The 72,089-nt window shown below is 38.7% G+C and overlaps 1 protein-coding gene across 1 annotated transcript; it reads left to right on the top strand.

Annotated features, from left to right (window-relative positions):
• Nucleotides 1-38,193: 38,193 nt before the first annotated feature.
• LOC107759750 (transcription factor MYB77-like) lies at nt 38,194-39,339 on the top strand. Its single transcript, XM_016577749.2, has one exon. It carries the CDS (start codon nt 38,395-38,397, stop codon nt 39,169-39,171), a length of 777 nt encoding a protein of 258 aa, XP_016433235.1. The 5' UTR covers nt 38,194-38,394; the 3' UTR covers nt 39,172-39,339.
• Nucleotides 39,340-72,089: the final 32,750 nt, after the last annotated feature.

The raw sequence follows: 72,089 nt of genomic DNA, 5'->3' as shown, positions 1-72,089 counted from the left end.
TCCAAGGACTGTTACTCCCCACAAGTTTCTGGACTTACTAAAGATAAGAAGACAAATCAAGACTGGAAGTCTAGCAGGGGGAACTTTTACTTTTCATTTTCTATATCAGCGATACGGGCATTTAAGGGGATTCGAAGACCCGGAAAATGGACTTTACAGTAAAGAAAACCGATCAAAATGGGAGACCCATAAATGTTTTGCCTTCATGGTGGCATTTTTAGGCCTTTTGGTGTTTCCAAGGGAAGATGGGCATATTGATTTATGGGTAGCCGGGGTTGTCCACGTTCTGACTACTCAGGCCAAGAGTACCCTCGCACCCATGATCGTATCAGATATATTCCGAGCCCTCACATTCTGTAAGGCCGGAGTCAGGTTTTTCGAGGGATGTAACCTGTTGTTGCAAATGTGGATGATCGAGCACCTTTGTCATCGTCCTCGATACATGAACTATGGGTCTACGGGGAAAAACTGCATTGAAGAGTTTGGTACATGAATAACAGGATTCGAAATGCGGAAAGGGGTCAAAGATTAGATTACCCTCCTTCGATCTACAACCGCAGATCAGATAGAGTGGATATTGGGTTGGCTTCCCGTTGATGAGATTGTTTATATGCCCGCCACTGGTCCCTACTTCTTGCTAATGGGTCTCTGAAGCATCCAACCCTATGCTCCGTACTGGGTTTTGAGACAACTTGGAAGATGCCAGACAGTTCCTAGAGATGAAGATCTTAGCACTTATGTGGTCGAAATCCGCTCTGATGCCCAATTTCCCGAAGAAGCGGTTCGCCAAATTTGGAGCGAATGCCAGTATTTGGGGAAAACCCCCCGAGTATGTGATTTGTCTAGTGGTGAGGTTTTACCTAGTTATGTTGCCTGGTATGGAATGAGAGTCACGACGAATGGTGAATCTGAACGGCACTAAAAGACCTCATATCCAAGAATTTGTTGACGTATCGCAGGAGCAGTGGGCTTGGTTAGCCAAAAAAAAGTAATACTGGGCCACCATAAGCAAATTAGAACAACAAATCGGAAAAATCAAATTTGATAGTAGTTTGCAGGCTGCCGAGGAAAAATCAAATGAGGCGCTCCGAGCTCAACTCCGGGACATGAGGATGGCCGCTGAAATGCCTGTGAGGAGCGAGAGAGATGAAAAACTCATCGACAACCTAAGGATGAAGGTGCATGACTATGCGGCTGACTTGACAAAGGCCGAAAGAGACTTATTAAATGCTCAAGCAAAGTTGGCCAAAGGTGCGGAAGAACAAGCTAGATTAGTCCACCAGTTGAAGCAGAAATATGATAAAGAAGTAGCAATTTTACAGAAAAGGATGGTTGCCCTTGAGAATGAAATGGTCAAGCAAACAAAGGATTTCAAGGCAGAAAGAGAGCATTACTATGCATTGATTTATCAATTACAAGAAAGCATGCAGCAGTTACAAGACCAAAACAACACAGATGCACAAATGTTGGAGGCTCGGGCCCAGCAGATTGGGCATTTACTTCAAGAAAAGGGTGTCATCAGAATGAGGATTAAAGAGATAGCTGATTATGTTGTAATGAAATGCCATGAATGTGAAGACATGACCAGGTCTATGTTTTTTGCTTTTGTGATAACATTTGTTCGCCAGGTGATGGTTGACCTAGACCACCTTCAAGAAGATATTGCCCATAGGTCCGTGCGGAGACCGACCGATGTCCCGCAGGCCCCCGGAGTACCAGTGGAGGCTCTTATGTATTTTTGATTGTTCAGTTTTTGAGTCTGTATTTTACTTTTTATCGAGTTTTATTCGTCTTTGTCAAGGTTGTGTATTGCTTTATTTCGAGTCTGTAGATTTTCTTTTGTAGTTATCACTACTTTTAAGTTCTTGTTATAGAAAATCAGAAAAGATGTCTTTTATTAATGAAATAGTAAAAAACCCAACAAAAAAAAACTTCTTTTCTTTCCTTTTGCATTTATATCCCTGAACTACGTAATGCTCTGATTTATGCGGCGTCATGATACGTAGGTAATCCCCATAAGATTCGATCATAGTCTTAAAAGAGAAAAGAAAACAAGGAAAAACAATAAAGAGAAAAAGAGAGAGGAAAAGAAAAAGGGAGGGAAGAAAGAAAAGAGGGGCCAAACAAAAGGAAGAAAAGAGAATGAGAATTAAAAGAGCGAAACACACCAAAAGGAGAGGAAAAAATCAGGATTTGAAATTTGGGAAAAGAGCTGGGATGAAATACATAAGCCGTCGCAAAGCATTTAGAAACGTTTAATTGCTCAGGTGCATTGCATCCCCAATATGTGATTCCCTATCTGTTAAATGCTTCAAAACTGACCAAGTTATTGTGTGTGCATAAACAAACAGGTTATGTTTAGGTGGTTAGTTTGTTGGCATCCTGGCAAGTCACCCTTATAACACCAGATCAAAGCGCAAAACAGTCATGACTAGCAAAGAGTCGGACACTGGTGTTGTTGACCCGCCGAGGGAGATTGTAGAATCGAAGTCTGAATTGAAAGAGGAGGTCCACAGGTTGAAGCATCAAATGGCTGAAATGTATCAAGCCTGGATCAGGGGGCATCCTCCACCTTCATTTCCCGCTAACTACACAGAAAATCCCACTTTCATCCCACCACTGGCACAAGCCCAAAATCCCACTACCGTTGATCTTTCCCCTCAGCATGCACCGGGTTTTACCCCTTTCCACCACTACCCCGGCACCTCGTTCCAAACTTTCCGTGCTCCACCAACCAAAACAACCGCATACCGGGCTCCGACATCTGCTCCTATTTTCGTAGCCCTTCCGCGAGCTACCCTCCACCGATCTTCTAGTGAACCCGCATTCCAAGCTCCAGATACCCAATATTATGCTCCAAAACTAACTTTCAAAGTCACAGATCCTTATTCCTACACCGCTCACTTTGAACCTCCTGTTGAAATTGAGAAACCATCCCGGAACGTGGAGCAGGATGAGATATTCAGGAAAGTGAAGAGTCTAGAGCAATCTTTGAAGAACATGCAAGGGATATGAATCTAAGTAAGTGTGACTTACAAGGATTTATGCTTATTCCCTGATGTCCAATTGCCCGCTGGGTTCAAGATACCCAACTTTGAGAGTCTTTTGCAGCAAGATGAGAGGCGCCGGTGGGAAATACAAATTATTAATGGCGTATTTCAGTCAGAGTTTGAGTGGGGCGGCTTTGGAATGGTACACCCACCAAGACGCTAGCAGGTGGTACACATGGGATGACTTGGCTTAGGCCTTTGCTCGGCACTTTCAGTACAATATAGACATTGTCCCAGATCGCCTATCTTTGACCAAGGTAGAGAAGAAGCCCAATGAGAGCTTTAGGGAATATGGTTTCAGATGGAGAGAACAAGCTGCACGGGTCAATCCTCCAATGGAAGAAGATGAGATAGTCGAGTACTTTCTTCAAGCCTTAGAACCTACTTACTTTGGCCATTTGATCTCAGCCATAGGTAAGTCCTTCAACGATGTGGTAAAGATGGGAGGAATGGTGGAAGAGGGACTCAAGTCAAGAAATATCATGAGCTACTCCGCCATAAAACAACCACACAGGCAATTCAAAGTGGCACCGGAAGCCTGTTAGGCAAAAAGAAGAAAGATGATGTCTCTATGTTTGTCTCTAGATCATGGCATGGCCCAAGCGGTTCGCCTCACCAGTACACCCAACCTCGACCCCAACCTCAAACCTACACCCAAGCTCCATATAATCCATCACAACATTATTTCCCACCACAAGACCCTCAATATTCAGTCAGACCACCCCAATACCATGTTCACCATGCACATTCATATGCGCAACCCCCTCCTTACCCGCAATGGCATGCTCCAACTATACAAAATCCTTATCCACCCCCAAAACCATACCGAAACCCTACTGGTCCAAGCTTTCGATCAAGGCCAAATTATAAAAAAGAGAGGCAGCAGCGGAAAGAAACCTTCACCCCTCTTGGAGAGTCGTATACCAGTTTGTTTCAAAGGTTGAGGCAGTTGGACGCTTTGAGGCCAATCGAGCCAAAGGTACTAAATCCACCTCCAAGGAACCTTGACTATTCCCTCAGATACGCATATTGTTCTGATGCCCCAAGGCACGACACAGAGAAGTGTTGGCATTTAAAGAGGGCAATCCAAGAGCTTATTGATACAAATCAAATTGTGGTTCAGAACCCGGAGGCACCAAACATCAACCAAAATCCTTTGCCGGCCCATGCAGAGACACATATGATTGAGATATTTCATAAGGATGGGGAGCCCAAGAATTCTTCCAAGTCTGTCATGATGATCCGGGCCAGCGAAAGTAATCCAGTTAAATCTCCAGATTCTACAAAAGCAATGCCCTTGACAGTTGAAGGGGTATCGGAGAAGCTAAGCACGCTCAACGTGAAGCCATATGTATTGGTTGTGAAAGGGCCTCCGATTGATGTTGAAGCGAACCAGGAAAAGCAAAAAGTGATCGTACCAGGGGTCTCGGGCAAGCCTGTCATAATCGTGGAAGGGGCTCGTATTACCTCCGTTATTATTAAGCCAGTGACCTAATTACCAATGGTTGACACAAAAGCCGTCCCGTGGAATTACAAACATGTGATAGTAACATATAAAGGGAAAGAAGTAGAGGAAGAAGTCAATGAAACCAGAGGACTAACTCGTTCTGGGAGATGTTTTACCCCAGAAGAACTGAGGAAAGCCAAGCCATTCAAGGATGTCCACATCCCAGTAAAGAAGCCAGTCAGCGAAGAAGAGGCTAAAGAGTTCCTGAAAAAGATGAAAATGCAAGACTATTCCATTGTAGAGCAGTTAAGGAAAATACCATCTCAGATCTCTCTTTTGTTTTTGCTGATACATTCAGATGAACACCGCAAACCTCTGATGAAGATTTTGAATGAGGCCCATGTTCCTGATAAGATCACGGTGAACCACTTGGAAAAGATTGCTAACAAGATTTTCGAAGCAAACAAGATCACTTTCTCAGATGATGAACTTCCTATGGAGGGTACAGAGCACAACCGAGCTCTTTATCTCACAGTGAAGTGCGAGGATTCTGTTGTCTCAAGGGTACTGGTTGATAACGGTTCTAGTGCAAATATTTTCCCTCTGTCCACTTTACAAAAGTTGAAGATCGGCACTGAAAGGATCCACATAAACAATGTATGTGTTCGAGGCTTTGATGGAGGAGGGAAAGATTCTGTCAGTGATATAATGCTCGAATTGTCAATAGGGCTAGTTGAGTTCACTATGGAGTTCCAAGTGCTAGATGTGGCTGTCTCCTACAACTTGTTGTTGGGCAAGCCCTGGATACATGCTGCCAAGGCAATCCCGTCTTCTCTGCATCAAATGGTAAACTTCGAATGGGACAGGCAGGAAATAGTTGTGCACGATGATGAGATCTTATCTGCTTACAATGACACAATTGTTCCATTTATTAAAGTTGAAGATGATAAAGGGCCTTGGGTGTACCAAACGTTCGAAACAGTGTCTGTCGAGAAGATTCCTGAAGGAGAATGCATTTCAGGTCCTAAGCTACCCCCCGCGTCCGTCATGGTAGCAAATGAAATATTGAAGAATGGTTTTGTGCCTGGCAAAGGCCTGGGTTCGTCTCTTTAGGGTATTGCACATCCGGTGTGTCCACGTGAAAGTTTCAGTACATTTGGTTTAGGATTCCCACTCACAGGGAAGGACATGAAAAAGGCTAAAAAATTGAAAAGAAAGGCATGGTCACTTCCTAAGCCTGTTCCACATATCTCCAAGTCTTTTGTCAAGCCAGGGGTCATAAAACGCCCAATATCAGCGGTCCCAAAACCTTTGGTCGACTTTGATTGAAGAGCTGATCAAGAGGTTCCAGAGTCTGTTTGATGAGGTTAATATGGTAGAAATCGGGGAAGGTTCCAGTAATGCCGATGTGCAACTCGTTGGTCCAAATGTGAAGCTTAGCAATTGGAAAGCTACTCCTCTCCCCACCCGGAAGGAGTTTTGGTAGTTTGCTTTATTTTCCTTTCTGTTATCTGGGTTATTCTAGGGTTGTAATCCAGATTTTTTATTTTTTTCTTGTTTCGATGTACAAACCCTTCTATCTTTTCCTTTTCAATGAAATACTATTTCGTGTTTTCCATTATTCCTGATAGCATTTTATTTTTTATTTTTATTTGTTTTCTCTGTACAGTTCTTTTTATGCTGGTTTCAATGACATGACATTCATGAGGAATTTTCAGCCTAATCTTAAAAGCCAATCTAATTCTGAAATAATAATCCAAGAAGTAGAGTGTGATGATGAAACAGAATATGATGAAGAAGCAGCATCTGAGGAAATCAGTAGAGAACTAAAACACTTTGAAGGAAAACCCAAGCCTAATTTGAATGAAACTGAAGCAATCAATTTAGGAGATCAAGGTAATGTCAGGGAAACCAAGATAAGTGTGCATCTGGAACCGCAAATCAAGGAAGAAATAATCAAAGCACTGTTTGAATACAAAGATATCTTTGCATAGTCGTATGCCGATATGCCGGGTTTGAGCACTGATTTGGTAGTTCATAAATTTCCAATTGATCCTGCATTCCGTCCTGTCAAGCAAAAGTTAAGAAAGTTCAAGACTAATATGAGTGTGAAGATTAAAGAAGAAATCACAAAGCAACTTGGGGCAAAAGACATTCGGGTCACTCAATATCCTATATGGTTAGCTAATGTGGTGCCAGTACCAAAGAAGGATGGTAAGACCAGGGTGTGTGTTGATTATCGTGATCTCAACAAGGCAAGTCCAAAGGATAACTTTCCGTTGCCTAACATCCACATTCTGATTGACAATTGTGCCAAGCACGAGATCGGGTCTTTTGTGGATTGTTATGCGGGATATCACCAAATCCTGAGGGATGAGGAAGACGCAGAAAAGACAGCATTCATCATGCCATGGGGGACATATTGCTACCGGGTAATGCCATTCGGTTTAAAGAATGCTGGGGCAACTTACATGAGGGCAATGACTACCATATTTCATGACATGATACACAAGGAAATTGAGGTTTATGTAGATGATGTGATCATAAAGTCAAAGAAGCAGTCCGACCATGTTGGAGACTTGAGAAAGTTTTTCCAAAGGCTCCGCAGGTACAACCTCAAGCTCAATCCGGCAAAATGTGCATTTGGTGTCCCGTCCGGGAAACTATTGGGATTCATAGTCAGTCGACGCGGTATTGAGTTGGACCTATTAAAGATAAAATCCATCCAAGAATTACCACCACCAAAGAACAAAACCGAGGTGATGAGCCTTCTCGGAAGGTTAAACTACATCAGCAGGTTTATTTCTCAACTCACGACAACTCGTGAGCCCATCTTTAAGTTGCTGAAGAAGAATGTTGTGGTTAAGTGGACTGATGAGTGTCAGGAAGCATTTGATAAGATCAAGAGTTACCTATCAAACCCACATGTGTTGGTCCCACCAGAACCTGGGAGACCTTTAATTCTCTATTTGACTGTCGTGGATAATTCTTTTGGTTGTTTGTTGGGTCAACATGACATCACGGGCAAGAAAGAGCAAGCCATTTATTATCTCAGCAAGAAGTTCACTCCTTATGAGGTTAAGTATACTCTTCTTGAAAGGACATGTTGCGCCCTGACTTGGGTAGCACAAAAGTTGAAGCATTATCTGTCATCCTACACTACTTACCTCATTTCTCGCATGGATCCTCTAAAGTATATCTTTCAGAAGCCTATGCCCACAGGAAGATTGGCAAAGTGGCAGATTTTACTCACAGAGTTTGACATGATCTATGTGACTCATACCGCGATGAAAGCCCAAGCCTTGGCCGATCACTTGGCCAAGAATCCGGTGGATGAAGAATATGAGCCACTGAAGACTTATTTTCCTGATGAAGAAGTGATGTATGTTGACGAGGCTGATCATGATGAAAAGCCAGGATGGAAACTCTTCTTTGATGGAGCTGCTAACATGAAAGGTGTCGGAATAGGGGCTGTACTCATTTCTGAAACAAGGCATCACTACCCCGTAATAGCTCAGCTTCGATTTTATTGCACTAACAACATGGCTGAATACAAGGCATGCATTCTGGGTTTGAGGCTAGCTATAAATATGGGAGTTCAAGAAATATTGGTTTTGGGAGATTCAGATTTGTTGGTTCACCAGATTCAGGGAGAATGGGAGACTCGGGATTTGAATCTCATACCGTATCGACAATGTCTGCATGATCTTTGTCAACGATTCAGGTCGGTAGAATTCAGGCATATTCCCAGGATTCATAATGAGATTGCCGACGCCTTGGCTACTCTGGCGTCAATGTTACACCATCCGGATAAGACTTATGTCGACCCTCTGCATATCCAAATCCGTGATCAGCATGCCTATTGCAATGTGGTTGAGGAGGAACCTGATGGTGAGCCTTAGTTCCATGATGTCAAGGAATACATCAAATCGAGGGTATATCCGGTACATGCCACAGGCGATCAAAAGAGAACCATTCGACGTCTGGCTAGTGGATTTTTCTTAAGTGGGGGGAATATTGTACAAGAGAACTCCAGATCTAGGATTACTAAGGTGTATAGATGCTAAACAAGCCTCGACTATCATGGCCGAAATGCATTCCGGGGTTTGCGGGCCACATATGAGTGGGTATGTCTTGGCGAAGAAGATTCTTCGAGTAGGTTATTATTGGCTCACCATGGAACGAGATTGCATCAGCTTCGTTCGCAAATGTCATCAATGCCAGGTGCACGATGATTTGATTCATTCCCCGCCATCTGAGTTGCATACAATGTCTTCACCTTGGCCCTTCGTTGTTTGGGGCATAGATGTCATTGGACCAATTGAGCCGGCAGCGTCAAACGGGCATAGGTTTATTCTGGTGGCTATTGATTACTTCACCAAGTGGGTCGAAGCTGTAACTTTCAAGTCCATGACCAAGAAGGTGGTGGTAGATTTTGTTCATTCAAACATCATTTGCCGGTTCGGAATTCCCACGGTAATCATCACAGATAATGCTGCTAACCTCAACAGTCATTTGATGAAAGAGGTATGCCAACAGTTTAAGATTATGCATCAAAACTCCACTCCGTATCGTCCTAAGGAAAACGGAGTTGTTAAGGCTGCTAACAAGAACATAAAGAAGATACTTCGTAAGATGGTGCAAGGTTCCAGGCAATGGCATGAAAAGTTACCTTTTGCTTTGCTGGGTTATCGCACTACTGTTCGCACTTCAATAGGTGCAACTCCCTATTTGCTGGTATATGGAATCGAGGCAGTTATACCTGCGGAAGTTGAGATTCCATCCCTGCGGATCGTTGTTGAAGCTGAAATTGATGATGATGAGTGGGTCAAGACCCGGCTAGAGCAATTGAGTTTGATTGATGAAAAATGATTGGCAGCAGTATGTCACAGTCAATTGTATCAGAAAAGAATGGCAAGAGCATACAACAAGAAGGTGCGTCCTCGGAAATTTGAGGTGGGTCAGCTGGTGTTGAAACGCATCCTTCCACATCAGGCTGAAGCTAAAGGCAAGTTCGCCCCAAACTGGCAGGGGCCGTTCATTGTGGCAAAGGTGTTGCCCAATGGTACTTTGTATTTAATAGACATAGAAGGTAAATGTGTGGATATGGCCATCAATTCTGATGCAGTCAAGAGATATTAGCGCATTTTGTACTAGGCATGTTCAAAGTTGGAATGACGAAGGCATTTTATTCTGCTATCCCAAACACTTTTATCATTTGTTACCCCTTCTGAGCCTTATTTATGTTCTTTCATACCCCTCTTTTGGAATAAGAAGTAGAGCTGAAAATAGAAAAAGAAAAAAAAAAGAGAAAAGCAAAAGAAAGAAAAGAGAAAAAGAAAGGAGAAAAAGAAAAGCAAAGTAACAAAAACAAAACAACTTTTACTAGTTTGAACTACGTTCGACCTGATTTCTTTTAAGGATACGTAGGCAGCCTTACACGGTTCGGTCCCATCAAAATAAAAATCCAAAATTCCCCAGATTCGAAGAAACTGGGGCAGAAGTTTTAGTTTTGTAAAAAGATCTGATTCCAAAAGTTGTAATTTTGAACCCCTTCATCTTAAATTATTTTGAGCCTGTATGCCACCCTTTCTTTCTAACCCTGTCTAAAACCTACACTACAGTCCAAAGAAAGACCTTCTGATCAACTTTGAGGATGCCAAGTCAAGTGAGATGGAGGTATTATTTACATCATGGGTAGCACCTTTGTTTACGGGCACAAGGAAAAGTGAATAAATAAGAGAGTCTTATTGGTGAAAACCCTTACGGGCACTATAAGGCGACAGTGAGTTGAGAGAGGAGAAAATGAGAGAGGCTTGCTGGTGAAAACCCTTTGGGGAACTACAAGCCGATTGAGGTTCATGACTTTACAGAGATATTGAATTATGAAAACCCGGTATGAAGTATGAAGACATAGAATGAACTGAAATGTGATTAGTTGGATGGATTTGGCTGATCAATCCGAAATGCATGTCATGATCATTGGAGCCAGTTGCTTCATTCAGATAAGCCTCTTTTCCATTTTTTTCAAATAGTCATCTTTTTTTTCCCTTTCCCCCCCCTAATTTTCGAAGTCACTTCGCTTCATTTCTTTTGGGTCTATTTTTCTAAGTCTCTGTCAAATTAGTCTTTGTTAAGCAAGCAAGAAAGTACTTCAAAGCTCATTACCAGCTTTTTATTTGCACCAAGTGAAATTCGGCCAGGCACATCACAAGTGACATGATTTAGAATGAGCAATGCGGTGGTAACTGAAGTTCAGGAGATCATGTGATTCATGAATTTGTAGGAAATGCAAAGGTTCAACAGTTGTCAGAATAAAAGTGCCATACGACGAGTTGAGCGTAAGGGATTCAAGTCATTTAGAGGTTTTGTGATCGAGGTCCGATCAAAAGGTCAAACTAATTCTTTGTAGCCCGAATCAGCTAATCAGAATGAAGCGGGATAGTGGCAGAAGCAGACACCTTCAGCAAGGATGCCACAAACTAATCGCCACAGTTTCAAACTGACAAATTTTCTTTGTTTCAAGCAGGGGAAAGAAATCTTGTTTGCTTTGCCAAGAATCCTCCATGAGAAAGCATGTTCCAGATAAGTTCAGTTTTAAGTTTTCAGGACCCTCCTGGATAATGAGATTTAATTTCAAGTTTTCAGGACCCTCCTGGATAATGGGATTTAATTTCAAGTTTTGAGGACCCTCCTGGATAATGGGATGCAACTAACAATCAATGAATATTCCTGGTACAAACTGGGGCAGAAAATTTTCTCTATTTTGTCTGTGTTGTCGTGATAGCAGGCGCCCACCTGGAGAACGAGAGAATTCATTTCAGTTTTAAATCAGCACAGGTGCCCACCTGGATAATGAGGGAATTTATTTCAAGTTTTAAGTTAGCAGGCACCCGCCTGGAAAATAAGGGAATTCATTTCAAGTTTTAAGTCAACATCAGGCGCCCACCTGGAGAATGAGGGAATTCATTTAAGTTTTAGGTTAGCACAGGCACCCACCTGGAGAATGAGGGAATTTGTTTCAAGTTTTAAGTCAGCAGGCGCCCACCTGGAGAATGAGGGAATTCATTTCAAGTTTTAAGTCATCAGGCGCCCACCTGGAGAATGAGGGATTTTATTTCAAGTTTTAAGTCATCAGGCGCCCACCTGAAGAATGAGGGATTTTATTTCAAGTTTTAAGTCATCAGGCGCCCACCTGAAAAATGAGGGAATTCATTTAAGTTTTAAGTCAGCGCAGGCGCCCACCTGGAGAATAAGGGAATTCATTTCAGTTTTAAGTCAGCGCAGGTGCCCACCTGGAGAATGAGGAAATTTATTTCAGTTTTAAGACAACAGGCGCCCACCTAGAAAATGAGGGAATTCATTTCAAGTTTAAAGTCAACATCAGGCACCCACCTGGAAAACGAGGGAATTCATTTCAAGTTTTAAGTCAGCAGGCGCCCACCTGGAGAATGAGGGAATTTATTTCAAGTTCAAATTAGAGGTAGCAGGAGGCCACTCAAGAATGCGAGTCGATAGTTCGAGATGCACAACAGAACTGTAGAAGATTCAAGATCAAGTTTTTGAAGACCTATAGATAGGATTCTTGTAATTCATAGCTGATAGACTTGCTTAGTTTTCTTTCCATTTTGATTTTGATGTAATAACTGGACCACGGGCCGGAGCCTCGAACGGTACCTCACTTCTCATCCTTCCATCATTCTCTAGAACTACACTGACCTGATTCCTTTATAGCCAAGGATATGTAGGCAACTTACGAAGCAAGGTTCGGTCAAACGCTTTCAAAACGCTTCCCATGGAGTATCAAAACGGGAATAAATTGCTCGTATTTGCTCACTTTATCTTTGTCCGAAAACTCTTCGTGTTTCCGAGCAAAGAGGGGCAGCTGTGAGCACGTGATTTTTGCCCGACTAAAATTACTCCTACAAAGTTCGAAAATAGATCTTTCTAAATTATTTTCGTTTTTATAGAATTTTAGAATTTTCTGGTTAATTTTGTTTGGATTTAGTTGCATATTTAATATTTAAAATTATGAAAAATACCAAAATATATAAAATATTCATTGCGTAGCATCTTAGATTTAATTGCATATTAGGATATAATTACATGAGTTAATTACATTATTAAACAAAAATCACAAAAAATGGTCGTTTTTACACATTTAGCTTTTAGTTTTAAAATTAGTATTTTCCTTTCATTAGTTTTAGGTTAATTAATTATTTTAATGTTAGAAATATATAATTAATTTAATTCAACATATTAGATTATTTTCGAACTTAACTTAGGTTTTTAATTAATTTTATTAGGATTTAAAAATTCAAAAAAAAGAAAAAAATGAAAGAAAGACTTTATTTGGTTCCTGTTTGGGCCAAAGCTATTTTTCAGTGGCCCAATTTCCCTTAACCCATCAGCCCCTATCCAATCCCTAGACCCGCGATCCGTCTGCCCAAACCTGCCCCACTCCCTTCTTCAGTCTGAGCCTTTCAATCCATCCCCATCCAATGGACCCAATCAAATCCCACACCCCATATAAAAGGCCCATTATAACTCTTAACCCTAATCCCATTAACCCTAAAAGAACACCACAACGGCGCCTCACCCTCCTCCTCCACCTCCTTCTGCGCCACCACCACCCAAACCCACCGAAAAATTCCCCTCAAACCAATCACGTGGTCTTTCCTCTCATCCCCTTCCACGTGGCCTGACAAATAACGGATTTCGTATAAATTGAATCTTCCTCATTCTCCCTCACGCGCTCATCCCATCCGAAAATTAATTTGAATACGAGATTAGGATGAATGGGGGGCGTAGGATTGTGTCTCACTCAATCTACTCCCTTCACTTGTCCTTTACTCGTTTCAAGAGATGAATTTTCGGATTTTTTTAGAAAGAGGAAGAATTTTCATGACTTGGGGAGGAAGTATAAAAACTTCTGGAGCTTCTATATATTAGAGGTCATTTTTTTTTCAGGGGGGGTTTTGGTTTGGCTGAAGAATTTCGGCTAGAACGTTTTTTCTTTTTTTTAAAAAAAAAAAAGAGAAAAATAAGAGATAAGGTTTACAAAAGGAAAGGCTCTGCTTTTATTTCTATTTTTTTCAGCTTGTAAATGAATTTGAATCTCAGAAAAACAAAACAAAAATATATATTTCTTCTTTCCATTTCCAGTTTTCGAAGATAGAGTTTGATTGAAATTTGAGTTTGAGTTCGTGTTTGGATTCGAAATTTTGGTGCCGATCCGAGTTTCCATCCGAGGTTCGTAGTTTCAATTTGGCTCGCGGTTTCTGCTCGATAACTTTGCTGTTTTCAGTTGAAACTTTGGAGCAAAACATTGTATCTGTTGATTCATTTACTGTTATTAAAAAGAATTTCGACTAAACAGGTTCATCTCTTTCTCTTCTCTAATTTGCTTTCGGTGATGTGAATCATACATTTTCCCACAATAATTCCATTCCATAAGTCATGACCTCACAACAAATCTCAAATCTTAGGAAATAAATAGTTCATGAACATCGTAGCTTGCTTTAGGCGCGATTAATAAGAAATCATCGTGACTATGGGTACGGTTCTCGTGGCATAGTCATGATACGTAATCCCCAATTCGAGTGTGCATTTCACGTGACTCGACCATAATTTCGAATAATAATAAAAATAAGCATATCATAAATTATGAGTGCATTTCATGTGGCGCGGTTTGCGACGTGTGCCAAAACGACAAGTGTACGACATCGTGACTTGTTCCAGAAATAATTTCATAAATAATTATAAGCAGTTAAAAAGTAAAAATGCACAATATGCTTTAAATATGTAATAAATCAGATAATTAGGCCAAGTATTAATTGTTAAGCGACCGTGCTAAAACCACGGAACTCGGGAGTGCCTCACACCTTCTCCCTGGTTAACAGAATTTCTTACCCGGTCATCTGTGTTCGTGGACCATAAATAGAGTCAAATTTCCTCGATTTGGGATTTAAAATAAACCGGTGACTTGGGACACCATAGATTATTTCAAGTGGCGACTCTGATAAATAAATAATCCTATTTTGATTAATGTCACTTAATTTGGAAAAATTCTCCTAATCCCCCTTCGGAAAAAAGGAGGTGTGACAACTATGTTAGTGACGAATGATTATTATACTAGAAGAAAGACATAAACTAAAGGACAATAACAATACATATTTACAATAGAGGCAGAAAGATTATTAGTTTTGAACCTCAAAAAATAAAGTGATGAAATTATCTCAGTGCACGAGCCCTAATTGCTTCGTTTGAAAGTTTACTTCAAGATTAAGAAATGGTTAAATTTGCAAACTCTGCCAATGCAGCGTCTGTTGTCACTTAAACAATCTAGATGATGTTAAATAACACAAATGTTTTTCACCATCTTTTCTGTTATCAAGTATGTTTTCTGCTCCAGCATATTAATTAATATACTGCTCATCTCTCTCTATTGTTCAAATTTTCCTCATTCTTTTTAAACGTAGTGATTTGATTCCTTGATTTCTCTCCTTAATCCCATCATCATTATTGATAAGAAATAGACTTGATAGGCTTCCAAAAGTAACCATTACCAATCAAATGTTTTAAAGATAAGAAAATGTACCGGCTATTAAGGGTGTTCATGGTTCGGTTTGGATCGGTTTTTTCCCTAAAAAGAAACCAAACCAAGTAAGTCGGTTCTTCAAATATTGGAACCAAACCAAACCAATTAAGTCGGTTTTTTATCGATTCGATTTTTGTCGGTTTTTTTTTTTCCAGTATTTTATCTATTTTTTCCTTAAATATGAGACATACACTACCAAACACATTCCGGCGACTACATTTTCAATATAACACTATCAAACCAATTGCTCTTTTAAAAATCTATCATTTACCAAGATATATTGATCAAGATATATTGATGATAATTGAATCAAATAGTGATGAATAATTTAAGTACTCAATTAAAAATCGATTATTTTTAACATGAAATAAATTTTTGTACTTAACAAAAAAAAACTGCCAATCAAACTAGAATGTAAAGGCAAAGAATTAGACTATTAAAATAGCAAAGAACTAGACTAAAAATACAAACGACTAATATGTACTATAAAATATTATAAACTTTATATAAAAATATACATATATATATATAGGTGTAATAATAAATTTAAATAGTTATTTCTATAGTCGGTTTGGTTCGGATTTTTTCGGTTATTTTTTGATTAAAACCAAAACCAAACCAAATTTGATCGGTTTTTAAAATTCAAAACCAAAATCAGACCAAACCTAAAAGGTATCGGTTTTTTTTGGTAGGTTTGGTTCGATTTTTCTGAATTTTATGAACACCCCTACTGGCTATATATCCAACACAGCCGGGCAAGTATAAGGTCCATTAATTACCAAGTAAATGTATTTGCATCAAAATGTATATTACAAAATATGAAGCTTGCATGGTCCCTATATCGAATAAAATTCACAAATAGCCACTTTTCAGTCATGTAATTTAAAAATAACCATTGTACTGAAGTTTTAAATTCCACAGGTGAAACTCCACGACATTATGTAGAGTTTCACTGGTGGAATTCAAAACTCCGTGACAATGGCTATTTTTCAATTAGGGGCTGAAAAGTGGCTATCCCGCGCGATTACTACCCTGAACATGGACCAGAAGTAAAGCTTCTTCTTATACATTCATAGGTTTTTTTGGTACAGCCCATTGCTCAGTTTGGACTACAGTCCAACCATATTCAATTCCCAACAGTCCAAATACAGATTTGGGGAAGTTATATCATTTGTAAAACTCACTTTTATAATATACTTAAGTTTTGAAATAATATCAAATATCCGAAAAATACTATACGCTATACTGCCATATATTTCGAAATATATCACAATATTCTACTTTGAGATACAATCCAAACCTAACTTCTTGGGCTTTGTTTTTGAAACTCTATAGCCCAAGAAATTCTACTTTTCATCAGTATCTCATAAATGGTTTGAAAAAAACTTCTTTTTATAAAACATTTTCTTTCATACCAAAAACACATTTTGCTTGCATTTTCCACTTTCATCAGACAGAGTCAGAAAATCCTAATTGGAAATACTTTATTTAATTAAAAAATGGCTGAGAAATTTGAAATTTCATTTTACCAAGTTCAATGTTAGCCAGATTAGTCAACATTTATCTCTTTCGATCCATCAACAAGATCTTATTTGTAATGAGTAACTTTGTTGGTTGATTAATTGGTCATATTTTATTCATGAAATGACTTAGATTGATATTAGTCTGGATACGATAAAATATTCTATTAGATCGAATAAATACATTCGATTTAATAAGTAACTTTGTGTTAGAACTAAGAAATTCTATCTGAACCAGCCTTTTCTTAGGCTGGTTTGGGCATGATCAGTGATTTTATAATGTAAACCATTTAGGAAATAAATCCACTAACTAGATGAATTTGATAATCTCAGGAATTAATCAACTACCTTATATTCTGTTGATAAGGCAAATGTTACAAACAAACAATATAATATCTTTTATCATTAGAAATAATTAACAACTCCCTAAACGCCTGTACTCTCTCTCTCTCATATGAATAAATATATGGAGAAAATATTAAGAAAAATACTCGTTTTTATTTTAAATAACCTAAATACATGCCGGAAACTTCTTGGCAATGGCATTCCAAAGATGTATAAAATCTTGTTTGATTCTCATTTCATTTAAAAAGTATAGTTAATCCATTTGCGTATCTACAAGCAGCAGAATTGTACCCAATTTAGGCGACATTTTGATAGAAAATGGAATTGAAGGAGGAATAAATGTGTAAAGATCTTTTTTCCCAGATTATCAATGAGTACATTGTATTAGGACTAGTGCGGGATTGTATAGGATGAAGGGAACCCAAAAGATAAATGTCTTGTGAATAAAGCTAAGGTAGTCATTTCCCATAATGTATCCAATTCAATTATGTATAAAAATATATAGATACACACAAAAAATTATTTTAACTTTTTTTTAAAACAGTATTGTTTTTCGATGTAAAGAATTTAATTGAGTCCCGTTAAACCATGTAGCTCTGCCTCTGAAGACACAAAGCAATGAAGTACCTAGAGAAATATCTGAAGTTTGAGCTAATTAAGGTATTAGTACTCCTAATAAAAATTTCTCTCAAGACATGTAACATGATATTCTTTTTTCTGTAAATTCTTCGTTTAGTGTCAATTTTATAGTATCATGCTATTAATTTGTACACAAGCAAATTCACCACCTTCATATGAAGTTTCAAATAAAGTGCCTAACCACTAATGCTGACACTGTCTGATAACTTTCTGTTATTTCGAAAATATACTGTAGTTAAATATGTATCTCAATATTACTATTCAGTTAACATGTTTTTTGTGACAAAGAGACTAGTCATAAAAGTGACATGGCGGTGGTCGTTCAATGTAGAACTTAATGTAACAACAATTTAAAAATTGACCCTAAAGACTTATTGTCTGGTATGTTTTTCTTCTAACAGCTAATAATGGATAGAGTACCCTCCCATAATTAAGAAAGGCCACAAAAGTTAGAGTCGGCTGAGGATCTATCGGAAATAACTTCTTTATCTTCATAAGGTAAGGATAAAGTCTGAGTACATATTACCCTCTCCATACCCTACTTATAAAATTACACTGAGTTTGTTATTTTTGTTACAAAAGTCTAACTGTGAAATGGTCTAATATATAGAGTGGAAATAAAATTTTGTAGTGATGCAGAAGTAGAAAAAGAAAGGTAACTACCATAACCAATTGTTTTGACTACGAAAAAGAAAGAAGTGAAAGGACAAGAAAGTGTACTCACGCGAAAAGTGTGCAGTTGTAATAATGCTAACAAACAAATAGTGTAAATTAGAGCATCAAATAATGGTTGGATACGGCCGAATTAACTGAGCGGCAGCTTGGTTGGAAGGGAACACTTTGGGTCAAGTTTTCTTTCACCTCTTTATCTCTATTCACCTTTCCAATCCTATTAAAAGATTTTCTGATAAGAGACTACATAATGTGAAAATACGGCGCTTATTAAGTGCACTCTTCCTAATTATACTTCACAAATGGTGGTGTATAGATTACCATAATTTTATCAACCTCTTCAAGTTATAAACGAGGAATATAAACAGCAATTTAAAACTCATCTTTGAAGCAACCAAAACAAGTTTTTGTGTCTGTACAAAAGTTTAATTAAAGGACTGTATTTTTAGGCTAAAAGTGTAACAAGAAGTTTGTTTGCGTAAAAGAATAACATCTTGTTTCTACTGTATTTATAGGCTCAACGATGACACTAGATAAAACTGACAACCGTTTCAAGGTAAGCAAATTAAAAGATTACTATTCCAAAATGTTATGATTTTGATTAGTGTGGGGGTCACGAGACGGCACAACGTACTATTCTGTCATAGTCAAGAATTGTTTATAATGAAAACTGTTTCATAGTCAACAAAAATTAAACTTTGATCAGATATAAACTTCGAAATCAGAGTTAGGCGTGAATCTAGAAATATGCTATTGTAATACTAAACAAATAAAAAATCTAGGTTCTTTCATATTGAAGCTGTGTTTTGTTTGTGTAGTTGTCAATAACACTTATTAGTAGTTGCATTAATAGTGAATTTCTTAAAGATAATCTTTTTGACACACCACCAAAATCTTTACTGCTCAACTAATTCTTCATACATTATCTATTCAGTTTTTCTTATACTTCTTGCTATATTAGATTTCACCAAAAAGTGTAATTTTATGGACGATCATTATAATCTAGTGTTAGTATATGATTATGTCCATTTCACTAGAAAAATGTTGTTGACACTAGCCACAAAAATTGATAATAAAAGAATACTATTCCAATAGTTGGGAAAAAATTAAACAAATAATCATGCATTCCATTGATGTTCTAGTCTTCTTTCTTGAGCTACTGTGGATTTCATAAATTGCAAAAAACGAAAACCTAGAAGGATATTCCTTGAACAACACAAATTTCATCTTCAAAATCGTCTAGGTTGTTACTTATTTAATTCCTTCTTACAAGGAAATCAAATAATTATGTATACGATCAAAACCGATTTTTACCTTTGTATGATTAGTCATGATTGGAACATAATAGGGCGAAGGTCGTCATCATAATATCGAGATGAGATCTGAAGTCGGGTTACCGAGCTTAAATTTCTGGGACCGATCAAATATCGAGCTCAGAGTTTTAATTACCGAGCTCAAGTCCAAATCGAACTATGATGTGAAGCGGCATTATCGAGCTTAAGAACGAGAACCTAAATCAATATCGGGCCCCAAATCAATATTGAGCTCAAGTCAGTATCGAGCTCTATATTTGGATGTCGACCGATATCAAATCCGATCAAGATCAAGCCAAGAAACAAGAGTCGTTACAGCCGTACTAAGGGAGAGAATCTCGGCGGGAATTAGAAAAAAAATAATCTATCATGGATTCCCCACTATGTATTTTTAATTATACCCAAGGTAGGATACCTCTAATATAAGAGGGAGGCATACACATTCTCAAAGGATTCATTCATATTCACGAACAAATATAGTAAAGATTATCCTTTTGCGAGCTTTATACATTGATACATCTTGCTTGTTTAGAAATCATTCTCCTACTCAGTTTCGGTTTGTTTTAATTCCCCTTTTACAGTTAATTTCGATACCCATTTGTATATTTTCTCAATTTGTACCAATTTATACTACGTATCCTTAGAACCGCGTTTAAATTCAATTGTTATCTGTTTTTTGGGTAAACAGTTTAGCGCACACCGTGGGGCAAGGAAAACAATGGTTATTTGGTAGGAATCTCTACAAAACACACCATTTTACACTTGATCTCGGAAGTGTCTTTAATTTCAGGTTAGAAACAACGAACCTTCAATTAATGGCCCTACCTATCGACAATGAAGCTGGTCTTTAAGATGAGAACAACAACTTAACGCCCGGAGATGAAAGGCCGTTCATCGATACCGTTGGAGCTCGGATCGAAGTGCCAATTGACGTTAATTCATATGTGGCCATCGAGGCGAAGCAACGTTCTGACCCTGAAAATAGCATTCAAGGTGGAACTCAATCTGCAGCTCGAAATACCCAAAACGCCGAGGAGAACGGAATCAGCTTGCGTATGATCTTCGAAATGTTACAAGCTCAACAGATAGCGATAGCTCAGTTGTAGAGTTAGGCACCGAGCAGGCCGGAGCCCAATCCACCTGAGAAGTCACATATAGAACAGTTCCAACTATAGTAAAGTCGAATGAGCAAGAATCAGGGACTAATCCCAAAATTGCTAAGATTTTCGAGGAACTGACAAAATGGATAAAGTTAGGAGAAAGGAGGATCGAAGCAAACGACAAAAAAGTGAAAACGTATAACTCCAGGGTTGACCAGATCCTGGGGACACCGCCAGTATTGAAAGGGTTGGATTCCAAAAAATTCATACAAAAGCCCTTTCCCTTGAGCGCAACTCCAAAGCTGATCCCCAGGAAGTTCCGCATGCCCGAAATTCCTAAATATAATGGAACGACTGACCCCAACGAGCACATCACCTCTTACACATGCGCCATTAAAGGGAACGATCTAGAAGACGACGAGATCGAATAAGTATTATTGAAAAAATTCAGTGAAATCCTTTCTAAGGTAGCAATGATATAGTATCATAATTTACCGCCTAACTCTATCGATTCTTTTGTTATGCTTACAGATTCTTTCGTAAAAGCACATGCTGGGGCCATTAAGGTCGAAACCAGGAAGTCGGACCTGTTCAAGGTAAGACAGAAAGATAACGAGATGCTAAGAGAATTCATATCTCGTTTCCAAATGGAATGAATGGATCTACCACTAGTCACAGACGATTGGGTTATTCAAGCTTTCACTCAAGGTCTAAACGAACGAAGTTCGATGGCTTCACGGGGTTGAAGCATAATCTGATCGAGTACCCAGCTATTACTTGGGCCGATGTACACAATCGGTATCAATCCAAAATAAGAGTCGAAGACGACCAGTTGGGTTCTAGGCCCGTTGTTAAAAGGGACATCAATCGAGAACCAAGGCCGATCAGGGACCGATACCGACCATACAATGGAGATCATAGGGGAAACGAACCAAGACATAATCACGTACAAGGCGATAAAAGAAGTGATCGAGGCCGAGGGTCTTGGGGACTAATGGCCAGGAATGGGTTCGATAGGCATACCGGATCTAAGGAATCACTACGGTTATCGGAGTATAACTTCAACATCGATGCATCTGCCATCGTGTCGGTTATCGGACACATCAAAGATACTAAATGGCCTCGACCTTTGCAGACTGATCCTGCCCAGAGGTATCCTAATCAAATGTGTGAATATCATGGCACTCATGGCCACATAATAGAAGATTGCAGGTAATTGAGAGAGGAGGTAGCCCGGTTATTCAATAAAAGGCACCTTCGATAATTTTTAAGTGACCGCACCAAAAATCATTTCAAAAATAGGGATTTCAGTAGGAGAAACGAACAAGAAGAGCCACAACACGTCATCCACATGATCATCGGTGGGATCAATACCCCTCGGGAGCCAGTGCTTAAAGGAACGAAGATGTCGACAGTAAGAGAAAAGCGATCTCGAACTCAGGATTACACACCCATAGGAACCTTGTTCTTCAATGATGAAGATGTAGAAGAAGTCATGCAACTCCACAACGATGCACTGGTAATAATTGTACTTATGAATAAAACTCAAGTTAAGCATGTGTTAATTGATCCAGGTAGTTCGGCCAACATTATTAGATCGAAGGTCGTAGAGTATCTCGGTTTACAGGACCAGGTCGTGCTCGCAATGCTAGTTCTAAATAGATTCAATATGGCATGTGAAACTACTAAGGGCGAAATAATTATGCCGGTAAACGTGGCTGGAACCATCCAAGAAATAAAGTTTCACGTAATCGAAGGCGACATGAGATACAACACCCTTTTTGGAAGGTCGTGGATCCACAATATGAGAGCTATACCCTCGACCCTCCACCAGGCCCTGAAATTCCCAACATCGGAGGGAGTCAAAATGGTCTACGGAGAGCAACCGACAACAAAAGAAATGTTTGTCATTGATGAAGTAATTCCGGTGTCTTCACTATCATCGATGAAAGGATTGGAATCAAAGGAGGGACGGGATACCAAATAGCAATCACATACGTCAGTCTTAGCCCAAACAAAGAATCAGAAGACTGACAAAGATGATGAGCACTTGGTCCCTCGATCTTTCGTGGTCCCCGACTATTCCGATGCAACCCAATCAATGGTTGAAGAACTGGAGCAAATCATGCTAGTCGAACATCTGCTCGAACGAAAGGTATACCTAGGCACGGGGTTAGATCCCGAGCTGAGGAAAAAACTTATTCAATTTCTTATAACTAATATGAACTGTTTTGCTTGGTCCCATCTTGACATAACAAGGATCCCATCGAAAATCACCGTTCATAGGCTAAACTTGGACCCAAAATTTCATCCAGTAAAACAAAAAAGAAGGCCCCAGTCCGAGGTCAAACATACCTTCATCAAAGACGAGGTAACCAAACTTTTTAAAATAGGGTCCATTCGAGAAGTAAAATACCTCGAATGGCTAGCAAATGTGGTGGTAGTTCTTAAAAAGGGGAACAAACCTAAAATGTGCATAAATTATAAAGACCTTAATAAAGCATGCCCTAAGGATTCTTTTCCTTTGCCTAATATCGATCGTATGATCGATGCCACAGCCGGCCATGAGATTCTCAGTTTTCTCGATGCCTACTCCGGGTACAACCAAATACAAATGAACCCGGAGGATCAGGAAAAGACCTCGCTTATCACTAAGTACGGGACTTACTGCTATAATATAATGCCATTCGGTCTAAAAAATGTTGGAGCAACTTATCAACGCCTAGTAAACCGAATGTTCAAAAAATAAATAGAAAAATCAATGGAAGTTTATATTGACGACATGTTAGTTAAATCCTTACGAGCAGAGGACCATTTAAAGCATTTGCAAGAATCTTTCGACATACTAAGGGAGTACAATATGAAGCTAAATCTCGAAATATATGCATTCGGGGTTGGCTCAGGCAAGTTCCTCGGCTTTATGGTGTCAAATCGGGGAATCGAGATCAACCCCAATAAAATCAAGGCAATCGAAGACATCACAGTCATGGACAGCGTTAAGGCCGTACAAATAATAACAGGACGGATAGCCGTTTTAGATCGTTTTATCTCGAGGTCTTCGGATCGAAGCCACAGGTTCTTCTCACTACTCAAAAAGAAGAACAATTTCACTTGGACCCCAAAATGCCAGAAGGCATTGGAAGAACTGAAGTGGTATCTTTCGAGCCCGCCATTGCTTCACACTCCAAAAGCGTACGAGCAACTTTACTTATACTTGGCCATCTCGGAGGTCGCGGTAAGTGGTGTCCTAGTTCGGGAAGGGCAAGGTACGCAATTTCCTGTTTACTACGTTAGCCGGACTTTAGGTGAAGCAGAGACCCGGTACCCACACTTAGAAAAATTAGCGCTTGCTTTAATAAGCGCATCTAGGAAACTAAAACCGTATTTCCAATGTCACCCAATTTGTGTTGTAACCACTTATCCCCTTCGCAACATTTTGCATAAGCCCGAGCTCTCGGGCCGATTGTCCAAATGGGTCGTCGAGATCAGTGGGTATGATATCGAGTATCAACCTCGAACGACCACCAAGTCTCAGATCTTGGCGGACTTTGTGGCCGACATTACACCAGCCCTTGTACCCGAGGTCGAAAAAGAACTTTTGCTGAAATCGAGTACATCCTCAGGGGTGTGGACCTTTTTCACAGACGGAGCTTCAAATGTGAAGGGGTCCGGGTTAGGCATCATTTTGAAGTCGCCCACAGACAATACGATTAGACATTCTATCAAAACCCCTAAGTTGACTAACAATGAGGCCGAATATGAGGCCATGATTGTAGGTCGCTAGTTAAAGGTTTGGGAGCGGAAGTCATCGAGTCTATGTGTGATTCCCAACTCGTGGTTAACCAGGTCAACAAAACCTTCGAGGTTCGAGTAGATCGAATGCAAAGGTACTTAGACAAATTGCAGGTAACCCTACACCAGTTCAAAGAATGGACCCTACACCATGTACCTCGACAGCAGAACGCTGAGGCCGATGCCCTTGCAAATTTGGGGACATCAGTCGAAGATGATGAAATTAGCTCGGGGATTGTCGTACAACTTTCAAAGTGGGTAGTCAAAGAAGGCCACGCCGAAATAAACTCCACAAGCTTAACTTGGGATTGGAGGAACATATATCGATTATCTAAAGAATGGGAAATTTCCGTCGGACCCTAAGGAGTCAAGGACTCTGCGAACAAAAGTTGCACGATTCACATTAGCCGAGGATGGGACATTGTACAGAAGAATGTTCGATGGGCCGTTGGCAATATGCTTGGGTCCGGGAGACACCGACTACGTCCTACGAGAAATTCACGAGGGCACTTGCGGGAACCATTCCGGCGCCGAATCACTGGTTCACAAAATGATTAGAGCGGGGTATTATTGGGACAGTATGGAAAAAGATACTAAGGAATTCGTTCAAAAATGTGACAAATGCCAAAGACATGCACCGATGATTCATCAGCCCGGAGAGAAGCTTCATTCAATCTTATCCCCATGGCCGTTCATGAAATCGGTAATGGATATCATCGGTCCTCTGCCATCGACCCCAGGTAAAGTTAAGTTCATTTTATTTATGACTGATTATTTATCTAAATGGGTTGAAGCACATGCTTTTGAGAAAGTCAGAGAAAAAGAAGTTATAGACTTCATCTGGGATCACATCGTATGCCGATTCAGGATACCCGCCGATATAGTGTGCGACAACAGAAAATAATTTATCGGCAGCAAAATAACAAAATTCCTCGAAGATCATAAAATAAAAAGGATACTATCGACACCGTATCATCCTAGTGGGAACGGACAGGCCGAATCCACGAACAAGACCATCATTCAAAACCTAAAGAAAAGGTTGAACGATGCTAAGGGAAAATGGAGAGAAATTCTGCCCGAAGTTCTTTGGGCATATCGGAAAAATGACAAAATCTAGTACGGGGCAACGCCGTTCTCCTTAGTATACGGTGCCGAAGCTCTGATCCTGGTCGAAGTCGGGGAACCAAGCGTCAGGTTTCGATATACTACGGAAGAATCAAATCACGAGGCTATGAACAAAAGCCTCGAATTGTTAGACAAAAAAAGGAAGGTCGCACTCGTTCGAATGGCCGCCCAAAAATAGCAGATCGAAAGGTACTATAATCGAAGAACCAACCTTCGACATTTTAAAATCGGGGACTTGGTGCTAAGGAAAGTCACCCTCAACACCCGAAATCCGAATGAAGGGAAACTGGGTCCGAACTGGGAAGGACTGTATCATGTTCTCGAAGTCGCAGGAAAATGAGCCTACAAGCTCGGTGTGATAAACATCAAACAACTACCAAGAAATTAGAACGTGTCGCACCTAAAATGATACTATTGCTATGGTACGACCCTCCCATGTTCATTTATATTTAGAAACTAACCCTTGCAGGTGTCCAAGCAGAAACAAGGATGGATTATTCAACTCAAAGCCTTTAGGTCTTAAAGCACGCGTTGTACTCTTTCTCCCTTAGACCGGTTTTGTCCCAAATGGGTTTTTCGGCAAGGATTTTAATGAGGCAACCATTGATCATAGTAACTTAGAATAATTCAACAGTATCCGAGACCTCTTTACAATCAACCTCGAATACTGGGGGGCATTGCCATCGAATAAATCAAGTTCGATACAAAAAGGTTACTTCATGTCAAACAAGGTCTCGATAGGAAAAATTGTAAGGGCCAAATGGTCAAAACGAATCATGCCCGCATAGTTTTACTCGAAGCCCTGGCACAAGACACGAACACATGTATAATGACTTATAAAAAGAAACTTCTTCTTTACCGGTATCTCATATTCTAGAAAATTCTTTCTACTTCATTATACAAATAAAGCCTAAGGTCCATATTACTTTCATTTCGAGCAATCACTCACTCGACTATTGAGACTAAGAGCTACTCTTAATTCGAGTTCGAGCAATCACTCACTCGACCATAAAGCCTAAGGGCCATATTACTTCAAGTTCAAGCAATCACTCACTCGACTATTGAGCCTAAGGGCTACTCTTACTTCCAGTTCGAGCAATCACTCACTCGACCATAAAGCCTAAGGGCCATATTACGTCGAGTTCGAGCAATCACCCACTCGACTATTAAGCCTAAGGGCTATTCTTACTTCGAGTTCAAGCAATCACTCACTCGACCATAAAGCCTACGGGCTATATTACTTCGAGTTCGAGCAATCACTCACTCGACTATTAAGCCTAAGGGCTACTCTTACTTTGAGTTCGAGCAATCACTCACTCGACCATAAAGCCTAAGGGCCACTCTTACTTCGAGTTCGAGCAATCACTCACCCGACTATTAATCCTAAGGGCTACTCTTACTTCAAGTTCGGGCAATCACTCACTCGACCATAAAGCCTAAGGGCCATATTACTTCGAGTTCGAGAAATCACTCAGTCGACTATTATGCCTAAGGGCTACTCTTACTTCGAGTTCGAGCAATCACTCACTTAACCATAAAGCCTAAGGTCCATATTACTTTGAGTTCGAGCAATCACTCACTCGACTATTGATCCTAAGGGCTACTCTTACTTCGAGTTCGAGCAATCACTCACTCGACTATAAAGCCTAAGGGCCATATTACTTGGAGTTCGAGCACTCACTCACTCGACTATTAAGCCTAAGGGCTACTCTTACTTCGAGTTCGAGCAATCACTCACTCGACTACTAAACCTAAGGGCTACATTACTTCAAGTTCGGGCAAACGCTCACTCGGTTATAAAGATTACAAAGTCCAACTTCGATCAAATTGCCTAAAGTCTCGAAATTATGAAAACTTTCATAAAGGCATGAATAAAACAAAATTTTCACAAGGCAGAAAATGAAACAAAGACAAGTCGGGAAAGGAAAAGATCTTCATATATATGAGTATTTACAAGGTCCGATCAAGACCCTACACAAAATATCAAAAATAAAAAAACCCTATCAAGACCCTACACAAAAAGACCCTAAGGTTCCTGACAAGTGAGGCTTGCTCAATTGGTAAAAGCACCTCCACCTACGACCGTTAGGTTCTGGGTTCTAGTCACGCTGGAGGGGAAGTGTGGAAACACTATAGATCCTCCTAATTTAGGAGGGGTTTTTAAAAATAAAAATCTCCAGGAGCGATCTCTTCTCCATCGAGCTCTTCCCCGCTCTCAGACCCGCTTCTGTTCTCATCATCATCACCATTATCATCGAAAGCCAGGGCTCCAGCATCGGCTTCAAGCTCTTTAGCCTTCTTTACCTCTTCGGTAAGATCGAAACCTCGAGCATAGATCTCCTCGAGGGTTTCCCTCCGAGATTTGCATTTGGCGAGTTCATCAATCCAATATGCTCGAGTTTGAGCGGTCTCGGCTGCCTCTCTCACTTGCACTTGGGCGGCTTCAGCATCGGCCCGATAGACGGCCATGATTTTATCCGCCTCAGTTTTGGCTTTTTCAGCTTCAGGTTTGGCCTTGGCAAGTTCAGAAGACAACCGAGCCTCGAGCTCCTATATTTTTCTTGCTTGAGTCGAGCTCTTCTCCTTCATGCCTTGAAGTTGACTTTCGGCTGATGACAATTGGGCTCGAGCAACCTCTTTCTCTACAGCAAAGCGGTTCATACTTTATTTCCATCCTAAGACTACGCCTTTATCTTCTCGACCTCTTCACGGAATTATTATATCCTCTCGATCTTCTGCTATAACTGTGAGATTGAAATATTAGCCACCGTTCCCGAAGCGAGCCTATGATCTTTCAAAATTTTCATTACCTACTCGATCATGTCTGTCTGATCTCGGTGAGCCTTGACCAACTCAGCCTGAAGATCTTTGATCTCTTCCTCTTTCCGCCTACTAAGAAGTTTGAGGGCGTCTCTCTCCTCCAAAAGCCCTCGGAAGTCGGCCTCATATCGGCTCAACTCTACTCGAGATTTGGAAAATGCCTCTTGATGAAGGACTAAAGCGTGTATGAAAAAGAGAGAATTAAGGAGAGAATGGTAAAATATAAACATCTACAAAGTAAATCGAGACTTACCCGATTCATGGCTCGTTGAGCCTCGACGAAAAGACGTGATACATCACTAGGGCCGGCAGAATCTTCGACACCGGTAAACAAATCACGGAAGGGATCCTTTCCCTCACGAGACACATCTACCTCGAGGGTCCCCAAAGCTCGAGCCTCCCGAATCGCCCCTTCGGAAAAAGTAGGGAAAGTGGGCGAATCTCTTATCACTATCACCCCAAGTAAGTCATTCGGGGCATTCTCTTCAGTTCGAGGAGCTTCAAGGCCGGCTTTTTCAGATATACCCACCGTTTGTTGACTTCGGTGGGAAGAGTCTCGATCCCCAATGACTAAGGGACTTTGCCCGAATCCTTCTCCGATATCCCCTCGGTTCAAAGCATAGCCTCATCAACCACCATTGATCCAGCTGCCTTTGGGGCATCAATGGTTTTCTTCACTCGGGCCACCAGTATGGAGCCATCATTTTCTTCTCCTTCTTCATCTTCGTCCCTCAGACGCCGAAAAGATTATTCGGTCAGAGGGATGATATTCTTCGTCGGCTTATGAGTCGTCCTTGTCTTAAGTTCTGGACCCTCGGAAGTAGATGCCCATTTCCTCTTATTATCCGCCGGTTTCAGAGTCGGGGCCGAAATCTCTTCTTCGTCAGATGGGGGCCTCATAACCGCATCCTTGCCGAGGCTTACACATAAGAGAATTGGTTAAATATAAGAAATATTTTGTGCGAATCATATCAGTCATGGGAAAGAGGCTTACCATGATTTTTGGCCTCCCATCGGCCCTTTGATAAATCGTGCCACGAGCGCTCGGCATATGTAAAGGTTGAAGCCAGGTCCCGTACCCAGCTCTTAAGGTTAGGAACAACACCGGGCATCCAAGCAACCGCTACATCACAAAAGGGGACATCAGTGAGAAAGAAACGAAGGAATAAAACAGAAGGAGCTAACAATGGAATTATACTTACGCTTCATATTCCATTCCTCGGAAAATGGTATCTTTTCGGCCGTGATTAGGTCGGGATTCTTTACTCGAATAAATCTACCCATCCAGCCTCGGTCCTTGTCCTCATCTATGCTCGAGAACAACACTTTGGTGGCCCGGCGCTGGAGTTTCATTAATCCGCCTTGATAAAGGCAGGGATTGTACAATCTAATGGGGTGGTCGAGGGTGAAATACATCCCCCCGACTTTGTTCACGAAGAAGAGGATCAGAATAACGATCCGCCAAAAAGAATGATGGATTTGGCCTAGGGTTATTTGGTATTGGCGGCAAAAATCGATGACAACATGGTCGAGGGGGCCCAATATGAAAGGGTAAGTATACACACTTAAAAACCCTTTCACATGAGTAGTAATATCTTCTTCGGGAGCCGGGATTATAATTTCTATGTTCTCCAGTTGCAATCTTTCCTTACCTGTTTAAGATGTCCCTCGGTTATCGAGCACATATACCTCGATACTGGTTCGCATCAACCGGGAACCGGTGAGGCTTTTTCGATCTTAAAATCATAGGTAAGAACATACCCCCCCGGGAACACACTCCTGAGGCCGTGGCTCCATCGGTGTTTTGTCCGGCGGTCCACGAAGAAGAAGCTTTTTCTTTTTGAGGAACGATTTTTGACGTTTTCGCCATTTGGATTTAAAGATTGAAGATAGAGGAAGATGATAAGATTTGGTATTCTAAAGAGAGATTTTGCAGTAAAAATCACAGATTTACAGATGAACTCAGAGGATGCGAGAAAAAACTTAGAAGATTTGGAAATTGGAGATGTAAAAGTAATAAATGGTAAAAAAAAAGAGGAGCTATTTATAGGGTTGGCATCGACGGTTCAATATCAGCAATGGCTGACCATCGTCTGACACGCATTTAATGCCTTGGTAACTGAACCGACGGGGCATTTATCACGTACGTCATGGTCGGGCTCGATGCAAACGTCAGTGTATATTAAGTCATACCGTTGAAAAATCATGTCGTTTCTCGCCACATTCTTCCCGAGAAACGAAGGGACTATCTGTATACGGTCAAAACCAGTTTTAACCTTCGTATGATTAGTCATGATTAGAACATAATGGACCGAAGGTCGTTATCATAATATCGAGATGAGATCTGAAGCCGGGTTACCGAGCTCAAATTTTTGGGACCGATCAAATATCGAGCTCGGAGTTTTAATTACCGAGCTCAAGTCCAAATCGAACTATGATGCGAAGCGGCATTATCGAGCTGAAGAGCGAGATCCCAAATCAATATCGGGCCCCAAATAAATATTGAGCTCAAGTTAGTATCGGGCTCTATATTTGGATGTCGACCATAACCAAATCCGATCAAGATCGAGCCAAGAAACAAGAGCCGTTACAACCGCACTAAGGGAGAGAATCTCGGCGGGAATTAGGGAAAATCTAATCTATCATGGATTTCTCACTATGTATTTTTAATTATACCCAAAGTAGGATCCCTCCACTATAAGAGGGAGGCATACACATTCTCAAAGGATTCATTCATATTCACGGACAAATATAGTAAAGATTATCCTCTTGCGAGCTTAACACATTGATATATCTTGCTTGTTTAGAAATCATTCTCCTACTCAGTTTTGATTTGTTTTAATTCCCCTTTTACAGTTAATTTCGATACCCATTTGTATATTTTCTTAATTTGTACCAATTTATACTACGTATCCTTAGAACCACGTTTAAATTTAATTTTTATCCGTTTTTCGGGTAAATAAATTAAAAATTACTAGATGATTTATTTCTATGTATTTAACCTTCATTTGGTGAATCGAATTATTTGATACCTACATAGGTGAATAATAACAAATATCTTATAAATCAAAATGCATGTAAGTTGGCCCGATATCATGCCTCACAATTATTAAAAAACCAACACCACGCTCCACGGCTATAAAAAAAACTAAGGTAATCAAGCAAGGAAATAAAAAGGGTCGTTAGTGAACAAAATATTCTGTGTTCATGTAGGGTCCGGGAAAGGGTCGCATCCCAAGAAAGTATGAAGTAGAGAGCCTATCATTCCACGATTCGAACCAGTTGTCTATAGGTCACACAAAGATAACTTAAACATTGCTCCAAGCAGTGGCAGATGTAGAGTATAGTTACTGGGTTCCCGGGAACCCAGTAACTTTTGCGAAGATCCTGTATTTTTATTAAAAAATCCATTAAATATCTATAAATATATAATTGTTGTGAACTTAATTATTATTGTATATTAATTTGAAATTACAATTGAAACCCAGAAACTTCAAATCTTGAATCCTCATTTCCCCGCCTCCCATCCAAGCAAGGAAATGCAATATTAAAAGTTGAAGTGCCTAATAAAAAATTGTCAAAAATGAGATGACAAATGGATGATGATTTATGAGTGAAAGGAGGGGGGCAGGGTAGTGAAAGGGGAAGGCAGTTTCGTCACAACAGGTCGGTGAGGGCCAGCTGTAGTAATAGTAGTATTACTTTATTATATCAACTGCCCAACTGCTTCCTTCCTTTTCTACAAATCAATCAACCAAAATGCCGCGCTATTATCGAGTCCCCCGCTTATTTTCTGACACGTGGGCGGCTCTACCCACTCACTTCTTTCGGTTCATTCAGATATGCAAGCGTGCATCTCCCATTCCATCAATCTCCTATAGCGTGCAATACAACTGCTCTAATAATATTCTCATTTAAGTTCTTTGCTCTAATAATTTAACGTTATATTTATTATTTTTAAATTATTTTTTTTATTACGTAAAAGTTATTCATTCTTGTGTTCATTACTCAAAAGTCATTTTATTTTTTTATGTACACAAAATTATTTTATTATATGCTCTAGTTATCACAATAGTCACTTTGACCAAATTTTATAAAACTTTCACCTGAAAAGTCTATTATGCCCTGGCATTGTAAATCCTCTCATTATATAATACCTTATATATTATATACTATATAATATATTTTTACCTAGATATTTTACTTATAATTAAAATAACTTTATATTATTTTATTTATTATTTTTATGATGTCATGGCAGATGACACTCAATTTGTTGAATCATATTCAAACATGAATATATATTGAAACATAAAAACGACAAAAATATTTATTTTTTAATATTTATTTGAAATAATACAAATAGATTTAGTTAACAAATGATAATTTTTTATAATCAGTAAACTTTAAAAAATTTAAAGATGTTTGTGTTTAATATTAATTCTTTTAAATATTTAATCTGTTAATATTTTTTTTAAAGTATTAATTTGATGTGTCAGTGTGCTAAATGTGGGTATTTTCTTTATTAGATTAACGAATATGTCTTGACTGATAAATCTGTGTGCTTTAATTTTATATTTTTTGTTAAAAATATTTTATTAGATATGGTTAAGAATGTTGAAGTGAGATTTATTCACAGTAATATTACTAACAAATTTAATAATGCTATAATGTTAAGAAAAAAATAAATGTCAGTTATATTATAAAAATAATAAATCAATAAGTTATTTTAATTATAGGTTAAATATATAGGTAAAAATATATTATACAGTATATAATATAAAAGGTATTACATAAATGGGAGGATTTATAATGTCAAGGGCATAATAGATTTTTCAGGTGAAAGTTTTATAAAATTTGGTCAAAGTGAGTGTTGTGATAACTAGACCCTAGTAAAATAATTTTTGTGTAACTAATGAACATAAAATTAAATGACTTTTATATAACAAGAAAAAAGATAAATGAATTTGTACAGTATTTAAAGTAGGCTTCTAAATTTGATTCAGTTTGTAGACAAATTAGTTTCTAGGACAATTTAGAGAATTTGTCTTTATAAGAAAACATTGCTAGCGTATACCGTATATTTTTGTTAGTTTTTGGTGAATATGTTCTTAGGAATTCCAATATGTAAAGTCTTTGTTGGTGTACATTATTTATTGTAAGGTAGTGACTATAAATTAAAAAGAAAGTGATCATTATTTTTGGTGTAACTTATGGAATCACTAATATCATGATTGGACTGACCGAAATGTGAAGCAACTAACAGCTTATTTGGATGGTTGTTACATATTGTTTTATAATGTATCGTATTGTATTATATTGTATTGTACTGTATTGTTTGATGAATACAATGTTTGGATAGATTGTATCGGTTGCCGTTGTTTCATGATATCATGCACTAACAATATGAACAATAAACTTGCACTATTATAAAGAAAAATTATGATACGGGTAAAATTATTATATAAAAAGGTAGGATAAATAATGAAATAAATTTATTAATAATAATGAAGAGTGAGATGAGAGAAAGAGACAAGATAACGATGCGACCACACCAAATCAGTCGTTATATAAAGTGAGACATTTCGTCGTTACGTAACGACGGATTTAACGATACGATACAATAAAATTTAAGTAACAATCAAAACAAATATTGTATTTAAAGTAACAATAAAATATAATACAATCGGTAACAACCATACAAGCTGTACGACAATTACTTTAGGCTCCAGATTTGGAGGCCCCATTTTTCTACAAATAGTAGGCTTATATATAATTGTTATTTTTCGAGATAAATTTGAGTAATATTCATATGAAAAGTACGCTAATCATATAAAAAGAAAGCAAAATTTAGCTTTGTATAGTGACCATTTAACTTAAAAAATAACATAAATCATTACTCTCTTTTTACCCTTTTTCATTAGAAAATTGTGAAACATTATTCTCTCTGTCTTGATTTGTACAATAGTCATAATTTCCTATTTTACCTCTCTCATCAACTTACATACTCTTTTTTATTTCTGGGATCAACTTACATACTGTCTTCTATTTTTTCTTAGTTTCTTCAGGAGTTCAACTGTTCATTGTTTAAAACTTTTGATAATTTCTATTTCTCTCTACAAAACAAAGTTAAGATTACTATTGATAAAATATATTATGCATTGCCTCGTTTGCCTGAAACGAATTTTTTTATTTCAACCAAGAATATGATGTACGTCATTTTCGGCTTTTTAGCACATTACAAGCTTGCGGAAAGTATTTTGAAGTAGCAAAAAAATATTTTAAAATTAAATCTTCAAACTTCTTGAATCGGTTTATCATTTTAACTTTCTAGTATTTGTTTTGTGTTATATTTTTATTTTACTTTATAGGTATATTCTTTTTAAATATTTATTAGAACTTAAGTATGTCAACTAGAAAATATGAATCTGTTCGTTCAAAACTCAAAAAGAAACAAAGAATGAATAAAAGAGAAGAGATGAAAAATTATACAATCTGAAGGAGGAGCTCTTGATAAACTTTTGGCTACATTATAAATTAATAAAGAATAATTAAAAAAAATCAATATAGAAAAATTATTAATAATTTTGCATCTCAAAAAGCTTGAAAAATAGGTTTTAAATAAAAATATATATTAAAAATTTTTGTTTAGGTTTAAGGCCTCTAATTAGACTTTGGCTTTAGGCCATAAATATTGTTGAGCCACGCCTATGGCCATGATCTATCACTATTTACCCACTAAATGCTAAATTTTATAACCATCAACCATGTTGTACAAATTTTATTATCCTACAACTTTGTTATTTATTCTATGGAAGAAATTTTACACCTATAAATAGTGGTGTTTCTTACTTATGTTTTGATATGAAAAATGTATTATAGTGTGCATGAAAAAGTGAGATTGATGTGGTGAAAAAGACGGTTAATAGAAGGAGAAAATCTAAGTTTCTCGCTTATTCTCTACGAAAGAGATTATTTATTATTTTTGTTGAAGGAAAGTGTTCATTTTGATAGAGCTTTGACTCAATAATTTTCCCAGAATTTGTTAAAGTCACACGACGTTGTCGGATTGTTATATCCTGGAGGAGACAAGTCAAGAGTATTACTGCTGGACCGGTGAAGATGTTACCACTGCGAACTTAAATCTCCTTAAAGAAAACGAGATATCTGCATCTCAACTTGAACAATATTTATTTATTTTTCTTCATCTTATGTATTAACTTGTAATTACTTATAGTTTCACCAATAGCCTTTAAATAGACGAATACATTAATTCCCTGCGACTTTTATTTAACTTTTTTCGAATCTTTTTTAACATTTGCACCCAAAAAAAATAACATCTTTTTTTAACACATTTAAAAAGACTTGGATCGACACGCACCGATACAGCGAGTGGACCTAGGCCAATATTTCCCCAGATAAAACGAAGCTGAAAAGTCAAAGGAATGCAGACTCGAATCACGTGAGATTCGTCCAGGCTGTTAGTGGGGTCCATGCCTACGTGGAGCTACTTGAAGTCATCTTCAAGCTGATTAAATTAATTAGTGCATATCTCACCTTTTTCACTCCTCGATTGATCAAAGCCGTTGGTTATAGGGCAAAAGAAATCTCGATTTGGATTCCCAGCTGTAAGTCTGTAAAGTTGGTCAAAAGTTGTAACCCCACTTGACAATTCTTTGTATTTTGAAGTTTTTAAAAATATGCTAATAATAGGAATTTTAACATGAATACGGCGTTAGAGTGATAATAATATAGCATGATGATGTTGTTAATTATGATTAAACAGCTAATTATGGCTTTACTGTCTCTCATGTTTTAAACGCTCCCTCTTGTTTTATGTTAAAACCCTACATAGCTAGCTAGTACGTGAATGATTGGTACTTACAATTTTCTCGACTCCTTGTTTTCTACGTTTATTTCCAAATTTTCCGTTACTCATTGCAACAAAACCTTATTTTTTGCCCCTTCTCCAAATAGTTGATGCTACTTTAGTTGTTATTGACTTTGTAACAGTTAAGAGCGTTAGTGATATTATGTGCTTTTTTGAGCTTAGGTCTTGACTGGTTTAAAATATATCACTACAGTCTAAAACTTACTAACTTATATAAGTAATAAGTCTTGAATCTTAGTGACACGTTTTAAAGTCGTGCGAGCCTAGATATAAAATGGACAATATCATCAGTGAGATAGACTGTTATAATCTTATTGCAGCGGGGAAAACATGAGTTACAATGAAAAACCAAGTAAAAAAGTAGACACGTTTTGTTAGCAAAACTAGCTAGTACTAAATATTAATCCTCGGTTTGCTTTGCTTTGTGTTGTTATGTTCTACTTCTAGCGATTGTTGTAATTAGTTATGAGCAAGTTAATTCGTCGGTAAAGGGTAGAAAGTAAGTTCTGGTTAAAAATGATATGCTCCTTCGATCAACTAGTGGTTCTGTTTCAAAACTATGTACTCTCTCCGTTTCAAATTAGATGAAGTATTTTTTTTTTTAGTCTGTTCCAAAATAAATGACACATTTCTAAATTTGGAAATAATTCAATTTTAAACTCTTCATTTTACCCATTTTTACCCTTTATGAGAAGCTTTTATAATCATACAAATGTCATGGCCCCACAAAACTTTTACCTCTTAAGCTTTTAAGGTCAAGTTTCATTTTTTTTTAAACTGCATGCCGAGTCAAACTACCCAATCTAATTTGAAACGGAGGGAGCAGTAAACTTACTAAAAGACACTCTAAAGTTACAAGTGATTATGCTGAGTGCTAATATTGTGCAAAATCATAATATAATTCTATTCTGTTTATCTCAATATTTAAGAACCAATGCCTTTTCCAAATAACAATGTGACAACTCTTTTCTCTTTTCAGTAACAAAATAAAAAAAATTTAGTGCACAAAGTATTTCGCGTTCACGTAAGGTTTGTGGAAGGACCATACTTTAAAAAGTGTGATGTAAATAGTCTACCGTAATATTAGGATTAATGACTACTTACACGCGTGACTTATTGGTCACACAAAGATAACTTTATTGTTGTTTTAAGGCACTTCCCTCGATAACACTATCTAAACGAACTTATTTTCAGGTGAAAGGGATGTTGAAGAGTTCTTGCTCAAGTAACAAGCTATTGTTCAAGTAAATTATACAAAGAACCATGTGGCTATACTATCTGTGGCATAAATATGATTAATTGCGACTGACGTAATATTGATCCTTTTTGTGATTCTTGTAGGAACCATGTACCATTGTTGTTGTACGGAAGTTGTACACAAAAGATCGCTAATTAAAGATCCCAAGGATTCATTTATGAATCTGGACTATATGACAAAAGAAAATGCAGTGAAATTGAAGCAATAATACTTAAAAACCTTCAATAGTAACACTCTATTCAATGTATCTACTAGGGTCTCTCATTTTCTTGACCTAATATTATTAATAAGAATAGTAATTATCTCCCTCCCCCTAGATAATTGGATATCCAAATTTGTCAATCTACGTACCAATAACGACAAAACACCACCAGCCGCGACAAATCTGTTCATATCACACAAAATTATAATATAATAATACCCTATGTTTTTTGAGTATGTGCATAACAACTGGTTGCAGATCTACGCACCCTTTTTAGTTACAAGTTATAACCCCTACCAACTTTACATAAGGCAGTTTCCAAGAACCAACCCCTTCACCCCAGTCCAAAATCTCTAATTCCACCTAAATGTTCTGAAAAAAGCCATTGGCTTATGTTCATGCACCCTCAATTATACAACTATCTCTTATCATTTCTAAAAAAAATAATACTAATAAAAATAAAAATCTCTTATCATTTCTGCCTCTATATATACCCCCTTTACATCACTCTTAACCCCACTTATTCACTAAACTAACCATTAGTATTCAACCGAAACACAACAAGTCCATTTTCAAAATTCCCCTTAACTATCTTTCTTGTTGTGGTTATTTTTGCAAAAATGGAATTTTTTAACAGGTGTTCGACATCTACTACTTCATCTTCATGTGAATCATCTTCATCTGAATCTTCACTTTCTGGTAAAACACCAAGGGATGGAAAAAAATCCGAGAGAATAAAGGGACCGTGGAGTGCTGAAGAGGACAAGATTTTAACAAAACTTGTTGAGCGATATGGGGCTCGAAATTGGTCTTTAATTAGTAAATATATAAAGGGTAGGTCCGGTAAATCTTGCCGGCTACGGTGGTGTAATCAATTAAGTCCAAATGTGCAACACCGGCCATTTTCGCAAACAGAGGATGAGACCATTTTGGCTGCTCATGCAAAATATGGAAATCGTTGGGCTACTATTGCAAGATTACTTCCGGGTCGGACTGATAATGCTGTTAAGAATCACTGGAATTCGACACTAAAGAGACGTTACCAACAGTTACTTCAGCAGCAAAATCAGAGCCCGGTTGTTTATTCTGATGTGAAAATTAACGGGTCAGCATCGGGATCTGGGCCGTGCATGGATTATATGAATGCTAATGAAAGTCCAATTAGAGGGAATTTCCCAATTAATAATGTTGTTACGACTAATTGTAGCAGTGAATTTGATGACCCAATGACGACTTTGTCCTTAGCGCCGCCGGGAATGGGCGGCGATGAGTTACCGGAGAGGAAAACGGAGAGTTTTCCGGCAGAGTTTTGGGATGTGATGAGAGATGTGATTGCTAAAGAAGTGAGGGAATATGTTGCTTCGTCATTTTCTGGAGCTTCTACGGGATTTCCTTAATTAGCATTTAAAAAGAAGAAAAAAACAAATTGTTTCCTAGAATTACTTGTTAATTCTAAAGTTGGCTTTGAGCTTTGATAATCAATTTGATTGTTCATAAGTTTGATTATAAATTGATAATTATATGTTAAAATTGTTCAGCTAGCTTTAGCTGGAATTCCATCCCTATCAACCGTTTATAACTACGTAATTATCTTCTTTTTTTTTAAAACCAACTACTAAATTATATTGACTAAAATTTTGTCTAACCTATGGTGTATGGTAGTACCAAACGACCAAATTCTAATAGTCTGTGCTTAGATGTCAAGGAGAGAATATTCTATTTTAATTTACCAAAATTTTGGATAACTAACGTTAAATACAAGAGAGAAAATGATGAGGCATTTGGTTGTTCAATTAATCAATTTCTATCCTATAGGAATAAATCGTCAATAATTATCTTATATGGTACTTTATTCATCAAAATAGGTTGTATATTATTTACCGTAGTAAATTCAAAATTTGGCCGATGTGAATATTAAGTTAAGAGCAGGGGTGTACATATGTCGGGTTGGTTCACATTTTTCAATTACCAAACAAAAGCAATGGTGTCGGGTTTTTTAATTTATAAACCAAACAAAACCAATAAAGTCGGGGTTTTCAATCTCGGATTTTCTCGGGTATTTCGATTTTTTTCGGGTTTTCGAATTTTTTTCCGGTAAAGTCTTAATAGCACAAAATATGTAACTTGTGCTCCAAATATTTATTTTAGTCCTAGTAGGATACAACTATATAATATATTTTTCAAGAAAATAAAATAATAATATGAGATGAGTTATAACATTGTACTAAAATATTCAATAACATAGATAATAAAATCGCACAAAAAATATTACTACTAATTAATACACCATAATAAAAATTAACATAACCTAAAAATACTATATAGGTCGTGCTAAAATAAGTACAACTAATAAGTACTATTAATTACCCAACTAAGCATAAAAAAGATAAACTAGGTTATACATTTTCATTATAAATCAATGCAAAACTAAAAAATAGATATTCAATACTATTGTCATTCATAGCGTTGAATTGAATTTTCTTTATTAGCATTAGTATTGATTTGAACTTTATTTGACTTACTACCTTTATGAGCTATAAATTTAATTGGACCATTCAAAAATGCTAAGTCCAAACTTTAAATAATCTTTTAAAGATAAAACTATGAACAAATTTAAGAAATATTTATAAATTATATTACAATAAATATTTATATGCATAAAATATTTTTAAAAATTGTCTTAATATAATGTCGGGTTAATTTGGTTTCGGTTTGAACTTGTTTAGTTAAAACCAAACAAAACTAATTATGGTCGGATTTTTTTTTTCCAACACCAAACCACAATCTATTTTTTTTCACGTTTTGACTCGGATTATCTGGTTGGTACGGTTTATCGGTTTTTTTTGTACACATTTAATTAAAAGTGTCTGTTCAAAGACATATTTTTAACTTAATTATTTTAACTATTTTTTTAAAAAATAGAACCCACATAAACTTCTATATGCGCTACTTATTATCCAGCTACTAATTGATAGGGTGATAATACAAGTTGCAAGTCTTGAAATTTCAATAAGGTCAAACTTCTAAGCATTCTATATTTGGTAGAACATTGCCCCACTTACCGAATATACATTTAGTTGTGATTAATCCACATTTCACCTGTTTTGATTGGAGGATTTAAATGGTCTATAGGTCTTACAAAATATCTAAAACACAAGATCTAATAAATCAACTTTTAGACACTATAATTGTGGACACCTCAAACTAGCTCTTTTGACACATGTCAGATACAATTAGACTTCTCTACGACGATCATCCTTTATAACAACAATTTATTATAATAGTTAATTTTTTTTTTGGTATGAATTTCTCATGTTATCTTATAATATACGTTCTCTTTAATAGCATTTTGTTATAGGAGTCAAAAAATATTCGAACAAATGCGACTGTTATACAAATATTTGACTATATATATTTTATAGAAGCTTTATCTTTTTCAGTTGTGCTATTTAATGGCATTCACTGCTAATTAGCTGATATTGGTAAGATTCATAATGCAAGTATTCGATTGCTTCAATTTAGTGAAAAATGTGAGTTAATTGACGAAAAACAACAAAAACATGGACGAGTTAATTGACGAAAAACAACAAAAACATGGACGGCACATTTCATCATGTGATCTATTCTCACAAAAATTTAAAAGGTATTTTTTTAGAGCCCATGTCCTTCCTTTTCTATCAATTTCTAGTTCTGGGGGCAAAGAAAGGGTGGTGGGACAACGAAAAAGAAACGAAAATACAAAATATATTTCATGTTTTGTCTTTTTATAAGTTTTGAAAAAAAAGTGGTATTAGAAGGAATGTTCCTACTTGCCCCTTTACGAATATAGAAAATTTTGGTTAAAGGCAAAGCATGATATCCATATTTTGAACGTGCTCGAGTCCTCAGTCCATGTGAACGCGATTTCTTTTTAGCTTTACAAAGTTTTTAGGCAGGGCGTGTGGGCTCTGCTCTGTTTCTCTTGGTGACCGATGCAAGCGACAGCTTAGACTCTATATAAAGTAGTGATTAAACTCATCAAATTAAAATTTTGTTAAGCCATTTAAGTTGTCTTTAACGATCAACTGAACACAACAATTGAGGCTATTTTCAGCTATACACTTTATTTATTCACAAAAAAATCAACTAAACACCCGATCATGTTAACCCCTATAGCGTGAAATGCACTCTCTAAGACACGAGGTACCTACCTAAAATTAGGTTTTTCCTTTTTTTTCCTATAATAATGTGGATCCCAACTAGTTTTGACACATCCTTTTCCTCCAATTTTCTCCTCCACCATTGGACATTGGGTTTAAGTTACGAGTCATCTATGTGGACTGACCCGGACAGTGGCAGAGCTATATTGAACCGAGGGGTGCTAAGCGATACCCCTTCGTCGAAAAATTATACTATATTAATAGATATTTTTTTAAAAAAAAATTTATGTATATTTACAATACGTTGACTTCTCTTGACTTTTTGATATATCTAATTATTTATATTTTGACACCCCTTGATAAAAATTCTGGCTCCGTCACTGGACCCGGTCCACTTATAAGAGATAAGGCTGATGGAAGTTAATTATCAGGGAAGTTTATTAACTCCCATAGAAATAGGAGAAGTGTCGTACGTTAAAAAGAAGTGGGGGCATGGAAACAAAAAAAGTGATCGGTAGTTCTCCTCATCTCCTCTTCTCTATATATTTCTCTTCGGTATAGAGACTGTGCCAGGCAAGAAAAAGAAAGAACACAGTAAACTTTAGGCCTCTAGTTTGTGAACAAAAACTCTGTTTCCTGGAGATTCAGAATATGACTTGGGCTATTATTTTGGTGGTGAGTTCAACAATTCTTCCGTTGCATTGTTGACAGGTACGTTAATGTTATTCTTGCCCCGCAGTTATTAAACTATCAATGGCATCAAAGCCGATTGTGTGTTCTGTTGTTTGAATGCACAGTTGAAATATAATGTGTGTTATTCTGATTATACTGGTTAAAAAGACAATATCGTTGAAATATTATAAAATATAGCTCAAGGTAACAATATAGAATAACGAAAAACAAGCTAAGAAATATAGAGAGAAAGAGAGGAGAGATTCTTATTTCTTCTTCAATTGTGTGTATTTTTCTATCTATTACAAGGTCTTTATATGGGCATGAAAAGTGAAGAAAAATATGTCATTAAGCATAGAAATATGTCATTGAATATGTCATTAAGCATTTGAGAAGATAATGGAAGAAGAGTAAACATCCACCATAATTTGATTTTTCTTATAACACTCCCCCTTGGATGTCCATAGATAGTGTGTCTCGTTAAAACCTTATTAGGAAAAAACCCTATGGGAAAAAAATCCTAATGAAGAAAAAAGAGTACACATGTTTAGAAATACGCCTTTTGGTTGCCTCGTTAAAAATTTTGCAAGAAAAACCTAGTGGGACAAAACCTTGTAAGGAAAAAAGAGTACAACACGTATTAACTCCCCCTGATGAGAGCATCAATTCATATCCTTGAACCTTCGTATCCCAATCTTGTACACTAATTTCTTGAAGGTTGACGACGGTAGAGATTTGTTGAACAAATCAGCCATATAATCACTTGAATGGATCTGTTGCACATTGATATCACCATTATTTTGAAGATCATGTGTGAAAAATAACTTTAGTGAAATGTGCTTTGTCCTATCCCCTTTTATAAATCCCCCCTTCAATTGGGCATGCTGCATTGTCTTCATACAAAATTGTGGGTAGTTTGTCACACTTCAAACCACATTTGTCTCGAATAAGGTGTATTATAGACCTCAACCATACACATTCTCGACTTGCTTCATGAATAGCAATTATCTCAACATGATTAGATGGCGTAGTCATGATTGATTGCTTAGTCGATCGCCAAGATATGTAAGTGCCTCCATATGTAAACACATAGCCTGTTTGAGATCTGGGTCAGATAAATACCTATTATCGGCATAACCAATAAAATCGGGACTGCAATCATTGCCATAAAATAATCGCGTATCGGTAGTCCCTTTTAGATATCGCAATATGTGTTTGATTCCATTCCAATGTCTCCTTGTAGGAGCATAGTTATATCTTGTTAAGATATTAACTGAAAAAGTTATGTCAGACCTTGTATTGTTAGAAAAATACATTAGTGCACCAGTTGCACTAAGATATAGTACTTCGGGACCAAGAAGCTCTTCATTATTTTCATGAGGTCGGAATGAATCTCACAACTATCGGGGTACTGAATGGATGTGATTTATCCATATAGAATCGCTTTAAAATCTTTTTAGTGTATGATGATTGATGGACAAAAATTCCATCTTTCATATACTAAATTTGTAGACCAAGATAAAATTTTGTCTTTTCAAGATCTTTCATTTTAAATTCTTTCTTTAAATAGTCTACTGCTTTAGGAAGCTCCCAAAGAGTTCCAATGATATTTAAATCATCAACATACACGACGATTATAACAAATTTAGATCCAGATCTTTTTATAAAGACACAAGGACAAATTGAATCATTCTTGTTCCCTTCTTTCAACAGGTACTCACTCAAGCAATTGTACCACATGCGCCCTGATTTTTTCAATCCATATAAGGATTTTTGAAGCTTTATTTAATAAATTTCTTAAAAACCTTAATATGCTTCAGAACAATTTAAATCCTTCAATGTTTTTCATTATATGCATATCACGTTTTTCTTGTATTGCCAGATTAAAACCTGAAATGATGACATCCACCACAGGAGAACATGTCTCTATATAATCAATGCCAGGATGTTTATAAATCTTCTTGTAACACAAGTCGTCTTTATGTCTATCGACTTGACTTTTTTTATATTCCGCACAAGAACACATTTCTATCTCCATTGACTTTATACTTTCAGGTGTTGGGACTATCCATCCAACTTCATATTTTTCAGGTGAAATCAATTTTCATTGCGTATTTTTCATTTGGCCAATCATTTATCTGTCCAAATTTCATGATAGATTTGAGCTCAAGATCCTCGTCAATATTAATAATGTTGAGCGCTACATTATATTAACAATATCATCGACGATCATTTTATATCGGTTCTACTATAACCCATTAAAGACATAACTTATTGAGATCTCTTTATCTTATTATTTTCAGGTACCCGAGCCTCTCCCATGAGGTCTTATGAAGTGTTATGTCGTGGTGCTCTTCTAGAGCACTTGCCTCCTTATTATGACCATCTTCAACATTTGCTCCTCTCCTTCTTCAAGGAGTTTTATCTTTGGAACCAATTAGTCTATTATGCTTCATGCATGCCATAGACTCTATTCATTATGAACTTTATTTTATTTGGATCATTAGCAGCTGAATATGACATTTAGCTTTGGGACAACAAATACGCCTGGAAATATTTTACAAATGAATTATCACTTGAACTTCAAGTTCACATTTTCTCGTACGAGGATCTAGATGTACTCATAATAATTCATTACATGCATTACTTTTTCAGCTGCCCATTTTCTCCCCCTATTGTTGGGATCACGAACACATATCCCTAACCTTATTTGGGGATCCATCTTTGTGCATTGTGGTGGAACAATTAAATCATATAGCACATTCATATTTCTAGATAGAAATTATTTGGTTCCTAACCCTGAACCGATTATGATAGGGAGAGCTTATCATAACTTGGCTAGATGCGTGCAAGTGCTGTTGTATATTAAATAATACATCACATACCAAATTTTATTTTGGCAGTTTTGTTCTCATAACCAATGGTTTAGATATAATTGGAGGCATACAATTTCTGCTAAATCGACTTGGATTTAAACCAGTATTATCAAAATTTATATTCTGGAACTGTGCTCTAATAATTTGAGCAATCAATCTAGCAAAAGCCAAACTGCAAGTTGATAACAAATGCACGTGTGACCATATAATAGATGCATCTATTAAAATCATATAATAATAAACGGTCCATATGGCAGGTGACTGGGCCCATATATTTATCACATTTTATTTGTTTCAGAAATCAAGGGATTCAATCCCAACCTTAACTGGTATATCACGAGAATAAGCAGCACAAGAGAATTCTTGAAGAATCTTCTATTTCTCAATTAGTTTTTTGCATCATAATTGAACCGAGATGGTCAACCGGTCATGCCAACTAATATTTATTTCAGTAAACCTCTAGTTTACTTATGACATATGATTCCATCATCATGCTTATATTTGTATAGTACAAATAGAAATAAAATCGGGTAACCTTTCATATTTACCCGTTATGATTATAGAAATATGAAGATATTCAATATTCCTTTCATTTATAGTCTCAATATGACAACCACTTTGACTTATACATTTGAAACTCAAAAAGTTTCTTTTGAGACTTTACAAATCACATTCTTTTCAAGGAATGGATCATAATCAGGGGCGTGCTTTATTATTTTTCATACCAATTTGATGGTAAATATTGTCTTCATATTTTGAAGGACTATTTTGAGAATCCTTATTGTTCTCCTTTTATAATCATAATGATTATTATTATTATTTTGATCTTTGGAACGTCCACGTTCATTGTTCAACCACTTATCTTTATTTAGACTTATTATGCACCGCTACCACATTTACTTAAGAATGGAGCAAATCAAGTGAAACAATATTCATGCCTTTTTATGAAAAATATATTATTTTTTTTTAGTTATCATTATATCATCAATATGGTATAGTGGGACTCAAACCCAATGTCTTACTGTCACGACCCAATTTCCCCTCTGTATGACATCGTGATGGCACCTAGTCTCTATGACTAGGTAAGCCTAATATTTGCGGAATAATGAAATAAAAATATGAATTAAACAACTAACTATTCAAAATACACAGTAATCCCAAAACCCGGAACATCGTGAATCATAAATTACAGAAGGAAAGTCTAGTGTCTCTATACATCAAAGTCTAACAAAAGAAAAATACAGAAGATAATGGACATGGGAAAGAGTAGAAGGGGGCTCCGAGGTCTGTGGATGCGGCAGATATATACCTTGAAGTCTCCAAAGCTGTCCCGGCTCACTGATAGTGCGACTGATAAGGAGAACCTGGATCTCCACACAAAAAATATGTGCAGAGAGTAGCATGAGTACACCACAATCGGTACCCAATAAGTGCCAAGCCTAACCTCGGTAGAGTAGTGACGAGGTCAGGTCCGGGCCCTACTGGAATATGATAATAAAGTAAGACAAAAATGAAATATCACAGTAAAATAAAGACTAAAATTTAACAAGAAAGAATTTATAGAAGGTAACAGCTCAATACACAGAAATACAACAGGGGATCTCCCAAGATACCGTCTCGTAGTTCCAAATGTAAATGTGCAGGGGGATCTCCCAGAATACCGTTCCATAGTCCCAAAGTAAATATGCAGTACATGGGGATCTCCCGGAATACCGTTTCGTAGTCCCAAAGTAAATATGCAGTACAAGGGGATCTCCCGGAATACCGTTCTGTAGTCTCAAAGTAAATATGCAGTGCAAATAATAGAAATACAACTACATCACAAAATCTTACGATTTAGACCAAGTACCAGACTAAGTATAACTCAAAATAAAAGGAAAATAGGTTGCTGCTCAGTAAGAAAATCGATTTTTTCCCCATAACTAGCCTATGTACGTACTCGTCACCTCACGTACACGGTGCTCATATATCAAAATAGTTCCAAATCTTAAGGGGATTTCCCCCACACAAAGTTAGGCAAGCCACTTATCTCGAACCAAGCTCAATCAATCGGTCACAATGCCTTTCCCACGAATATCCGGCTCCGAATGGCCCAAATCTAGCTAAAAGCAATTACATATCATAAATACAACCATAATAGACTCATCTAATTAATGAAATCAATACTTTAACAAAAATTTCGAAATTCGTCCTAAAATTTCAACACGGGCCCACGTCTCGGAATCGGGTAAAATTCACAAAATCCGAAAGCCCATTCACTCATGAGTCTAACCATATCAAATTTACTAAAATCTGACACCAAATGGTCTTTCAAATTCATAAATCAAACTTTCCAAATTCCTAGCCTCAAACTCCCAAATTCCACCTTAAATACACACTAACAAATGTGGAAGCAAGATTATTGATAAAAAATAAGCACAAGGGACTTATCTCAAGAAATGCCTCGAAAATGCTCTCAAACATCGCCCTAAACCGAGTTTGCAAAGTAGAAAATGACAAAAATCATGAAGCCCTTCGGTTTTAAACACTGCCCAGGCATTTTCGCACCTGCGGAGCTTGGGCTCGCACTTGCGCGCCCGTTAGTGCGAAAATGTGGGCGCACCTACGAAAACGACTAACCTTGGCTGCCTCCGCTTCTGCGAGCACTGGTCCGCATCTGCGCTATCGCAGGTGCGGATAAACCATCGCACCTGCGACCTCTACTGATCTCCACTCCTTCCGCACCTGCGCTCAACTTTCCGCACATGCGGCCTCGCAACTGCGGCAAATACCCTCGCATGTGCGATCATACCAGCAAAAGACCAAACTTCAAAAATTTCTCAACTTCCATTCCAAGTCCGTTAACCACCCAAAACTCACCCGAGGCCCCCGGGACCTCAACCCAACATACCAACCAATCATAAAACACCATACAAACTTAGTCGAGCCCTCAAACCACATCAAACAACGCTAAAATCACAAATCATCCTCCAATTCAAACTTAAAGAACTTGAAACTTCTAAATCCGACAACCGATGCCAAAACCAACCAAACCACGTCCGATTGACCGCAAATTTTGTACACAAGTCATATTCAAGATTATGGACCAATGAACCTTGGGCTCAACTTGCCCTTCTTTCCAAACCTCATAACTCCCTTCATAGGTAAACCCGGAGCAAGACTCGCTCTCCAACCATGAATGCTACATCGCGAACCTTCCGATCCACACAACTCTTCTGTCTTGACTGGGCTGTGCGATGTCTATCCTGAATCACCTTAACCTTTTCCAAGGCATCCTGAACCAAGTCTGTACCCAATAATCTGGCCTCGCTGGGCTCGAACCAACCTACTAGGGACCGACACCGCCTACCATACAGAGCCTCATACGGTGCCATATGAATGCTAGACTGATAACTGTTGTTGTAAGCAAACTCCGCAAGTGGCAAGAACTGGTCCCAAGCACCCCCCAAAATCTATCACACACGCACAAAACATATCTTCTAATATCTGAATAGTGCGCTCTGACTGCCCGTCCGTCTGAGGGTGAAATGTTGTGCTCAACTCCACCTGAGTACCCAACTCATGCTGTACAACTTTCCAAAACTGTGATGTAAACTGCGTACCCCGGTCAGAGATGATAGATACTGGTACGCCATGAAGCCTGGCGATCTTACGAATGTAGATTCGAGCTAGAAAGAATAGGTAGTCATCACTAGAATGAAATGAGCCGACTTGGTCAGCCTATCCACAATCACCCAAACTGCATCAAACCTCCGCTGAGTCCGTGGGAGTCCAACAACAAAATCCATAGTGATCCGCTCCCATTTCCATTTCGGAATCTCCAACTTCTGAAGCAACCCACCTGGCCGCTGATGCTCATACTTTAACTGCTAGCAATTTAGACATCGGGCCACATACTCTACTATATCCTTCTTCATCCTCCTCCACCAGAAATGTTGTTTCAAGTCCTGATACATCTTTGCGGCACTCAGATGAATAGAGTACCGCGAACTGTGAGCCTCCTGGAGAATCAACTCACGCAAACTATCTACATTGGGCACACATAGCCTGCCCTGCATCCTCAATGCACCATCATCTCCAATAGTGACCTCCTTAGCATCACCGTGCTGGACCGTGTCCTTAAGGACAAGCAGATGGGGTTCATCATACTAACGCTCCCTGATATGATCATAAAGGGAAGACCGAGAGACCACACAAGACAATACTCGACTCGGCTCAGAAATATTCAATCTCACAAACTGGCTGGCTAAGGCCTGAACATCCAACGCCATGGGCCTCTATGTTGTTGGTAGATTTGCTAAGCTCCCCAAACTCTCTGCCCAACGACTCAAAGCATCGGCCACCACATTGGCCTTCCTAGGGAGGTACGAAATGGTGATATCATAATCCTTAAGCAGCTCCAACCACCTCCTCTGACGCAAATTAAGATCTTTTTGCTTGAACAGATTCTTCAAACTCCGGTGATCGGTGTAAATATCATAAGGAACACCGTACAAATAATGCCGCCAAATCTTCAAGGCATGAACAATAGCTGCTTACTCAAGATCGTGGACATGATAGTTCTTTTCATGCACCTTCAACTATCTGGATGCATAGGCAATCACCCTACCGTCCTGCATCAACACCACGCCGAGACCAATCCGCGAGGCATCACAATATACAATATAAGACCCTGAACCTGTAGGCAATACCAATACTGGGGCTGTAGTCAAAGCTGTCTTGAGTTTCTAAAAGCTCTCCTTACATTCCTCTGTCCACATGAATGAAGCACCCTTCTGGGTTAGCCTGGTTATAGGTGTTGCAATAGATGAGAAACCCTCTACAAATCGACGGTAATACCTCGCCAAACCAAGAAAACTCCGGATCTCCGTAGCTGAGGACGGTCTGGGCCAACTCTGCACTGCTTCAATCTTCTTCAGATCCACCTAGATCCCCTCACTCGATACTATATGACCCAAGAATGCCACTGAGTCTAGCCAAAACTCACACTTTGAAAATTTTGCATATAACTTCTTTTCTCTTAAGGTCTGAAGCGCAGTCCTCAGGTGCTGCTCATGATCCTCCCGACTCCAGAAGTATACCAGAATGTCGTCAATAAACACAATAATGAATGAGTCAAGATAAGGCCGGAACACACTATGCATCAAGTGCATAAAAGCTGTCGGGGCATTGGTCAACCGAAAAGACATCACAAGGAACTCGTAGTGACCATACCGAGTCCGGAAGGCAGTCTTCGGGATATCTGGCTCCCGAATATTCAACTGATGATAGCCGGAATGGTGATTCAGAATACGACTTGGGCCTATTATTTTGGTGGTGAGTTCAAAAAATTTTCCTTTGCGTTGTTGACAGGTACGCTAATGTTGTTCTCCCCTCGATTATTAAACTATCATTGGTTAAAACCGAAAATTGTATTTAATACTAAGGGATATTACATAGTTCACTCATAGCCATCCCATTGGGATCGAAACTATGAGAAAGTACAAAAGTAGAGATAATATTGACTGTATTTACATTTCTCATGTTGGCTAATTTATTACAAACTATTTCTGAAGTAGACCTAGTGTAGGGAGTGCTTTAGCATCGGCAAGAACTACGGCTTCTACTAGAGGTGCAGGCGATGATAGGATAACTACTCTATCCATAACAACTAGCTTGGTGCTTTTTTTAGTCAAAAGATGTGCCACCTGAGTTGCCTCACATAAACTATGCCTGAGCATGGGTTCTCCAGTTGCGACATTGACCACCTGCAAAAATTCATTTTCTCGTCCTTTCCTTCATACTTAGACACTCCATTTTCTATGTGCTAAATCACCCATTTCACACTTTAAGACTCCTTCAGATGGTTTAGATGACTAGTAAATTAAAATTTGTGAAAATCTATTCAACAAAGATCCTCTCACCCTTACCAACTAGTATATATTTCTAATGCTATAAATTCTTTTAGTTTTTCAACTCATTTTCTTTCTCAAACCAAATCATTTTCTTGTTCCACGTACCAACCATTTGGATTTTCATGGCTTGGTTTCTTTTTATTCAGTTTTTTAAATATACGAACTTTGCTAACCAAGAGAATTTATAATGGAGTTTTTTTTTCTTATCTAGATTATCCACCGCGACAAAGAAGAAATTGAAGTATGCAATGAGCATTACAAGAACAGATACGTCATTAAAGACTTCGTTTGGGGGGTGGGGGGAAGAAAGAGGGGTATGGGTAGTTTTAATAAAAAATTACTGTTTTTAATAAGAAAGTGACTGGTATATATATATTTTTTAAAAATCCACGTGTCATTTAATGATTGGTTGTTTGACACGTCATTCGTGATTGTAAGTCACTCATGAGATTTGTTGGACTCGAGTGTTTAAGAGACACGCTTTTGTGAATGAATGAAGTGTCTAGCTGAAAATGGCCTCAGTCAGTGTTCAGTTGACCGTCAGAGATAAATTAAAGGGATAATTTATATATGTCGCCTAAAGTTTTTGCTTCATCAGGGACATATACGCCTTGAGTATACTCCAATTGCAAAACTAAATTATAAAGGAAGTTGAAGCGAATCGTATTTCATATTTGGTCTAAAATAGTTTAACTGAAAAAGGTCCAAATACACCCTTGAATTATATGAAATTGAGCGAATTTGTTCGTCGCCGTTCAATACTTGATCCAAATATGTCTTTTATTTAAGTGACCCCATATGAAGGGAATATTTGGTCTCACATGCATAGATTGAGGGCATATTTGGCCATTAAAGTTCTTAAACTTTTATGTTATTGAGTTATCTTGATTGGTTCATGATAATGTTATGAAAGTTTGTAATGATAAAATCCCTCTCAGAACGATTGGGTTCTTTATGTAAATCTTAAACACGAACAAAGAAAAGCAAAGTGTAGAAAAACTTAATCCATTTTATTTGCGACTTTTTTCAACAATTTAAGGCAACAAAAAACCAATAATAGATTTTATTGATGAATATTGAAAGCATACTCTAAGAAAATAATTTCTTTATATCATACCATTAACAAACAAATATATAATCTATATCGACACTTGAGAGAAAAGAATGGTGGAAGAAAAGAATGTTAACTCTCCTTTGTATTTACAACCAAAATGTGCTCTATTATTTTTCCATAATTTGAAGGTGGCATTTTAAACAATCTTAGAAATGAACTTCGTCCAAGAGAAGAGTGAGGATTATTGCAAGTAGTAGTAATTTTGAAGAGTTAATCACGTTACGTTACGGCAAGTAAGGAAACAAATGGAGCTTATTATATGTGTATGTGCCAAAATTACCCTAATTACTTTAAGGCCGAATCAACATTAGGAGGACCTTTAAAGGTTGCCACGCGTCATCGGCATGAGTACGAAAGATGATGAAGGCAAGGCCGTGGATTCAATAGAGACTGAGGTCGAGGACGAGCACTATCTTTAAATGGAGAAATAACAGCTAGTTTTAGGGATAAGACTTCAAAGAAAATTTTTTAGTGAATATTCTCAGAATCTGTACTATTAGGGTTTTGTGACACAAATCCCCTAATAAATAGGTAGAGACATAGCTATAGAGAGGGGGAAAACTCATTATAAGAAAGAATTGTCATTCTCTAAAGATTCTTGCTTTATATACATCCAAAATATACCTTTTATCTCAGATCTGATTTTAACTTTTACCCCATAATCCAAGAAGAATACAAATATTCAAAGGTTTAAAAAATCATTCATCATTGGCAGGAGGAATATCATCAAATCCAACCCTTTTTCGGTTACCCTATTTGTATTTATTTACATTAATCCTATTATATTTCATATATTACTATTGAATGTTATCTTCTTTGTTTTTGAGCCATTAAATACTGTCTTTATTACATATTTATTGTTACCCGACAATGCTTGAACTATTTTATCACAAAACTATCCCAAAGACCTTTTAGATATTATCATTGGCTAAGATTAACTCAATTCTGTTAGAAAATTTAATTGTTTAAACCTAAATCTAAATTTTAGGTCAAACAGTTTGGCACGGTTTGTGAGGATTCTCTTAGCTAATATTTTAATTTCCATTAGATCTACGACGTGACTTGTTAATCTAACAAACCGCAAGGTTTATCTACCCTCTTTGTGCAGACATAAATTTTCATGGCAGGTGACCAGGGAATGGAACTAGGGCAACATATAACATTCCCCTTAACCTCATAAACGCTATAAACAAAGGCGACAAAACACAAGGCGAAGAAGTAACACCCACTGCCTCCCAAGGCGAGAGAGGTTACCTCCCCCTTTCTGCAGCACAACAAAATCAAATGGAAAAAGAGCCTCCACGTCCGTGGGAGAATGGATGCCACATGTTATGAAAAGCTCCTCGAAGTATGGCTAACTGATACCCTAGTAAGCGTGCTCAACAAACAAGCTCCATGCACGACTATAGAAATCACAAGAGCCCACGCGATACCGCGAGGGGACGAACATAGCGATCAACCAGACCCTATGACTTCAAGTAAAACTCACAATGTTACTGAGAGTGCAGGTGATAACATCCTCATTGTTGTTCTAAAAAGAATAGAAGAAATGAAAAACGAAAATAAGGCGCTTGTCACACCCATCAAAAATTAGGTACTCACAACGCTCAAAGACCAAATGAAAGAATACCAAGAACGGGTAGACAAGATACATGGTGCCCCCAAATTACTGCCGAAAAGGGACGCCGATAGCTTTATAGAGTAGCCATATAGCGAGGAAGCGGCTCCACATGCCATACCGAAGACCTTCAATATGCTCCCGTATCTCAAAATATATGATCGGACAACCGACCCCGAGGACCATGTGACTCACTACGTCACCGCTGTAAAAGGTAACGACTTTACCAAGGAGCAAGTGTCCTCTATTTTGCTGAAAATATTTGGCGAAACCCTCACTGGAGGCACATTAACATGGTACTCATAACTTCTAGCCTGTTCCATAGAAACGTTCGAGGAAATGGCCGATAAGTTTGTGTTGGCGCATGACGGGGCCAAGAACGCCGAAACAAGAGTAAATGACATCTTCACCATCAAAAACTCCCAGGAGAGGGACTAAGGGACTTCCCCGCCCGGTTCAACAAGGTAAGGATGACCTTTCCAAACGTTTCCGAAGGGATAACCATCGCAGCCTTTCAGAATGGGTTGAGTAGAGAAGGTTCAAGAGCGACCAGAAAGCTACTGATCTGATTAATGAAGCATCCCCAACTACTTGGGATGAAATGCATAATACCTATTATGTCGAGGTTTGAGCAGATGACAACGACCTTAACGGACCAACTCGTCAGCTCATCTTGGTACAATCCGAATCCAGGAAAGAAAGAAGGGACAATATGATGAGAGATCACCCAGTCTCGCGGCCAAACATAGAGCGACATCAGCCCTTTGTCAGGACATCCGCTCCTCCCTTTCGCTGTGAAGATGCCCCATCCAGACCGAGGTCAAGCACTCACAGAAACGATAGAGGTATTCCCCCTTGTTATCTGCTCACAACTTTTGGGTTTCACCTACATATGTGGTCTACGCCCTTGAGAAGCTCATAACGAAGGTAAAATGGCCGCCAAAGATGAGATCCGACCCCAACGCCAGGAAATTCGACGCCCTCTGTGAATTCTACCAAGAACGCAGAGAAAAAAACAAATGATTGCATCGCCCATTGGCTAGAGGTGGAAAAACTACTACAGCAAAGGCATCTCAAAGAACTGCTCAGTAACAAAGGCAGGAACACCTTAGCAAGGAGTCGAGAACATTAGGGCCCGCCGAAACCACCTTCGCCAACTCATAGCATCAATATGATTATTGGTGGTAACGACGACGTCACCGTCAATGGCGTCAAATTCATCACCACCCAAAAGCTCAAAAGATCGATCACGTACGGACAGTATGATAGACTCGAAGAAAGTATCATGTTCGATGAGTCAGATACTGACGGTTTGACTTTCCCTCACCATGATGCACTTGTCATTATGTTACGAATATTAGATAACGATGTTAAACGAATCATGGTAGACGATGGAAGTAGAGGATGCATCATCCATCCTTGAGTCCTCGCCCAGATGAGACTCAAAGATAGGATAGTGTCGCGCTGCATCACACTAGCCGATTTTAACAATGCAGTCGAACGGACTTCAGGAGAAATTACACTCCTCGTCCTTGCCGGTGGGGTAACTCTGGAGATAACGTTCCACATCATGGACCAGGCCACCGCATATAACGCCATAGTAAGATGACTATGGATACATCCTATGAGAGTCGTCCCCTCGAGCTTATACCAAATGATTAAATTCCCAACACCTTCGGGATTATTTAGCATACGAGGGGAACAACACACGTCTCGAGAATGTTACCGAGTTGCCATGGACAACACGACAACTCAATAAAAGAAAGAAATTGAAAAAGAAGCGTAGAAATCTGCAGGGTCAAGGTAACCAAAAGGCGGGGCTAGGGAAGCCATCATGGATCTCGAAACGAGCTAAGCCACAGAATCATCCATAGAAGACCTCGACCCTATTCAATTAGACCATAACGACCTCAGTAAAAAGGCCTACATGAGCTGCAAAATCTGAAAACCAGGTAAATTTAGTCAATTCTTAATAGCTAAGGCATATCTGTTTGCTTCCAGCCATGCAGATATGCCAGGCATCCCCAAAGAGATTGCCACACACAAATTGAACGTCGATGACTTCTATCCCCCGGTAAGGTAGGTCCGACGAAAGTTCCACCCCACCATTAATGATGTCGTCTACGAGGAGGTAGAGAAGCTATTAGCAAACGGCTCCATTTGGGAGTCAAAGTACCCCCAAATGGATAGCCAATATGGTGATGGTCAAAAAGAAAAATGGAAAATAGAGGATATGTGTGGACTTCACATTCATCACTCACAGGGGAACATATTGTTATAGGGTCATACCATTTGGGTTGAAGAACGCAAGAGCCACCTATCAGAGGTTAGACATAATAATGTTCAAAGACCAACTCGGTAAGACTATGAAGGTATATATCGATGACATGCTGGTCAAATCCGTGAGGGCAAAAGATCACATCGACCACTTGAAGGAAGCTTTCGACATACTGAGACAATACAGGATGAAACTAAATCTCGAGAAATGCGAGTTTGGCGTAGACTCGTGAAAAGTTTTGGGCTTCTTGGTATCGCAGCGAGGGATTGAAGTCAACCCTAACCAAATCAAGGCTATCGATGAAATACTTGATCAATTGACTACTAAGAAGCAAGTCCAAAGACTGATTGGTCGAATTGCCGCTTTATAAAGATTTATCTCGCGGTCGTTTGATAGATGTCCCAAGTTTTTTCGCATACTAAAAAAGGATAATGGCCTCGAGTGGATGCCCGAGTGCGTGTAAGCACTACGATAAGTGAAGGCGTATTTGTCATCGCCACCTTTTCTCTCGAAGCTCGAACCTAGGGAACACCTACTCATCTTCCTCGCCGTCTCCGAAGTGGAAGTAAGTGCGGTCTTGGTTCGAGAAAGCAAATATACACAATCTCCTATTTATTGCATTAATAAAATACTTATTGACACCGAGACGAGGTACCTACACCTCGAAAAATTGGCCCTGGTCTTGGCCGTAGCGTCACGAAAGCTTAGACCATATTTTCGGTTCCACCCTATCTCGGTAGCCACCACTTTTCCCCTAAGAAGCATTTTACATAAACCCGAGCTGTCAAAGAGGCTGCCCAAATGGGCCATCGAGCTAAGTTAACACGTCATCACATATCAGCCTAGAACAATAATAAAGTTACAAGTACTCGTCGGCTTCATCTCAGATTTTAGCGCAAAAGTAATCCCCGAGGCGAGTAGGAAGCCTCTCAAGCTTCTCTTCAAATACAAAACCTTTGGGTCCTATACACCGAAGACGCATCTAATGCTTCCGGATCTGGACTGGGACTCGTACTCGAGGTTTGTCGATAAGATGACTTGATATGACTAACAACGAGGCAGAGTATGAGGCCATAATTGCAGGGTTGAGGCTAGCACTCATATACGGGGCGAAGCGGCTGAGACTCCGCTGTGATTCTCAGCTTGTAGTCAACTAAGTTGGAGGGACTTTCCAAATCAAAGAACAAAGGTTGCAGAAATATCAAGCCAAGATCTGTAAGTTGCTGCCCAATTTCGACAAATGGCAGCTCGACTAGATCCCACGAACCCAGAACATCGAAGCAGATGACCTCGCCAAGTTGGCCGCTTCCACCAGAAGCATCACGACTGGAGATAAATGCGTAGTCTATCTCCTCAACTCGTCACTAGACCAAATTGAGGTAAAATATTCAAGTTTAACTTGGGACTGGCACAATTGTATTATTACATATTTGCAGGATAGAGTCCTCCTAAATGACAAACAGGAAGCTAAAAAACTAAGAATGCAAGCGGCTAGATACAACCTCCTTCATAACGACTTATACAAAAGAACATATGGCGGCCCTTTGGCGAAGTGTTTAAGTACGAATCAAACCTAGTGCGTTCTTGAAGAAGTCCATAAAGGCCAATGCAGCGCTCATTCTGGCGATCAAGCACTTGTTAGATGCCTCATATGAGTCGAGTATTACTGGCCCACCATAAAGAAAGATGCGTCAGAGTTCGTTAAGGAGTGCAAGCAGTGTAAGAAATATGCCCCGATAATTCACCAAGTAGGCGAACACCTTCATTCGGTCACCTTTCCATGGCTATTTATTAAGTGGAGAATGGACATCGTGGGTCCACTTCCACCAGGGCGAGGTAACATACGATTCTTTTAGTTTTAAGTGACTATTTATCTAAATAGGTGGAAGCAGGGGTATTCTCCCAAATCCGCGAACAAGAAGTAGTCACTTTCATATGGAGAAACATTATTTGCCGATTCGGCCTACCTAAAGAGATAAGCTGCTATAACGGACCCCAACTCACAGAAAGAAAAACCAGTGAATTCTTTAAAAAATGACACATTAAGAGGATACTTTCAACTCCCTATCACCCAGTCGGAAACGGGCAAGCGGAATCCTCCAATACATCCATACTAAACATCATGAAAAAGAAGATCGAAGATGCCAAGGGACTATGGCCGGAAATACTACCGGAAGTATTATGGGTGCACGGAACCACCCCGAAGACGAGCACAAGAGAGATGCCATATTCCTTAGTCCACAGAACAGAAGCATTCATACTAGTAGAGGTCGGAGAACCTAGCCTGAGGTACTCCCAATAAAGCGGTACTAGCAATGACGAGAGTAGGAGACAAGAGCTCGATGAGGTCGACGAGCGAAGATATATGGCATACAAAAGGATGTCGCCCAAAAATAACTGGCAGAACATTACTAAAAGAGGGAAAATTGGGATCCAACTGGGACGAGCCATTTAAAATTATATGCAAAGCAAACAACGATTCATTTCGACTAGAGACAATGGAAGGAAAACAACTACCAACCAATTGGAATATCAGAGACCTCAAATACTTCAACTTCTAGAAAATAAGAAGTTCCCCCAAGTCGTACTCTTTTTTTTCCTCACTTGAGTTTTGTCTTAATAAGGTTTTCTCAAGTAGGTTTTTAACGAGGCAACGAGTGGAAGATTTCGAGTTGGAGTGTACGAGAACAAACTAATGTTTTCATTGCCCGACTCCTCAAGATTATCCAAGTCAAACAATTAAGGGACTAGATATACTAGGACTAGGACTAGAACGCCAGCCAACACCAAAATTTTGTAACCTTCTCCAAAAATTGCCCAAGGGCAAAACAGTGTAATCAGAGCAACGACGTCAAAGTCATTGAAATTCACGTTTAAAGAAACTACTTTAATGAAAGGTTATGTTCGACAATGCTCTAACAACACCTACTGGCCCTTGGCCATAACTTCACGAACGGTTAAGTTCGACTAAGCTCGAACAACACCTACCGACCCTCGGCCATAACTTAATGAAAGATTAAGTTCAACCAAGCTTGAACAATACCTACCAGCCCTCGTCCACAACTTAACAAAAGGTTAAGTTCGACCATGCTCGAACAACACCTACCGGCCCTCGTCCATGAAACGAAAGTTTAAGTTCAACCAAGCTCGAAAACACCCATCGGACTTCAGCCACGACTTAACAAAAGACTAAGTTCAACCAAGCTCGAACAACACCGGCCTTGACCGTCTACTCCATCACCATCTCGTCCTCCAGTATCCTCTCCATCCTCGCCCTAAGGATCAGCAGAATCATACTAGGCATCGTCCTCGAGCCAATCTACGCCCTTTTCCTCACCAGGTTGAGGTGTAGTAAGATCATAATCGCAAGCGAGCTGAGCCGAGCAAGCCTTGACTCGAGCATCCTGAAGAGCCATTCCCGCAATAGTTCCTACCACATGTAAGTCGCGGAGCCGCATGACCTTTCACTTTGAGGAGGTAGGAACTAATCTATTTGCTTGACGACAAGCAAAGACTTAAGTTTGGGGGAGTTGATAAGTGTGAATTTTGATCACTTATTAGTAATATTTTTCTTTTATTTTGTCTGAAAATATTGATTTATGTTCCCAAAACTAATAAAAATGCGCAAATTGTAGGAATGTTGGAAATTGGGCTTTTATGAAGCAATCCGACTCAAAAAGGAGTGTTCCGACTCACAAGGCAAGAAGAGGCGCATCACACAAGAAGTGCAGTCTGCAGAAGTAAGTACGGACCACATAATTCCTTTTGCGGCCTGATGAAGAAACCCTGAAGTACTTGAAGTAGAAGTGCGGATCACACACAATTTGTGCGGCCGCAGAACATGGTCCGTACTAACAAGAATTCAAAAAGTTCTGAGAGTGTGCAAGTGACCAAGACTTGAAGCCTTGCCTGAAGTGCGGACCACACATGAAATCTGCGGCCGCAGAAGATAAATCGCAGCCGTAGACCAAATTGTGCGACTGTAGAATCCATGCCTCTGCAAACTCAAGCAACGTTCGGACCGCACATGGAATTGTGCTGCCGCAGAATTTACCGAGGGGCCTTTTTTTGTGCAAATTTTGGGTCACTATAAATAGACAGGAATCACATTATTAGGTCATGTTTTAAAGTTCTAGCAGTTGTAACTGTTGTAATTTTCTATTTTCGGTTAAGGGTCTGATTTGCCCTTCTACTATCATAAATAGGCCTTATTTACCCTCCGTTTAAGGTTTCTATCAAAAATATCCCTACAGTTATACATTAGGTTCATATTTACCCCTTACACGTTAAAAATACTCTCCCATATTTTAAAATCCACGTGGCATCCCCTTATTGGACCAACTGACCCGTACCATTTTTTTAATTCAAACCCGCCCGATCCAAACCTGCAAAATGTCCATTTCTTGTTCTCGTGGTCTTTGGCATGACGATTTTAACAGTGATGTTATTTGCTTCTCATCCAACCTTTTGGTGTATCTCTGTCCCTTGAGTATCTTACAAGCCTATTAATAGCAATCGTTATTTGGAAAATTTTTCACTTAAGATTAAAGTGAGTTGAATCTTGAAGTTTTTCCGCATGTTTACCTCCATCAGTAAGTAATTTACTTTCTTTTGGCTTCCCACGAGGAGACAAGGTAAATGAGGATACTGAATGGTAAATCCGTACACCTCTTGGAAATACTCAATGACTGATTTCATGTTCTTTTCCTCAACAACTGGAAAACTGTAATGAACATAAGAAAGTAAAGTGTTAAGATCTAGAATAAGTGCAAAAAATAAAAACAAAAGTGAAGGTATATGAAAGTAGAAGTACATAAGCTCTCTTGTTGGTTGTGATGTCAAACCAAAAATTCGGTATTTCCTTTGAATATTTCCCCTATGTGTAACTTCAACATTGACACCTTTGAGAGCCTTCTTAACCTGTTTGAGGCACAAAGGATCAATCAGCTTTTTTCGACTAATATCCCTTTTCCTTTCCTCCTGCCCCTTATCCTCCCCACATTATTATTTCTCTTGACTTCTTTAATTCTAGGATCTCCACTAATTTGGGATTGCGCGTTCTGATTCAACGACTCTTTTAATGGAGTTCTTGAAATCATATGCTTTTGCTCGGTGCCTTTTATTTTCCACTGAGGCATTTTTTGTGATATTCAACTATGGCCCTTCACATGAAAAAGACCACAAGAACAAGAAATGGACATTTTGTAGATTTGGATCGGGCGGGTTTGAATTAAAAAATGAGGCCGGTCAGTTGGTCCAATAAGGGAATGCCACGTGGATTTATGGGAGGGTAGTTTTAACGTGTAAGGGGTAAATATGAACCTAATGTATAACCGTAGGGATATTTTTAATAGAAAACTTAAATGGAGGGAAAATAAGGCCTATTTATGATAGTAGAGGGGTAAATTAGAGTTTATGATAGGAAATTTATGATCATTTTGGGATACAAACATCATAATTTATCATTTTAATCTTCTATTATGGGTTTAATTAGTATTTCTTTTTTGTTTTCTTCATTTTGTACTAGGGTTGTGACCCAACCCTAGTGTGTAAACTTTATGGGTATTTAAGTTAATGCTTGTTTATGATTGAGTGTTTGTTATTTAACCTTGTTCATGCTTTAATTATAGAATTAATGATTGCAAATATTGATTCACACCTTTTTGACTTGGTCTTTACTTTAGAAAGATGGACCTAGTCTAGAAAAATTTGGCTAATAAGAAATTGGGTTAGTTAAGGATTTGACTACTCTAGTTAAATGGTTTGAACTAGAGACAGGGAAAACCCGACTTGAGCTCATATCAACCATTTAGCTTGATATCTATTTGGACTTAAGGAAACCAAATTGGTCAAAATCACTCTATGACCGAGAGGCATTGAGTGAGTAACTTAGAGTTGAGAGTTATAATACACCTCGATCAATAAAATAAGTGTTAACGTGGTTAACCCATTAGGCGAACACCTAGGTGAGGGTTACATCCCTAGGCCTTCTAACCATTTGGTAAAAACACCAAAAATAATTACTCGCGTTCTAGTTTCTTCTCATTAGCTTATAATTGTTATTGTTAATTTAGAAGTAGAAAATAAAATCCCTTATTTGGAAGTGAAATTGAGTTATTTCATTTACTCACATCACGTGTACACCCTAACACCCATATTAAACTCCCATATTCTTGTTGGGTACTATTCTTCTAACGACCGTTTCACTATTGAGTGCAGATTGGACGAGGATCAATTTTTGGCGCCATTGCCAGGGAGTTAAAATGGTGTTAGCTATATATTTGAGTGTATTTTTGGAATATCTTCTCTCTTCCGTGTTACTAACTTGTTTAAGGAAATGTGTAGTGAATCAACTAATAGGTGAGAACTTTATGACTACGCCTTATGCGGAGGCATGTGAAATCTTAGATGAGATGGCGGAAACGTGGTCAGCTTGGCAATCCTGGGCCAATGTTCCACAAGGTGATCCGAACATGATCCACTTCCACAAAGAATTGCATGAACAAGGGCAAGGCATTGCCAAATTGACCATTACCGTGAGTCCAGTAGAAAAAGCTCAACTTAGTCAATTGAAAGCCCCTAAGCAAGTTCATGCTATGGAGGGAGTGAATGTTTTGGTGAACAAAAAGAGGACTAAGGATCCACAAGTGCAAACTCGAGTGGATAACTATGTGCAAGATGATGGTGGTTTTGATCAAGATGATTTTTATAATGAGTAAGAGGAAGAAGTGAAATATGTGAATAATTTTCAAGGGAAAAGAAACAACTTCCAAAGCCCAAACCAATAATAAAGAAGACCACAAAACAATCATGGCAATTGGAGTTCTTACAATCAAGGGAATTGGCATAACAACAACAATCAATGAAATTGGAGTGGAAACAACAATCAAGGAAATTGGAGTGAAAATAACCAAAGCAGTTGGGGAGGCAACAATCAAGGAAACCGGTGGTCGGATTTTCAAAGTCCCCCAAGTGCTCCAACTCAAAATGCTTATAAATATTTGAAGGGCTTCGTGGATACATGTTGGGGGAGCAAACAAACTAATGTTTTATATGATGCATTGAGGTTAAGGCTTTTTCGCTTATCTCTACGGGGAAAAGGTTTAGATTGGTTGGAACGCTTGCCAAAACATACGATTCACACTTGGTATGAGTTGGCGGAAAAGTTCATTGATAGATTTTTCTCTCACGGGAACATGGCTACACTTCGAGATGAGATCTTGATATTCAAGCAAGAGCCGAATGAACCACTATATGATATATATGAGCGCTATAGAATAATGGTTAAGGAATATCCCAACAACGATATGATAGAAAATATGATACAACAAACATTTTATCGTGGGATTAACACAACCATCAACAACCGAGCAACCCACCTCCTTATCCTTCCCATAGTTCAAGTTCTTCAAATAATGATATGGGACATATTGAGAATATGTTCAAGCAAATGATGGAAAAGAATGCTGACTCAGATGCCCAACTTGCCTCACACAACACATCAATCCAAAATCTAGAAGTTCAAATGGGGCAATCTCTCAAGCTCTAAATTTTCGTTCTAAGGGTGCATTACCAAGTGATACGATGGTGAACCCAAAGGGTGGTAACAATACGGGGTATGCTATGGCGGTTATCACAAGAAGTGGAAGAGGCGTGACTGCACCCACCTAAAGTGGAAGGCGGCTTGTTGATGATGATCAAGTGATGCAAGAAGAAGAGATCATGAACAATGTTGTTCAACCTAATGAGGAAGTTCAGATTGATATTGATGATACTATGGAAGAGACTCAAGAGGAATTGAATCCTTTTAGCGAACAGACTTGCCAAGACTTGCCAAGCAGAATGGTGAGAACCAATTCAAGAAGTTTATTCAAATGATGAAGAGTCTTTCAATCAATATGTCGTTGGTAGAAGCTTTGAAACAAATGCCCGATTATGCAAAGTTTATGAAAGATCTTGTGACCAAGAAAAGGTTGATGAATTTTGAAACTATCAAAGTCACTCATCAAGTGAGTGCGATTGTTCATTCAATGGCTCCTAAGTTGGAGGATCCTTGTGCTTTCACGATTCCTTGTACAATTGGAAGTGCCGAGTTTGCTAAAGCTCTTTGTGATCTTGGGGAAAATATAAATTTGATGTCTTATTCAGTTTTTAAAACTTTTGGGGATTTGGAAACCAAGACCCACCTCTATGAGATTGCAAATGGCTGATCGTACCATAAAAAGGCCGTTGGGTATGATTGAAGATGTTTTGGTCCGAGTTGATAAATTCATTTTTCCGGCAAATTTTGTCATTCTAGATTGTGAAGGGGTAAGGCTCTTTGTGATGTTGAAGCCGGAGAACTCACTTTATGAGCTGGTGATGAAAAAGTGATATTCCATGTGTGTATGTCCATGCGGCAACCAAATAATAATGAGGTGTGTTCTTTTGTGGATATGGTGACCGATGTCAGTGTTGATGATACACGTGCTACAATCAATGTTGGTGATATGTTGGAAGCCGTCTTGCTCAACTTTGATGATGACGGGATGAATGGCTTCATGGAATGTGTGAACTCTTTTCAAGAAATGGGGTCATACAATTATGCACCCCGAAAATTATCCTTGGATCTTGAAAATAGGAAGACTCCTCCTACAAAGCCTTCTATTGAAGATCCACGTACATTGGAGTTTAAGCCACTGCCTACATATATTCGGTATGAATTTTTTGGCCCTTGTTCTACTTTACCGGTTATTATTTACTCTTGTTTGATTAACGTGCATGTAGATTCCACACTAGAGGTGCTACAAAAGAGGAAGAAGGCTATTGAGTGAACCTTGGCGGACATTCGGGGTATAAGCCCTACCTTTTGCATGCATAAGATCAAGTTGGAGTATGGCGCTAAACCATATATTGAACATCAAAGAAGACTCAATGAGGCTATGCAAGAAGTTATTAAGAAGGAGATTATCAAGTGGTTGGATTCCAGGGTTATCTTCCCCATCTCCGATAGTTTATGGACTTTTCCGGTTCAATGTGTCCCAAAGAAGCGGGCATGACGATGGTCACCAATGACAAGAATGACTTGATTCCTATAAGAACGGTGACTGGTTGGAGGGTATGTATGGATTATCACAAGCTCAACAAAGTCACGAGTAAGGATCACTTTCCACTTCCTTTCTTAGATCAAATGCTCGATAGATTGGCCGACCATGCTTTCTATTATTTTCTTGATATGTACTCAGGCTACAACCAAATTATCATTGCTCCGGAAGATCAAGCGAAAATAACCTTTACATGTCCCTATGGTACTTTTGCTTTCAAACGGATTCCATTTGGTTTGTGCAATGCCCCGACAACTTTTCAACGGTGTATGATGGCTATTTTCGCAAACGTAGTGGATGACTACCTTGAAGTTTTCATGGATTACTTCTCGGTTGTTGGGAATACTTTTGATGATTGTCTTGCAAATTTGGACAAAGTGTTGGCTAGATGTGAAGAAACCAATTTAGTACTCAATTAGGAGAAATGTCATTTTATGGTTGAGGAAGGTATTGTCCTTCACCATAAAATATCAAGTAATGGAATTGAAGTTGACAAGGCAAAGATTGAGGTAATTTCTAAGCTTCCACCCCAACTTCAATGAAGGGTGTGTAGAGTTTCTTAGGTCATGCGGGTTTTTACCGGCGCTTTATCAAAAATTTCTCAAAAGTGGTGAACCCGTTGTGCAAGCTTCATGAAAAGATTACCAAGTTTAATTTCAATGATGATTGCATGAGAGACTTTGAATTGTTGAAGCTCAAGTTGACAACTACTCCCATCATAACCACTCCAAATTGGAATGTGCCTTTTGAACTCATGTATGATGCAAGTGACGTAGCAGTTGGGGCTGTTTAGGGGAAATATATCAACATGATTTTCCATCCAATCTACTATGCTAGTAAGACCATGAATAGTACCCAAGTCAACTATACCGTTACGGAGAAAGAGCTCCCTATTATTGTGTTTGCAATCGAGAAGTTTCGCCCGTACTTGATGGGTGCAAAACTTATTATCCATACGGATCATGTGGCACTTCGCTATCTTATGAGCAAAAAGGACTCCAAAGCTCGATTGATGAGATGTGTATTCTTGTTACAAGAACTTGATATTAACATCCAAGATAGAAAAGGTAGTGAAAACCAAGCGGCAGATCACTTGTCTCGTTTTGAGGAGGAGAGGATGCCGCATGATGGCCTTGAAATCAATGACTCATTCCCCAATGAGAAACTTTGGCAATTTCATTGAAAGAGGTGTCATGGTTCGCGGACTTAGCAAATTTTCTGATGTGTGAGGAATCATTCCGAATGAGTTCTTTTCAAGCCAAAGGAAGAAGCTCAAAAGGGATTGTCAAGATTATTATTGGGATAAATCATATCTTTTCTGAATTTATACGGATGGGATGATAAGGAGGTGTGTACCGGAAGAAGAGCAACGTGATATTCTTGGGGCTTTTCATTCTTCGCCATATGGTGGTCATCATGGTGGAGCAAGAACGGCGGCCAAAGTGCTTATTTGTAGTGTCCATTGGCCTACTCTTTACAAAGATGCTAGCGAGTTGGTGAAAAGATGTGATGAGTGTCAATGAGCCGGTGAAATCTATAAAAAAAATAAAATGCATCTCACAACCATCTTGGAGATTGATATTTTGGGCATTAATGGGCCCTTTTGTGAGTTCTTGTGGAAACACCTACATCTTGGTCGTGGTGGATTATATGTCCAAATGGGTTGAGGTCGTCACTTTATCCAACAATAAGGCGAGATGTGTAATGGCTTTCTTGAATAAGAATATTTTCACAGGGTTTGGTACTCCACGTGCAATCATAAGCGATAGAGGGTCACACTTTTGCAACAAAACTTTTGACACTTTACTTAGCAAGTATGGTGTTACTCACAAAGTCACGACTCCTTATCACCCACAAGCTATTGGGCAAGTGGAAGTCTCCAACCGGGAGATAAGGATTATTTTGTCTAAGACGGTGAATGCTAATCAGATGGATTGGTACAAGATTCCTAATGATGCATTATGGGCTTATCGGACGGCTTATAAAACACCTATCGGAATGTCCCCATACCGGTTGGTGTTCGAAAAATCTTGTCATCTTCCGGTGGAACTAGAGAACAAGGCAATGTGGGCTCTAAAGAAGTTGAATATTGATTGAGATGTAGCCACTAACTTGAGGGTTGAACATTTGAATGAATTGGATGAGTTCTGGTACCATACGTATGCGAGTTCGTCCTTATACAAAGAAAAGATGAAATATCTTCATGACAAATACATTTGAAACAAAGAGTTCAAGGTGAACGATCTTGTATTGTTGTTTAACTCAAGGTTGAGAATGTTTCTCGTGAAAATAAAATCCAAGTGGAGTGGTCCATTTGAAATTGTTGGTATAACACCTTTTGGTGCATGGGACTTGAAGAACAAAAATAATAAAGTATTCCAAGTTAATGGTCACCAGGTGAAGCACTACTTGGGCAAAGTTAGAGATAGCCACGTGGTGGCGGTCATTCACTTCACTTGAGGGTATTTTGAGTCGTGCTGCGACGTTAAAGCAGGTACTTCTTAGGAGGCAACCCGTGTTCTTTTCCTTTTTCTTTTGTAGTTAGGTGTTAATTATGTTCTAACTTGATTTGAAGTATGCTACAGGGATGAGTATGACTTGCAAGAAAGGTAGACAAAAATATGACTAAGTGTTCAAATGATATGCGGACCGCACTTTATTTGTGCGACCGCTTAATTATGTGTGCCATAGCAGAAGGGAATTGCAGCCGCACATTTGGAATATTGAAAAGGTGTCAAAATGTTAACTCTCTGAAGTTTGAGCTTGTCAGTGCGGAGGCCGATCTGCGACCGCACGTGAAATTAGCGGTCGCACCTGAAAATTTGCGGACCACACATCAAGTTCAAAGACTTTCAACCCAAGTGACAGAGTGCGGACCGCACATGAAAATGTGTGCCCGCACTCATCTCTTTTCCCTTTTTATTCACTTGGTATAAATTGAGGAATAAAGCTCATTTTATAATTTTTCCTCTCTTAACAAACATTGTTGCTTTGTTGATTTTCTTGAGAGATTTTCACGTTCCCACATACAACCACCTATGATTATTCACCCATTGCACTCATTCTATTTGGTATGCTTCATTTCATGTTAAATTCTTGTGTTAGTTTAATTTTTAGATTTTTAGTTTTTTTTTCGGCCATTTGTTATTAGAGTTCATTCATGTGTCCATGTGGGGTAGATCTGAACTGGGTAATCATAATACATACTCTAATGGGATTGGGTTAGTGACATTTCATGTTTATATCATGTTGCCATATTTTTCTGTGCAAGTAATCGAAAATTTTAAGATGAAACAAAATGACTGTACGTATATTCTTTGAAATCTGCGGCCGCAATTGAATTTGAGCGGTCAGCAGATTAGGAGTTTTGGAAGCTTAGTAAAGCAGTGCATCTGCGGCCGCAATTCAAAATGTGCGGACCCTAGATTTCTCTTGCGGCTGCAGATTGGTCGTCGCACTATCTTCATAGGCTCTGAATTTTGAGAGTCTTAAGTGTGGCCGCACTTGCAATTGTGCAAACCACACTTCCTTTCTGTAGCCGTACAACTAAATTCTGTGGACCGCGGTTGCTTTATGAGACCGCACATAAAAAATGTGCGGACCGCAGAACCCAATACTTACAAAACCTATGTTTTAATCACCACCCCACAGTGTCCCCATATTCCTCCCTTGCCTACATAAATCTTGAATGTGTTGAATGATGACTTGAAACTAACAATCTTCATTGCTTTGATACACACAACGGTTCGATCGCGAGGCCGAGACGATACTACAAAGGGAAATGGTGAATCTTCTAAGGGTTGAGGTAGAGGTACCTTGCCCCTTGGCCAGCCTAAGACTGTCAGAAAGAAAACCATAGCAGGCAGAGGGAGAGGTGCAGACCTTTCCGAGTCGAGTTCCTATGTATCGTGTAGGGAAGTATCAGAGAGCAACTCATCCTATGTTCAGAAGGATTAGCCAGCCACACAGTCGAGGCCACAGGGGAGATACCAGCTTAAAGATGAGTCCTTTTCATCTCACAACACCTCCAAGGGATCAGAGAGTGCTAGCCAAACCTCTGAGCTACCAACTACACCCGACACAGAGGCACAGACTGTACAGGATATCCTCGATGATGGTAGAAGGGGAGATGGTACATCCATAGATGTGGAGAGATCAAAGAACAAGGAGATATGGGAGGATAGGTTTGTCAGCTTGGCCGCCTTTACTAATTTTCGTATGTGGTAACCAATGATATCTTTGACACTTGAGCGACAGTTCTTATTGAAGGATTTGGAGAAATAAAACTCGGTGATCTTGAGACAATTCAGAGCAAGAAAGAGTTGGATGTGGTTTACTGAGATAGTTGAGGATGCTAAGGAATACCTCATCTGAGAGTTCTATGCTAATGTTGCTCACATAAAGAAGGGGACGAAGGTGACCAAAGTACACAACCTCAAGGTTAGGTTTGATTAGCATAAATTAAACGCGTACGTAGGGTTTGAGGATTTCGAGTCGAAAGAGTATCTGGAGGAGTGTGCAATGAAAGAAGAAGTCCGACCTTGGCTAGCAGAGATTTTAGCACCACTAGGGCCACCACCACCATGGATTACTACAGGGGTTCCCATCCGCCGTAGCACTTTGAGTTTCGAGGCTAAGGGGTGGCAGATCTTTGTCCGCAGCAGACTTGATCCGTGCCAGAACGAGACTCATCTACCTCTTCCGCGTGCTGTTCTTGTGGCTTCCATCATGGCCGAGTACTCAATTAATGTGGGTGCCGTGATGTCGGCCGACATCTCATTGATAGCACAATAGACTAGCTCGACCTACCCTTATCTCAACACCATCACAGAGTACCTCACTGATACAAAGGTAGAGCCGAGATCATTTGACACCAAAGTGAAGGCAAATAAGCTATTTGACCGGTATTCACCGATGGATGAGACCAAACCAAAGAAGAGAGCCCAACCTTCTACCACCATAGGCCAGTCTTATGAGCCGCCAGTGGTGGTTACTGAGACATCTGACATACCCACCACCTCTACTGAACCCTCCTTCAGTGCTGCTTCTTTGCCTCCGCCATCATCCACAACTCCTACCACAACCCCCAGGGCAGCCCCTGTTCAAGCTCTGAGGCCAGTGACTATGGCTACAACTCCATTATCTACTCTGCAAGTCTCCCAGACATTGACGAGTCTCAACAACCTGATGCAGACAGCTACTTCAAAGTTGTTTGACTTATCTGGTACGGTTGCAATGCAGTTCACTACACAAGCACCACCGGCCTTCTCTGCCATTGATGAGATGCTCAAAAAGATTATGGATAACCAGAAAATGATCATGAACACCTTGGTGCAGCACGGGTTGGTGATTGAGCAGTTATGAAAAGAAGTGAAGAAGATGAGAAAGTCCCAGGCAAGCAAGAAATCAGTGGACAAGCTCCGGAAGGAAGTGCCCAGACTTGTGACAGCGGGAGATCTACCTTTTGACATACTACTTGACCCGCACCAGTCCGCCCCAGATCCATCAGCATCATATGCACCGGTTGCACCAGCTGGCCAGTCTGAGGAGCTTGACCTTGCTGCCGACAATGCTGAGGCAGTATGTGGGATGTTCACCACTCATGCTACGCCTAGATTTGATGATGATGAGATGCAATTGGCTGACCCTACGGGAGCTGATATTGTTGGGGACACTGATATGTCCAAGGATCCTTAGGGAGTTTTCATCACCCTCTCTTCTTTCACTCTTATTTTATTAAGCATTAGGGACAATGCTTACTTTTATTTTGGGGATGGAGTTTTATTTAATACTTTTACATATTTTGGACACAGTTGGACTGTAATAATTTGATGATTCTATACCTTTTCTTATTTGTAGTTAAATATCTTTAGTAGTTATTGTTCATTAGCTTCTTTATTTTTCCACTTTAATTCTCGTTTTGATTAGTAGCTTCTTTTTATGCTTTCATAGATAATAAGCCTTTGGTTTTCTTAATACCACGGTTATTTTCAAAGGTAGTTTTTGTGTAAACCGGGTGACTCGTCCCAACGATGGATGGCGTGACAACCTTCTTCAGGGAATGAGTCTGTTTTGTGTTTAGATAGTAGTAATAGTAGTAATGAATAAAAGGCCCAATTATGTCTTTCCCGAAAAAGAGTTATTCATGCTTCAGTTAGTACCAACACATTTAACTACACACTTATGGTTTGAAACAAGGTTTTTGAAAGAAAATAGCTCTAGTTAGTGACTTTGAGACTCTTGAGTTGACTTTGATAATCATCGAGTGGTTAATTGGACCATAGTGATCTTTAAATTGAGTGTGGTTGTTGTAGGCTCCCGACTCTATCCTCTTTTACGGTCTAGTTGCATGAGGGGTGAGGTGATTTGTTGCTAGTCCAAGTATCCGAGCGAATAGTCTAGAACTTGTCCTAAATATGCTTCAAGGCAAAATCCTAAGTTTTGCTTGGATTGAAAAATGATTGTAGGCTTTCCTTGACCCGTTTGAGCTTTCTATTACCAACCAATGTTGTTATCTCTAGTCAACCCCCTTTGAGCCTCCAGCCTTTCTCATTTGATAACCATGCTATAAGCCTTTACCTGTTTTATCGTGATCCTCTCTTAGCACCCAGACTTTCGTTAACACTCGTAAAATAAGTGGC

This window comes from Nicotiana tabacum, chromosome 12 (genome assembly GCF_000715075.1).
Source record: "Nicotiana tabacum cultivar K326 chromosome 12, ASM71507v2, whole genome shotgun sequence".
Classification (NCBI taxonomy): domain Eukaryota; kingdom Viridiplantae; phylum Streptophyta; class Magnoliopsida; order Solanales; family Solanaceae; genus Nicotiana; species Nicotiana tabacum.
The sequence above is the reverse complement of the archived record's forward strand: the minus strand, read 5'-3'. Positions and strand labels throughout refer to the sequence as shown.

Excerpts from the sequence above, each read along its gene's own strand:
- LOC107759750 (XM_016577749.2), top strand. The coding sequence starts at position 38,395 with ATGGAATTTTTTAACAGGTGTTCGACATCTACTACTTCATCTTCATGT.